Source organism: Megalobrama amblycephala, linkage group LG7 (genome assembly GCF_018812025.1).
Source record: "Megalobrama amblycephala isolate DHTTF-2021 linkage group LG7, ASM1881202v1, whole genome shotgun sequence".
Lineage (NCBI taxonomy): Eukaryota > Metazoa > Chordata > Actinopteri > Cypriniformes > Xenocyprididae > Megalobrama > Megalobrama amblycephala.
In genome coordinates, this window is record NC_063050.1 from 4,867,508 (window position 1) to 4,921,927 (window position 54,420).

At 37.5% G+C, this 54,420-nt stretch overlaps 3 protein-coding genes and 1 long non-coding RNA gene across 9 annotated transcripts; 1 reads left to right on the forward strand and 3 right to left on the reverse strand.

The window, feature by feature from the left end:
* Positions 1 to 528: 528 nt before the first annotated feature.
* Positions 529 to 7,425, reverse strand: LOC125271186 (NACHT, LRR and PYD domains-containing protein 12-like). The gene is made up of 6 exons (XM_048195194.1): positions 7,170 to 7,425; positions 2,253 to 4,065; positions 2,002 to 2,175; positions 1,760 to 1,933; positions 1,344 to 1,390; positions 529 to 1,265 (listed from the first exon to the last, which is right to left on the reverse strand). The coding sequence occupies exons 1-6, from the start codon at positions 7,423 to 7,425 to the stop codon at positions 688 to 690; spliced, it is 3,042 nt and encodes a 1,013-aa protein (XP_048051151.1). The 3' UTR covers positions 529 to 687.
* Positions 7,426 to 8,923: 1,498 nt separating this feature from the next.
* Positions 8,924 to 24,364, reverse strand: LOC125271091 (protein NLRC3-like). 5 transcript variants are annotated; one of them, XM_048195039.1, is made up of 7 exons: positions 24,241 to 24,364; positions 23,251 to 23,301; positions 22,198 to 22,276; positions 21,952 to 22,114; positions 18,442 to 20,236; positions 14,568 to 14,614; positions 8,924 to 11,413 (listed from the first exon to the last, which is right to left on the reverse strand). In XM_048195039.1, exons 3-7 carry the CDS (start codon positions 22,198 to 22,200, stop codon positions 10,863 to 10,865), a joined length of 2,559 nt encoding a protein of 852 aa, XP_048050996.1. In that variant the 5' UTR covers positions 22,201 to 22,276; positions 23,251 to 23,301; positions 24,241 to 24,364; the 3' UTR covers positions 8,924 to 10,862. The 5 variants fall into 5 exon arrangements, with proteins under 5 accessions (XP_048050996.1, XP_048050994.1, XP_048050995.1 ...); XM_048195037.1 differs by having other exon boundaries at positions 21,952 to 22,119; XM_048195038.1 differs by lacking the exon at positions 23,251 to 23,301 and having other exon boundaries at positions 24,241 to 24,358.
* On the forward strand, positions 22,965 to 25,854 carry LOC125271195. Its single transcript, XR_007185536.1, has 3 exons — positions 22,965 to 23,074; positions 24,265 to 24,323; positions 25,725 to 25,854. It is a non-coding gene; the product is annotated as an uncharacterized LOC125271195 (long non-coding RNA).
* On the reverse strand, positions 25,408 to 51,165 carry LOC125271105 (NACHT, LRR and PYD domains-containing protein 1 homolog). 2 transcript variants are annotated; one of them, XM_048195077.1, is made up of 8 exons: positions 51,038 to 51,165; positions 40,513 to 40,756; positions 39,905 to 39,984; positions 39,720 to 39,792; positions 38,384 to 38,458; positions 33,608 to 33,654; positions 32,938 to 33,511; positions 25,408 to 27,916 (listed from the first exon to the last, which is right to left on the reverse strand). In XM_048195077.1, the coding sequence occupies exons 5-8, from the start codon at positions 38,413 to 38,415 to the stop codon at positions 26,734 to 26,736; spliced, it is 1,836 nt and encodes a 611-aa protein (XP_048051034.1). In that variant the 5' UTR covers positions 38,416 to 38,458; positions 39,720 to 39,792; positions 39,905 to 39,984; positions 40,513 to 40,756; positions 51,038 to 51,165; the 3' UTR covers positions 25,408 to 26,733. The 2 variants fall into 2 exon arrangements, with proteins under 2 accessions (XP_048051034.1, XP_048051033.1); XM_048195076.1 differs by having other exon boundaries at positions 39,720 to 39,984.
* Between the last annotated feature and the right edge of the window lie 3,255 nt (positions 51,166 to 54,420).

The window sequence follows — 54,420 nt, forward strand, 5'->3', positions numbered from 1 at the left end:
AAAGGTACTAAAAACACATCTAAATAAGTTTATGTGAGTACAGTGGTTCAATATTAATATTATAAAGCGATGAGAATATTTTTGGTGCACCAAAAAAAGAAAATAACGACTTATTTAGTGATGGCTGATTTCAAAACACTGCTTCAGGAAGCATCAGAGCATAATGAATCAGCGTATCGAATCATGATTCAGAGCACGTGTCGGCTATCACTATATAAATCGTTATTTAGTTTTTTTTGGCACACCAAAAATATTCTCATTGCTTTAAGGCCGGAACACACCAAGTCGACGCCGACGAACTAGTGGCGTCGATGAACAAAACTACCAGACAGCCGACCGTCAACTTGGTGTGTTCCTGCCTTTATAATATCAATACTGAACCACTGTACTTACATGAACTGATTAAGATATGTTTTTAGTACCTTAATGGATCTTGACAGAGGAAATGTAATTGCTCCCTATGCAGGCCTCACTGAGCCATCGGATTTTAACTAAAATATCTTAATTTGTGTTCTGAAGATTAACAAAGGTCTTACGGGTGTGGAACGGCATGAGGGTGAGTAATAAATGAAAGAATTTTCATTTTTGGGTGAATTAACCATTTAAATGGAGCTTTAAGCAACTAGGCATTCAATTCAAAATGTATGAGGTTATTACTTTCAAACTGCTCAAACTGGAGAAGCGCATCTACTGCGTCACATTACAGAAGCTCTGATTCTGAAACATGTCCTGTTGTGTAATCTTACACAGAGATACTGAGGAATCGTAAACCCTAAATCCAGCATAGAGGGGTTCAGTGAATGTGGTGTTGATTGTGTGTAAGTGTGTGAGTGTGTGTGTGTCAGAGATGCTGTAAAAGGACAGAGTGCCGACAGACCAGTCCACATACACACCTACTCTGTTAGAGGGATTTGAAGGGGCAGATATGTCAGTTTTGTTATTATTGTGCCGGACAGTGAATCCATTAGCAGTGCAGAACAAACTCCAGGATTTGTTGCTGTATCCAAACCGACAGTCACTTCCTCCTTTCCTCCTGATTCCTTTATATGTCACTGATATTTCTAACCCAGGTCCGTCCCATTCAGCCTCCCAGTAACAGCGTCCAGTCAGACTCTCTCCACACAGAACCTGACACCATGTATCAAATCTCTCTGGATGATCAGGATACATCTGATGATTTAACACACGTGTCATCTTCCTGTTCTCATCAGACAGAATGAGTTGAGTGTGTGCTGTGTTTGGATCCAGTGTGAGATCACAGGCATCTAAACACAAAAAGAGAGAATCAATGAGAACACAACAACAACAATCCATGGCATGAATATGTATGTGTTTAAACTTACATCTTTGTGGTATTGCTGTCATTCTGATCTCTCCTCCATGAGCTACACTATAACAAACAAATACTCATATATGAACATAATCTTTCATGTTCATTTTCAGGACAACTATCACATTTAGTATTTTTACTAACCTCCCAACCAACATTTCATGATGGGGCTGTATGTATGCACGATATGGGCTTGAGATATGGGCCCTACATGGGTTTGTTTATAGTTTCCATGTCAGCTCTATATGAATTAGTCCCAGTAATGACACCTTTTCCATTAATATGTTTATGAACAACACACTTAGGCATAATTCCCACACTTAGGCATAATTACTTTATTTTGAATTAAAATAAAGGGCCCCAATTGGCCCCAAATTATGTTTGTCAGATTTTGTCCCCTACACATGGTATGTTATAATTCCCACATACTTAAGTATCTGCAGGGAGCAGTTTGGATCATCCATTTTTTCAGAGAGCAGCTTGACTCCTGAATCCCTTAGGTTATTGTAGCTCAGATCCAGCTCTATCAGGTGTGAGGGGTTTGAACTCAGAGCTGAAGACACATAACCACAGCCTTCCTCTGTCACCATACAGCCAGATAACCTACAAACACACAGTCAGATTATCTACAAAGACATGACCAGCTGACTGTATATCATGTTGTTACATACCTCAGTATCTCCAGCTGACAGTTTGGACTCTTCACTCCATCAGAGAGCAGCTTCACTCCCAAATCCTGCAGGTCATTGTTACTCAGGTCCAGCTCTCTCAGGAAACAGTTTGATGATTGTAGAGTTGATGACACAATTCCACAGGACTGACCAGTGAGATTACAAGACTGCAGTCTGTGTGGAGAACAAAAAGATACTGATCTGGAGAACAGATGTGAGAAAAAACTGAATGAATTGTAAAGATGACTTACAGTGCTCTTCTGGTGTTTTTGATTACTGGCATAAGTCTCATCAATGCTTCATTAGATCTTCTGTATTTATGCAGTTCAAACTTTTCTTGAGTCTCTTCTGACATCAGCAGCACAAACACCAAAGCAGACCATTGAGCAGAGGAGAGATTCTGTGCTGAAAGATTACCTGAGATCAGATACTTCTGGATGTCCTCCACAAATTCATCTCTCAGTTCATTCAGACAGTGGAAGAGGTTAATGGTCCTCTCTACTGATTTCTCCATCTCTATTGTCTTTTTGATATAGTCAGTAGTGTCTTTGACATTCACTCTTTTTAGCTTCAGTCTTGGCAGCAGTTCCTTCAGGTCACACTGATTGGACTCCATTGAGAGACCCAATAGGAACCGAAGGAAAAGGTCCAGGTGTCCGTTTTTGCTTTTTAAAGCCTTCTTAACTGCAGACTTATGGAGGTCAACTAGTGATGTTTTGGAGAGCTTCCATGTCAGTATTTCTCTCCAAGATTGAAGAAAGTGATTTCTTCCAGACCATTTGTATTTGAAAAACACATAGAGAGCAGCAAGGAACTCCTGGACACTGAGATGTATGAAGCTGTAAATCTCTCTCTCTGACACAGCTTTTTCTGTCTGAAAGATCTGAGTGCATAACCCAGAGTACACTGAACCTTCATTGATATCTAATCCACACTCCTCAAGATCTTCTTTGTAGAAAATCAGATTACCTTTCTCCAGCTGTGTAAAGGCCAGTTTTCCAAGCTTCAGAAGAATCTGATCGAAAGACTTGGCTTTGGGTTTAGGTTCAAGATGATCACAGTATTTTGTTTTCATCTGTTGCTTCTGAGAAAGTAAAAAGCTAATGTACATCTCTGTAAGAGTTGTTGGTGTTTTGTCATTGCTCTCTTGAGTCAGTAGAAGCTGAAGAACAGTGAGAGAGATCCAGCAGAAGACAGGGATGTGGCACATGATGTACAGGCTCCTGGATTTCCTCATGTGACGGATGATGTTTCCAGCAACCTCAGGACTGCTGTTTTTGTTGAAGTATTCCTCCTTTTGCTCATCGTTGAATCCTCGCACCTCTGTCAACTGATCAATGTAGTCCCGTGGTATCAGACCAGCTGCAGCAGGTCTGGATGTGATCCAGATGAGAGCAGAGGAAACCAAATGTCTCTTGATAAGGTTTATAACTATCTTACTCACTGATGTTTTGTCATGGACATCTGTACATATGTTGTCATCTTTATAGTTCAAAGGGAAACGACATTCATCCAGTCCATCAAAGATGAACATGACCTTACAGTCATCTTCAGGAAGAGAGGGTAGTTCTTCAGGTCCTCTAAAGAAGCATTTGTTAAGCAGTCCCATGAGACAGCAGTCGTTTGTAATCATATTCAGTCTACGGAATGGAAGTGGGAATATGAAGAGTATATCCTGATTTTCTTTTCCTTCAGCCCAGTCAAGGATAAATTTATTGACAGAGACTGTCTTTCCCACCCCTGCGATGCCCATCGTCAGCACTTTCCTGTTTTGTCGACCCATATTGTCTTTGAATATGTCATTGAACTTGATCGGTGTGTCCTTGACAGTAAAACGTTTGCAATTTGATTCGATCTGCCTCACCTCGTGTTCACTCACTATTCCTCCAGTCTCATTCTCTACCACATATAGATCAGTATAAATATCGTTCAGGTATTCTCGATGACCCGTCTGAGAATTACCAAGTAATATCCGATTGTAGTCCTCTTGTAATTTCTTCTTTAGTCTGAGGCTGATCTTTCGGTAACAATGGGGATCAGCCTTACTGTTCTTTGAAGTTGAGACTTTAAAGACAAAAGAAAAGATGGCAATGAGTAAGCAATGTTTTTGTAATAAAGTTTCTAAGTAAATTGCATCCTGGCACAAAAGCTTGCAAAGTCATAGAAATGTCATGGCTTGTGCCAAGTCAAATACTTGCTTTGGTTCACTGCAAAAAAAAAAAAAACGGCCAAATTTTAACAGTGTCAATAGTTATTAATTAAGTTAATTTATCTATATCAGCACTGGAGTAAACAGTGATGTCATCATCCAGCTCAGCTCAGTTCGCATACAATGGTGTCTGTCATGGCACACATTTATTTGTTATTTCTTAGCACCATCTTGTGGCAGTTTGGTGTAACAACAAAGAAGATTGATGACTGTGAGCTGTTTTCTTAGTGGTTGGTTTAGGGCATATGACTCTTGGGTTAGAGGTTAACCAGGAAATAACCGCAGTGTTCCAGATTCTTTCCATGCGGTTGGCTCTCTGTTTCCTTTACGTTTTGTGCCTTGGAAAGGCTTTGCCTGTAAGTTGTTACCTTTCTTTTAATGTATGTATTAGGGGTGACCCTGAATAGTCGACGATTCGAATCTTCGATAGGAGGAGCCTGATTCGACTACCAATCTCACAGTCGAATCATCGCAGAGGTGTTATGAGACGAGATATGGGGGCGCTCAATATCTGATTGATTATAGACATACCGGTTCTTTCCCAATAGGTTAATATACACCCTATTATGTTAATACTTTAAATAAAAATGTGAAAAGAAAGAAGCTTTTAGTAAATATTTTTTAATGTGCGTGAATAAATCCAACCTGTGACCGATTTAAGTTTCACTTGATTCGTGACCGGCAGATGAGCATCTTTACGGCACGGATTAAATCTTCAACAATGCCTGGGATAAAGTGTACAATTGGTTGCACTTTGAAATGGTAAAAGATGATCAAAAAAACGTATGATGCAAGTTGTGCCAACAGCTCATGTCCTAGAACTCAACAACGACAAACACTGCGGCGCGCTTCTGCCGACCAACGAGCTGACTATAGCGCGCTATTTGAAAAGACTCAAACGGACACAGGCAGATCGTGTGAAAGACTGGATTTTTGTCTCTCAATCAGGTAGGGTAGCTACAAGTGATTTCAAACTATTTCAGCCGGATGTAATATGATTTTTGGATGCTGTGAATGTTTAGCTAAAAAGACTGCCACTCCAGTTTAGCGTTTATTGCCTCTGCAGTTAAAAAGACAAGCTGACAATTCTAGCTTTACTTTCGTTATTTTAATAATTTCTTTAATTTTAATTTATTTATTGATCACTCTGGGTTATCTAATTTAACTATTTCTGGCTTGTGTTTTGAATATATGCTGCATTTCAGGCATTTTGCAGTTTGACTTGATCATATTTCATTTTTTTAAGTAGGCTATTTTCATTTATTAGAACGGTATATTCTGTTCTAATTCAATTCTGTAAATTAATGTTTGATAAAAAAAAAGATTTTTTTTTTAATTAATTTTTTTTTGTTTTTTGGTGCATCAGTGATGCGCTGTAGAGTTAAAGCTTGCTCGCACAGACAATTTAGCTGATGTAATCTGATTTGCCGACATATGAAATGTATATCTATCTGCAGTGTGGCCTTTCTGCAGTTATTAATATATTTGAAAGTTTATTGATCCAAAATGTTTTTATTCATTTTCTTCTATATCTTTGAGAGTGTTCTGTACATCGTGGCTGTGAATGTTTATCCACATTGCCTTTCATTTGTTTAAAAAATATAAAATCATTGTCAGTTTCGTCTATCACTTGACAGGCAGTTTGGTCGGTTTATAGAAAGATGTTTCTCTGTGCTGTGTGTGAAATAAAATAAAAGTTGTCTTAAGCCGCGGGTAGACTATAGCCAGGCCTTACTTCATTTTCCGTGTCCCGCTCCATCTCGTGCACAGTTCAGCGCGCGAACCTTTCAAAGTCCGTGCGCACTCTCTAGTGGACTGCTGTTTTTCAAGCACCCCCCCCCCCCCCCCATTATGATTCGACTATCAGTCGAATATAGGCAATTTAAATCCGTAGTCGAGGACACCCCTAGTATGTATATATTTGTAATTCATAAGTTTAAATCGAACTATTCTCCAACGCTGGTAATTCCTGAACAACAATAATACTAGCCAGAGTTGAATGCAGCCTTTTGTTGTGCATTCAAAGAACATTGTAAACAATGTAAATTCATTTGTGTTTATTTGTGAACATTCTGTAACAAGATATTTGTAAACTTTGTATGTTTCAGTTTAACAAAAAAAGAGAAAGAAGAGGAACGAATATAACAGTAAAAACCCTCAACTTTACTCCTGCGTCTGACCTTTTCTGACTCCTGTTAGCTATCTGTCAGTTTTGTGTAGATGAAACACGCATTTGGGACAGAATAGTAAAAAGGCATCCGCACAGCGGGCGCTACATTTCAAGGAAAGCAAGCTCTAATTCCATTATTCTTCGTTAATTATCACATCTTGCACTCCTAGACAGAATCAGCAATACATGATGGCGGAGAAAGTTACAGAGATTGAGGAAGCTACAGAGCAAAGCCAAGCATTAGAAACAAGATCTATAGCCTCTGCTTCGACTAATAGATCTAGAAGCTCATCAGCTAGCATTGCTGCTGCCAAGGCTCACGCTAAGTTGGAAGCTGAATGGACCAAGACTGAATTCCTTAAAAAAAGTATCTGAGATCTTGATTGAAAAGGCTCAATTTAAAATGACGGAGGCTTGCATGGAAGCAATACTGACTAGTGCTGGTTATTTGACAATTCATAATCATGCATAATTATTTTGAGCAATAGGATTATATAAAATATATAATATAAAATTAAATGAAATAAATGGCCTATATAAAATTACAAAATAAACATTCATCAATTAGTACTTTTTTACTTGCGTACATTCAAAATCAAGTAGGCTACTTTTGTACTTTCACTCAAGTAAAATTGAAAAGGAGCACTAAATACTTTCACTTGAGTAATATTTTATTATCCGTATCTGTACTTTTACTCAATTACTTGATTTGTGTACTTCGGTGTACTACTGATTATTTACTTTAAAACTGAATATGTCAATTGAATAATATGTCAATTTTAATGTTACCTTTTTTAAGTTCATTCTCTAGATTCTCAGCCAGATGGTTCTGGTTCATCTTCCTCAGGATATTCACAGTGATCTTCCCAGCTTCTTCTGGTCCAAAATGTGCCACCATCTTATCCACTGTATCTAAGACATGTGCGTTCTCCATATCAGAATTTGATATACACCCATGATTTTTTAAGTGCCACTGAAACTCCTTCAGATCATCTTTTACTAGTTCCCTCAGTGAGTTCACGAGCAGCTCCTTAACAGTCACCATCGTCCTTCACTGAATCACTGTTGCAGGACAATAAAAAAAACTAAGATTTTTGAATGAATGAATTAAGATCAAAGTGCTCAAATGTTATTTGGATAATGAAATGAAGCTGTGATTAAATTGCTTGGAATTTAAACCACAAACATTGTCTCAATATTGTCTGATACTAAAGTCTACAATCAATGTAATATAATACATGACACTTTAGAATCTATGTAGCAACATATTTCATGTAGTATTTATAAACTTACCGTTAATAATGAGGATGTAGATGTTTCTTGTTCCTTCTGTGAACTGTTGTCCCATTGAGCCGAAGCTCTGAAAGAGTTTCCACTTCTGTATTTTCATACAGTCAGGGTATTTTTCTTTTGTCAAAATTGAAAACAGTAAAAGCAGAAACATTTCCAAAAAACAATAAAGAAACTGTTTTTTTTCCCCAGACTCCAGATTGATGAAAGTGGAAGTATGTGCAATAGATAGAATCAGTATGTCTTAAAAACAGCCCAAAACATGTACAATTCAGTACATTGAGAGATTACAGGTAAAACGAGACAGATAAATATATAGAGACAGATCCAGGGGTGACACTTTGGTTTATAAGGTAGAGGGTCAGATGATGGCACTTCATGACAAAATGGTTGCCGACCCCTGCTCCACAGTATGTTATTAAAGGGTAACATCACAGATATAGACTCATCGCATTCTGGTCCTGACACACTCGTAATGGCCTGGGTCAATGCTGACCCTGAACTTCAATCTGACGGTTCAATCTGAACCCACTGATCAGAATCAGCTATATGGACACAAGACTGACAGTTCAGCAGTGGGTGAATATTGAGCCCAACTTGTGAAGGCAGAATGAAAGAGTGTGATGGGGCTGAGACTTTTGTTTGTCTACAAAAACAAAGCTGTAAATTTTACTTTATATTTAAGCACCACATATCTCATATTTCATTTCAAGGACAGGCTTTCTTAATACATAATTTTCAAACAATACTGAAATTATTTAAATTAAATACTCTGATATAAACACTGACACTAAAGGACAGTAGCAAAATTATATAATCATCACTTTTGCTTTCTAGCAGGACTAGTATACAGTCTTAGAAGAAAAGGTTGTATATAGAAGCTTAAAGGGTTCTGTCAGGCACTTCATATATAGAACCTTTAGGGGATGCATCATGGGACCATTAGTTCAAATGAATTCATTTTGTTAATTTATTAATAACATTTTATGATTTTACAACTTGCAGAAACACTTTATCACTAGAAAAAAAAAAAAAAAACTAAACCAGCTTAACTTGAAAGTATTATGTAATCATTTAAAACATTCTCCTTATTTAGAACCTTTTTTGCCATTAGTGTCCTTTAAAATTGAGTTCTCCACTTAACCTTTAACTATAATATACAATATTACCTTCATTTAACACATTTACATATATCTGCTGGAATAATAAACTTGTATGAAGAATTAAACATGATATTCTTAGATTTCTGCTTGTTTATCCTGAAACTGTAACTCATTTAAACTGTTCAGTACTAAATAGGGAAATACAGTGAGGATACAAGTAAAAACATCATACAGTCAAAAAACAGCAAGCATATAATTAAATATAAATCACATGAATTATGCAAAATACAGTAAACTGGGCATTTGAAACTTCCCTTCCTCATATGGCAGTTTGTGATTTCGCACAGCAAAATATGCTGCATTTCTGCTTCCTGCTGGACTGGAGCACCAGCTAGATAGTGACTGAAACCTTAATCATGTCAGTCTGTTTTTTTAAATTATTAAACATTGTATTCCAATTGATCTTAGTGCTTTTGAACATGAATCAGAATGTGTTCAACTATCATAAGCCAATATGCCTTGACAGAATGACAGAATGATTATGGCATTTATGTTCAATCAATTAAGATTTTCAAGGGTGGATTTTGAATGATTTCTGTGGACAATCCCCCTTTTTTTTTTTTTTTTTTTTTTTTTTTATGAACACAATCAAACACGGCTTAAAGGAAGCACAAGTAGTATATAAGACATAGTTCAAATAGAATATAATAATAATATGATAGATTGATGAGAATTAGTAAAGAAAATTATGATCCATAAAAATAAATACATACACATGAATCATCTTGGTGTTATGTGATCTTTTGAAATCTAATTTGATAAAAATGTAATACATTTTTTGCAGCTTAGTGTGCAGCTTAGTCCTCAAGACAAACTATTAACTGAATTTACAAAAATGAACCTGTTCAAAAGTTTACATACAGCAGCTCTAAAAAGACAACAATACACAGTTATTATTCAGTTTAAATCAGTTCAGTGCTGATTCAGTTCAGATCAATAACTGTGTAATGTACATTAATTATGAAATGAGGTCAATTCAGCTATAAATCAGTTCTGCAGAAAACAGCTCGTCCAGCTCAGTTCAGTTCTCATACAACAACGTCAGTCAAATCCATAATATTGTTGAATATTAAGTGTCCCCAACTAAGCAAGCCAGAGGCAACAGCGGCAAGGAACCCAAACTCCATCAAGTGACAGAATAGAGAAAAAAACCTTGGGAGAAACCAGGCTCAGCCGGGGGACCAGTTCTCCTCTGGCCAACAAACCAACATGATGTGATTTTGATATTTCATCCAAGTCTTTCTGCTTGAAGATTGGGATATGTCACAACGGTGAATGGTGGGAAGAATTAAAACTGCTCATGGGGGTCTGTGAAGAGGACTTGTCTAGTTCTTGTGTTCTGCTGAGGATCTGTGCCGATGGCTGTCATGTCGATGAGGTCTTCACAGGCGCTCTGTCTCTATGACTTGTTTAGTTGTCATGGTCTCCTCTGACATTTAAGGCTGCTGTCATGTCTAGGTGCAAGTCCTCCATCTGATCTGGATTCAGCCTGGATACGGATGACTACGGTAACCTCGGGATAAGAATGAAACAGACAGACTAATATTAGCGTAGATGCCATTCTTCTTACAAAGTACATCAGGTGTTATAGGAAGTGTTCCCCGTTCCAGCTGACCTAATTTATGCAAACAAATAATTATTTAATGTATTTGAATTATAGAAATGAGTTAGTGTGTTATGTGTATGACAGGTTAAAGATAAAGTCTAGATTTAATAGCTGTTCAAATAGCTGTTACATCAAGTAATTATATGGTGAATAATCCGCCGAGATTAAATGTTTTAATGATATATTATTATTATAATTAACAGGAAATTAATTAATCTTCATTTACATTCCAGCCTTTCTGCACATTGTTGCAAACCATCCCTTTGCACCAACTGGTGATGATTTAACAAACGTGTGTCACATGTGACTGGGTTGTATTTAACACCACAGCCTTGCGGCAGTAGCACACACAACAGTAATAGGTATTTTGGTTGACTATCTACTGTATATTTTAAATACATATAGTTTATCTCTCAGTTTTAGTTAAGTATGTGTTTCTGTTTTAATCTGAAACAGAGAAACTGAAGAAGCATAATCAACCCTAAATCCAGCATAGAGTGGTTCAGTGAATGTGGTGTTGAATGTGTGTAAGTGTGTGAGTGTGTGTGTGTCAGAGACGCTGTAGAAAGACAGAGTGCCGGCCGACACATCCACATACACTCCTACTCTGTCAGACCGGGGAGAAGGAGCCAGTAGGTTGGTGCTGTTATTACTGTGAAGGACAGTGAATCCATTTTCAGTGCAGAAGAGACTCCAGGATTTGTCATTGGATCCCAACTTACAGTCTTCACTCCCTCCTTTTCTGCTGATTTCTTTATATGACACTGATATATTAACCCAGCCACTCCATTCAACATCCCAGTAACAGCGTCCTGTTAGAGTCTCTCGACACAGAACCTGAGGAACATCAGCAAATCTCTCTGGATGATCAGGATACAGCTGATGCTTTTTCACATGTTTAACTTTCCTGTTGTCCTCATACAGAATGAGACGTTTGTGTGTTGTGTTTGGATCCAGTGTGAGATCACAGGCATCTGAACACATACAAGAAAAAAATGTAGCCATGGTTCCCTGAGAAACAATGAGATGCTGTGTCAAGTGCTGTGGGAACGCCTCTGCGTGATTGTGTCAGGAAACAATGGTTACATATGTAACCTGAGACGTTCCCTTACAAGGGAACTCATGCTGCGTCAAGCACTGTGGGAATGCAACCTCTTCAATAGGTTTAAATGGAACCATGGATAGGCCTTCTAGAACTACATCCAGATCCCAAGTCGGCACCCTTGAGCATGTCGTAGGCCTTAGCCTCAGCCTCAGCCTCAGAGTGCTACGAAGGAAGCGAGTTGGTACGTCCCCACAGACATGCCATCTAAAGGAGTGCAGTAAGCAGAAATAGCCACCACATACACCTTCAAGGTGGATGGAGGTAACCCTGCAGAGAATCGGTTTTGCAAAAACTCCAGAACTGTACCAACTGGGCAGTTAGCTGTGTCCAACACCATGCAGTAAAAACTCTCCATTTTAGGGCATACAGCCTCCTCCTAGATGGAGCTTTCGAATGGAGTATGGTCTACTACCTCAGTAGAGACCTGAATCTACAAGCTGGGCCCCCTCAGAGGCCAAGCCAACTCTGGGTAGGGGTTAAGGAGTGAGTCCTCAACCTGAGAAAGAAGGTTACTACTGACTAGAATCTCCCAAGGAGAGACGTTGAGGAGAGACACTAAGAACCATACTCGGCCCAGCCAGAATGGGGCTACTAACAACAGATGGACACACACTCTCCAGAACTCCCGGGAGCAGAGTAATTGGAAGAGAGGCGTACAGATGAAGCCTCAGCCACGGCAGCCACGGCCATGGCATCCAACCCTAGGGGGGCTGGATATGTGAGGGAGTAAAACAGTGGACAGTGAGTAATCTCTCGGGACACAAACAGATCCACTTGTGCTCGCCCAAAGCACTCCCAAAGGAGCTCCATTCTCTGAGCCTCAACCCCTGCCTCGACAGGATGTCTGCTTCCTGGTTCAGGTGCCCTGGGATGTAAACTGCTCTGGCTGACAGCAGAGAAGCTTCCCTTGAAGCTTACAAGAGGATCTGGTGTGCCATTCTACATAATGGGTGTGAGGGCAGACCCCCTTTATGATTTATATATGAGACCACTGCTGTGTTGTCCATGTGTACCAACACATGGTGACCTCTCAGGTCTGGAAGGAAGTGTTTATGTACCAGGAACACAGTACCTGCCACAGACCCTGAGGCGAGCGACCACTTATGATTGCCCATCAGCCGGTGAGGGACGCATCCATCATAATCATTATGCAATGACAAGAAGCTCCCAACACTGGCCCATGGAAAAGAAACCAAGGTTTTTCCCACATGATACAAGCACGAAGGCATCACTGCATGATCTTGATCATGCAAAACTAGTTTCCCCTCGGGGAGAACCCCTTGATTTTTTGAGCGACCACTGCAAAGGTCCCATGTACAACAGGCCAAAAGGCATCACGCTGGACATAGCTGCCATCAGACATAACAGTGTCTGAAACTGTTTCACAGTGAGTGACTGACCTAGCTTTAACTTGTTTATGGCTTTGAGAATTGCTTCTACCCAAGCAGGCGAGAGACATGCTTGCATAGTAGTTGAATCCCAAACTACGCCTAGAAAGAAGGTTCTCTGTTGTGGAGATAGAACACTCTTCTTGACGTTTAGGTCAAGAAGAGTGTGGTACGCTTCGCCCCTGAAAGCGAACCTGTGGAACTTCCTGTGTTGAGGAAGGATGGAGATATGGATGGAGTATGCATCCTTTAGATCTATTGTGAGAAACCAGTCCTCGGACCTGATTTGAGACATGTTTTGTTTTAGAGTGAGCATTCTGAACTTGAGCTTCTTGACAGAATGATTTAGCTGATGTAGATCTAAAATAGGACGCAACACAGGGCTGGCATAGAACGGCCGATGGATTTGGCCATCTCCTTAGTAGCACGGAGAGATAAATCAGTAGCTCTTCTGAGAGCAGTGATAGCTTCATGGCTCACTTCCTTGCCCTCATCCAGGTTTTTAGCAGGTCAGCTTGATAAGCCTGCAACACCGCCACGGTGTGCAAACAAGCAGCTGCTACCAAGTATGCGTCTCTACTCGAAAGCGTCTCTTCCACCTGAGGCATCGCCTCATAACCATATTGCTTCAGTCCCATAATGTTAGAATAATTGGTGGTCTGGGGACTGCAAACATAATATGATGCCGGTTTCCTCCATGATCTTGATACCTGGGTGTGGAGATCAGGAAAAAACAGCAGTTGGAAAAAAATGAGGAGGTTGTGATCTAGATGGAAGGAAGCGTCCGTCTAATTTGCTTGCGTGATGAATCTCCTGTTTTTGGCTGGCCAGCTTATGCTCAGTTTGGCTACAGCTCCTCATAAGCCTGTGTGTAAGGTGGAAAATCCTCAACATCACCAGGTTCGACACTAACAATGTCCTATTCATTAGAACTGGAGCATTGCAGTACTGGCTCTTCACCACGAGCGGAAGAAACCGCAAAGCTCATGAAGTAAAGTGCTGGACAGAGGTTGTGAGGGCAAATAAAGGGCAGCACCTATCTCTAACCCCTCTGTAAGGGGTTAGAGACGGGTGCTCCATTTGCGAACCCCATTACGAGAACCTTCACTGTGCCTCAGCAACAGAGGGACTTGAGCCGAGACACCCTCAAGCCGAGACACCCTCCTCAAAGAGTGCCCAACTGGAGCTCGAGCCTGAGCATGTTCCGCTTCCAAACAAACAACACAAATCTGATGTGTATCCCCACCTCTGAGGGAGGGGGAAGGCAGGGAGGAAGACATTGTTTGAATTGGTGGTTATTTGCCATTGTGAGCTTAAGATATAATGATAGACAAACAGCACCAAATAAGACACACAATTTCAACAGAGAACGCTTGCTGAATACACAGAAGCTAACACTGTTTGATTTAAGTGTGCTTTATAGTTTCCTGGTCATGACGTCACCCGCCTATGATGTTCTGCCATACCATTGGACAGATTTCACATGTGCTTCATGACGCAATCACGCAGAGGCTTTCCCTTGAAAGGGAAATGTATATAATTAGCTAAGCTATATAAAACACAATTACTTTCTCTAGATAAGTGGGTGTGTGTGTGTGTGTGTGTGTGTGTGTGTGTGTGTGTGTGTTGACCTACACTTTCTTGGCCCTGCTGTCATTCTGATCTCTCCTCCATAATCCACACTATAAACACACAAACACATATTTGATCTTAGAGTTAGGGTTGTTGATTTTCAGGACAGTCATCACAGGTGGTATGATTTACTAACCTGTACTGCACAGTTTACAATTTCTTAAAAGTAAAAATGAAGTAAAAAGTATAAAAACTGAACTGCTATTTTAATAACACTAAAGATTATGATGTCATAGAGAGAAAATAATGCACATCTGCATAAATGAATTAGCTAGCCTAAAATTAAAACTTGACTTGAACATAAGAGATGATCTAGTGTGTGTTTTTATCCTAAATACAGTTTATCCTAAAACTCCTACACGTCACACTTGTGGCACTCCATCAGGCAGCTGGCAAGAGATGCTCAGCTAAAATCAGGATACCAGAAATAGAAAGACAAACAGGAGGGATCTAGGTGAGGAAGACAAATAGTCTCCCAGTAAAATAATAATTGCAATCATTTGAACCCCCAGTTGAAAAAAAAAGTACATTTCTATAATGTACTTAAAGTGTTCTATTTTCATGCACTAATCTTGTACTTGTACTCCATTGGTTTGGCTCATTTCTTGAAACAGAAATTACATTCTCAAAACAACATGGACAAATCTCCAAACCCCTTGGCAATTGTTCACAACAGAATTGAATTTCTCATCATTTCATCAAATTGCAAATGTCTAAGTACATGTCTCAATGTCTCAGTACATCTTTGCAAATGATTAAGTACAGGTAGCCTACATTTAGCACAATTTCCAAGTGAATAGATCTTGTTGATCTAAACTGATTGTTGATTCTCAGTCTAATGGTCGTTCACTCCAAAACGTGTCAGCGTCATTTCATTGTATAAGTCATCACGTGCACAATAGTCTGTTCAATTGTCAAAATTAGTCAAGAACATAATACCATGAATACCATATATGAATCCTTGGAACATTTGATAAATTTATTACAGCAACTGACAGTCAGGTGAAACTAGAACTTGACTAACGAAGGATGCGAGGGGGCAATATAACTATGTGTGCTGCCATATCTGAGAATGGTGTGGTCACTCACATCCCCAGACTTGGCCCATACAATACACAGAAGCTTCTCATCTTCTTGGACCGCCTTCATTTTGATTTGAACCCTGAAAATGAGAGAGGTCTCGTAGGGCCTCACGTACCACAATATGTCATTGTATGGGACAGTGTGAATTTCCACCGTGGCCCGCTCACCTGGTTCACTACTCATCCAAGGATGGTTATGGTGTTCCTACCACCTTACTCTCAATCCTATTGAGGAGTTTTTCTCTGCTTGGATGTGGAGAGTGTATGAGCATCGGGCTCAAGATCAGAGGTCCCTGCTTCAAGCAATGGATGCTGCGTGCGAGGATATTACAGGAGATCATTGTAGGGGATGGTTGCGACATGCACACCATTTCTTCCCTCGTTGCATTGCAAAGGAGAATATACGCTGTGATGTGGATGAGAATCTGTGGCCAGACAGACAGCAGCGTGTGGATGGCCAGGAGGGTGAGGACGATGTCCAGGAGAGGGAGGGTGAGGACAGCGACCAGTGAAGAACTGTTAGTTGTGAAACTCCAGCTTTGTTTACAGCACTGTAGGCTGCATATAATTTTCATTTTTTTTTTCATTTTTTGTTTGTGTTTTTATATTACAGTATATTATGCTGTATACATTTTCTTTTTACTATGATGTATGGAAGTTACTTTATGTGTGTGAATGATAATGATTACAATTTCCTTGGCAGTATGAGTGCAATGTGTGATGTCAAACCTTGGAGGCTACTCTTACCCTAAAATCCTATTTCATTTTTTCAGTTTTATACACAGTGCATGTCACAACCATCCCCTACAATGATCTCTTGTAATATCCTCACACACAGCGTGCATTGCATGGAGCAGGGACCTCTGATCTTGAGCCCGATGCTCATACACTCTCCACCTGCAAGCAGAGAAAAACTCCTCAATAGGATTGAGGAAAGGAGAGTAAGGTGGTAGGAACACCATGACCATCCTTGGATGAGTAGTGAACCAGGCCCTGATGAGCAAGCCACGGTGGAAATTCACATTGTCCCATACAATGACCCATTACAGTTTTAATGTATTATGCTGGCTAGACAAAAACAGTAACCATTGTCAATGAAGGACTGGGCTAAGACTGAAGGGTGGGCATGAGGGATATTTCAATGGTCCTCTGCCATAGTGACAAAACATCTAAACATTTTGACTTGCAGTGCTTACACAATGCCAAAGGGACAAAGCATTTTGGGGGCACTGACTGTTTAAATGAGAAGGAAATTTAGTTTTGACACATGAGTGAACTGTTTTGGGAGAGGTATGAGCTTTTGCAGGTGAACCATGGTGTTGTGCCGAACCATCCAGTTAACTTTGGCAAAAGCACCAAGTGTGTTGAGAATGTCCGGTCTGTTTTGAGAAATGAGCCAAAGCAATTGAGAGGGATCTTTGCCATTTCTGTGGCACTGACTATTTATTTGGTAAAGGAATTTAGTTTTTAAACATGAGTGAACAGTTTTGGGAGAGATATGAGCTTTTGCAAGTGAGCTATAGTGTTGTACTGAACTGTAAGACTGTTTTGCCAAATGATCTTAGAGTTTTGAGAATGTAATTTCTGTTTCAAAAAATGAGCCAAACCAATGGAGAAAAACTGTAATATACTAAAAATTCTTCTTTAGTACTTCTTCATATAATCTTAAGAACATCTAAGTGTACTCAACTGTGCTATTTTGAGATACCATGAAATATGAACTAAAATGTGCTTTTAATATATTATCTCTGTATTTAAAAAATATATTTAGTTACCACTTGTAGTACACTCTGGTCTCTGGGTTCAAAAGTGATATCTAATTACATTTTTACAATTGTATTGAAGACTATAGTACTAATCTTACATACTCTTTAGGATGGATAGTAAATGCACATTGCGATGCAGGTTATTTGTCTAGTTTGGCACATTTCTTTGACTTCTGAGTGACAGGCATCAGGGGATAATCACAAACAATACATTTTTGCTTTTTAAAACGAGACGCCGCACAATAGTATCCCGCTGCTTTGCAGGGTCTCGAGCGTGAGATGTAATGCAACGATCAAAGACGTTCAGCTCATGTTTACATAGGAAAACTAATAAAAAGCAGCTGCACTAACTGTAAACAGCGCATAGTAATCACATCATCTTCATCAGAGCTTTATGATTGGTCCAAAGCAGACTTCTTATCTTCTTATCAGGCATCAACCAATAAAACGGCTTCACCCCCCCACCCCCGTTCTGCTCTCACATGTCTGTTTTCAAGTGCTCAAGTCAGTTTTGCAACAGGAATATCGCAAAAAGAGTAGCAAAAGTCAAAGCGCCAGGAATTGAACTTGTACTCCCAGATCTGAGAGGTTGTAAGTGCCGACTTGAAGCTGTACAGCGAAACTGAAGTAAAGTGTAAAAGTAAATATGTCTCACACATTTGTGTCTGTCATTTTGTTTATGTGAATGCCATTTTACACATTTGTAACTATTAATCTGCAACTGTAACTTCACAACACGGGTGTTTTGATTGTTGTCTGCGTGTGCAAATCGAAACATTCAGCTTTTCACATCAGGGCTGTGAGTGTAAATTTCAATTTACAAATACAAATATTAATATGACAAGTTCTCACATTCAAATCAGCAACCTCTCGGGTTTTGCTACTGATTTACCTTCATATTATCTCAACACATCCAGACCTTGTATGTGCTAATACCAGTAATGTTCATTCTTTGCTCACACACTGCATCCTGCATAATCCCCCACTGCACACTGCATAATTTTTATATTTAAAATAAATGAATCTTACAGTGCTCTTCTCGTGTTTTGGTTCGCTGGCAACCTAAGTGCTTCATCAGAGCTGTATTTCTGCATTTCAAACTTTTCTTGAGTCTCTTCTGAAATCTGCCGCACAAACTCCAGAGCTGACCATTGAGCAGAGGAGAGATTCTGTGCTGAAAGATTTCCTGAGATCAGATACTTCTGGATGTCCTCCATAAAGTCATCTTTCAGTTCATTCAGACAGTAGAAGAGTTTGATGGTTCTCTCTACTGATTTCTCCTTCTCTACTGTCTTCTTGATATAGTCAACAGTGTTTCTGACATTCTCTGGTTTCTGTTCCAGCATTGGCAGCAGTTCCTTCAGGTCACTCTGATTGGACTCCAGTGAGAGACCCAATAGGAACCGGAGGAAAAGATCCAGGTGTCCGTTCTCGCTTCTTAAAGACTTCTTAACTGCAGACTTATGAAGGTCAAATAATGATGTTTTGGAGAGTTTCCATTTCAGTTTTCTTCTCTCAGATTGAAGAAAGGCATTTCTTCCATAGTATTTGTATTTGAAAAACACATAGAGAGCAGCGAGGAACTCCTGGACACTAAGATGTATGAAGCTGTAAATCTCTCTTTCTGACACAGCTTTTTCCATCTGAAAGATCTGAGTGCATAACCCAGAGTACACTGAACCTTCATTGACATCTAATCCACACTCCTCAAGATCTTCTTTGTAGAAAATCAGATTACCTTTCTCCAGCTGTGTAAAGGCCAGTTTTCCAAGCTTCAGAAGAATCTGATCGAAAGACTTGGCTTTGGGTTTAGGTTCAGGATGATCACAGTATTTTGTTTTCATCTGTTGCTTCTGAGAAAGTAAAAAGCTAATGTACATCTCTGTAAGAGTTGTTGGTGTTTTGTCATTGCTCTCTTGAGTCAGTAGAAGCTGAAGAACAGTGAGAGAGATCCAGCAGAAGACAGGGATGTGGCACATGATGTACAGACTCCTGGATTTCCTGATGTGACGGATGATGTTTCCAGCAACCTCAGGACTGCTGTTTTTGTGGAAGTATTCCTCCTTTTGCTCATCGTTGAATCCTCGCACCTCTGTCACCTGATCAATGTAGTCCCGTGGTATCAGACCAGCTGCAGCAGGTCTGGATGTGATCCAGATGAGAGCAGAGGAAACCAGATGTCCCTTGATGAGGTTTGTAACTATCTTACTCACTGATGTTTTCTTATGCACATCTGTTAATATGTCCTTTTTATAGTTCAAAGGAAAGCGACATTCATTTAGTCCATCAAAGATGAACATGACCTTGCAGTCATTTCCAGGAAGAGAGGACAGTCCTTCAGTACATCTAAAGAAGCATTCATGAAGCAGATCCATGAGACTGTATTTTTTTGTTATCAAATTCAGTCTACGGAATGGGAGTGGAAATATGAAGAGTATATCCTGATTTTCTTTTCCTTCAGCCCAGTCAAGAATGAATTTATTGACAGAGACTGTCTTTCCCACCCCTGCGATGCCCATCGTCAGCACTTTTCTCCTTTGTTGACCCATATGGTCTTTGAATATGTCATTGCACTGGATCGGTGTGTCCTTGACAGTAAAACGGTTGGTAGATTCGATCTGAATCACATCATAGTCACTCACTGTTCTTCCAGTCTTATTCTCCACCACATATAGATTAGAAATATAATTCAGGTTTTCCCGATGACCTGTTTGTGAATTACCAACCAATATTCGCTTGTAGTCCTCTTGTAAATTGTTCTTCAGTCTGAGGCTGATATTTCCGTAATGATGAATATTAACTTTACTGTCCTCTGGAGTTAAACCTTTGAGAAAGAGGAAAAGTATTAATATGTCAAAGAGTAAGAGATCTCAAAATACTGGATTTAGAACTATGAACTGTGTTTGGACTGGAATAATGCCAGGTGTGCATTATTTTCTAATAATTCAATGGACTGGAGTCAATTATTTCACTTATACTACAGTTCCCACACCTCAAGACATTGTTTAGATGTTGTATTTCAAGACATTTGTCAGGTTTTCGGCCTTGCCTTGCCTTGCCTTTTCCATACAGGGAAGTTTAATACCACTAAAGTTCAATACCTTAAATCAGTCCATATATAACAATGCTCTGGTATGGTCTTTAAAACTCAGAAAGTAGTGCAGAATGTGGACTGTTTTATGGTGCCTTTCTAGTATTTGTCCTTTCAGGGGCTTGACAACTGTCATTTTATGGAATAGAGGTCCACTTGTGGAAGAGAGTGTAAAAATTCTTATGTTTATGAAAAAATACAGCATATTAGAATGATTTCTAAAGGATCACATGACTGAGGACTGGAGTACTGATGCTGAAAAATCAGCTTTTCAACATTTTCAATAAATTCACATAGATTTATAATATTTTTTACTGTATTTTTGATCAAATAAATTTAGCCTTCCTCTTTCAAAAACATTAAGTCTTAATTCAAACTTTTCATCGCCAGTGTGTAAAATAATTAATGTGAACTAATTAGCAAATTATATTTTTATTTTGGATACTTTCCTAACATGGGACGTAGGCTACTTGAATATGAAAGTTGCTGGTTTTACCATGTTTTATTGTAAGTTTTAGAATAATATTTTGGAGTTTTATGAATAATTTTCAAATGATTGTGAAATTACAGAAATAAACCTGACCACAGATAGGCTACACAAAAATTCACTCTTATCTGATATACTGAAAACTGCTATGTTAATATTTCTTTGTGCATTGTGTGACAAATAACATAAATGGCATTAAAATATGAAAAATTCTAAAAGGCCAGGAATAGTTTGCATCCCTGGAAATTAATGTCCTTCGTTTAACAGGTTTTTTTTAATGTATTTTTTTTTTTTTTTTGAGTCTGTTTTGTCCAATGCCTATTTGTACGAGACTTGACACCTGACATAATTTTTCCTGAGACCTGAATACTTTTAGTCTGAGGCATTATGTCCAGTTGGAGTGTCCTGGTTAGCCACCAGAGGGCACTCCACCCCAGCACTGTCTCACCATTTCGGACTCCATTTCCAATAACCCCTTGTTCCAGACTCATCTCTTCATTGCACCCAGCTGTCATCACTTATAATGTTAGTGTCCATCTATTTATACCCAGTTTGTTTCTGTCTGTGTTATTGAGTTTTAGCTTTTGCCACATGCACTTCTGAGCACTCTAGATTGTCTTGTTTCTCTGTTTGGTTTTTGTTTTCTTGATCTTACTCAAAGTATATTATGCCATATTATGCCTTTTCGTTGTATGACTGAGGTCTGAGGATGACCTAAAATGTATACCATACTTAAGATATTCATTACAGCAGGGATTCTCAAACCTGTCCTGGAGCACCCACATTCTGCATGTCTCCTTTATCTGACAGTTCAGGCCTTGCAGTTGAATTAGAGATGAAATGTGCAGCACTGGGGAACTTTTTGATAACCTCTACTTTAAATACTCACATTTGTAAACAAACGTTCTGCTAAAAGTCAGTTATTTAAAGATCCTTTTTAAACCTCAACATATTCCAGTACCTTCATTGATCCTTGTTGGTATATTGTGTACTGCAGAGTTTGAGATGTAGTTGATGAATACTGGGCCTGTGAAAGTGTTTCCACTGAGTACAGGAGTATTTACACTTGCACCTGTGTCAGCTGTTACATCAACACTGACTCCAGTGTGCCTGTCAATGCTCATCTGCACTGAAATAGAGATATATTTAATCTTACAGAGATTTCATGACATTAGAGCTTTAATATAATGATAATTCTCTTTATTACCATCCTTGTGTTTGTTCTCTAACTGTTCAGGAATATTGTTGTCATTCATCTTCCTCAGGATGTTCAGTGTCTCACCACACTGTTTTAAATAGATATGCTCAGATCTATATATATATATATATATATATATATATATATATATATATATATATATATATATATATATATCATTACATATATAAGTAATCATTACATCGGACAAAAAAAAAAAAAAAAACTAATGCAAGAATAGTGATGGTGGGTGAGTGGTGGTAATGGTGATGACAATGGTAATAAATGGGCATATACACACACACACACACACACACACACACACAGACACGCACACACTTATACATTTACACATTATTTCACTTCTGGAATTATGGAACTACTAGATTGTTGGTCACTGCACTATTATAGTCTGTACATCTGTCTGTCTGTCAATAAAAAAAATAAAAAAAAACATCTCATATTCTTCCCTGGGTGCTCAGTGCCATAGTTTGTGAATATTTTGAATAAAAAAGGAAAATGAAATAAAAGTGATACAAGTAATTAAAATGCAGTCATAATTTACTCATCCTCATGGTCCGAAAGTTGTAATAAATTCTATGTTGAATCAAATAGAATATTTCTTTCTGAATGTACTTTTTCTAATGTCTATTTGTTGCTTTAGACCAGTGGTTCCCAACCACATTCCTGGAGGCCCTCAATCAAACACACCTGATTAAGGTTATCAGCTCATTAGTAATGAGATCTAAAATGGGTGTGTCAGACAAAGGAGACATGCAAAATGTGCAGTGTTGGTAGGCCTCCAGGAATGTGGTTGGGAACCACTGCTTTAGACAATAATGACTTCAAATTATCTTTTGGGGATAATTCATCAGCCAAATGTGATGTACGGTAAATTTGCGATTAATTACATAAATTAATTGCCACATTATGTAATTAATTATATAAAAAAAATTTAATCGCTTCCCAGCGATTAAATATATATATATTTTTATCAAGCTCAGATAAGCATGACAAAATTACTGTAGGTTGGTTAATTGATAAGTAAATGAAAAATAGTACCTAAACACATATGATGTAATGATATCACTCTCAACACCGCAGAAAAAAGGCCTAAAAAAAAAAAAAACTAAATTAGACTCCATGTTTATGGATAAACCCTTGAAAGTTTTATGACATTCAAGGAAATTCCTATCATTTCAGCTGAATAGAGTATTGTAGCAGTGACGTCAAAACCCAGGAGACTAATTTGTCCATGAGATTTTCATGGGTTTTATAATGTGTTTTTTCAACTGTATAATAAAGTTTGTGGTAAAGGTAAACATAACTTTAAGATACTCAGACATGTTGCTATACAATATAAATGGCACACATCCATACCAAAAATGCTCTTATCAAGTTTCCTATTAGAAAAGTTTTTTTAAAATAAAAAACAACAGCTTCAAAATCTGCATTTTCGATATGGGTGTGTATTTACATTTTAGAGCAAAATGTTCAAGTATATTCAACTTATGTTTACCCACAGACCTTATTTCACTTATAAATTAAATAAAACCCTGTTATGACCCATAGAAAAATCTCTAGGGAACCAGGGATGAATTAGTCTTCCATTATTCCTGCAGCACTCTATAATAAGCAGATAGAAACGTTTGACTTATGAAACATTAAGACAATAAACAAACGATTGTGGCAATACATGGTTTATCTGTGTTCTTCGAGTAATCTTGGTAATAATAAGGTACAATCATAATGTAATACTAATACATAGCTTTTATCACAGAATAGATTACTATAAAATAATTCACATATCTTTTGAGGTGGTTATTTGCCACCTAAGGTATCAGTACCAAGGTACCAGATTCTGGTATCGATATCAAGCCAAAAATTATGGTGTCGAGCCAACCCTAGTACCTGCCTTTTCTTTTTTTTCCACAAACAATACATCATTTTGCACTTATTTATATATAAAACTAATGTAAAAAGTCTATGACAAATGTGACATTTCAATTCAGATAATGTTAATGTTTCATGTAGTATTATATACCAACTTACCATATATAATGATGACTTTTGTAGGTTTCTTGTTCCACCTCTGAAATGGCGTCTCAACAAAAACCTCTGAAACTCATCACTGCGTAAGTTTTTCTTTAAACTTCAACTAAATCAAAACCATTACAGGAAAACAAAACTGGTTTTTCAAGAGCATCATAATCTGACGTCAAAACACATACATACATCTTATCTTATGTATGCAGTACACTAACTGAGACTGAGCAATTACAGGAAAAAACTTTAAAATTTGATTATTGGATGGTTATCTTTAAAGGCTACAAAAATATGTATTGTATTATAAAGAAACCAACCAATGTTGCATGTAGATGAGCATGAGATACCGCCAAAAAAAATAAGTCCAGGAAAAACCCTTCCTGTTTGAAATAATTTGCATGACATGTGCATGACATCATTTGATGCCATCGGCAAATTTTTGTGATGCTCTTTATTTTTTGTTTAATTTTATATTTTTTTATGTAGTGATTGTGTAACAACTCCAGCAAATTATAGGGATAATACACAGGTTCTCTACTGGATCTAAATTATATATGGGTTCAATAACCAAGAAAACACAAGGACCACAATATTAATCAAATACAAATATAACAATTTTATTTTTGTACAATCATAATATTAAAACACAGTGTGACGGCAGGTCAAGGCAATCATGACAGGGACCATTCAACTGACTATGTATTTGCATGAATGATATTCAGTAAACTTAACTCATGAAAGAATACAGCATCAACAATCAAGGCAACTTATACAGCACAGGGTTTCAATGGTTGTTGTGAAATACATTAAATTCATGTGAACACCTAACATGCATAATTTCATTACACAGCAAACCTCAAAGCCATATAAATATCAAGTACTAAATCACATAAATACCACACATAAATAGATAACCCAAATATCAATCAAGACGACATACCATCAATACCCAGCCGTCATCAGTATACAGTACGGGAGATATGGGAATTGATAACCTGCCCTCATACCACTTCGGTAAAGTTGGTTTTATATTTGCACATTCGGACATCCGTATTCAATAGCCTTGTTAATCACACTACATTGGACATTCAGTGGACATTCACAAGTAAATATGCCATTAAAACAATACTTGCCTATTTTGATCGACTGTGAAAAATGTTGTAAGTTGACAATCGTTGGTTGTCAATATCATGTCGCTGCTTAAAATTCGCAAACATTAATTTATTGCACATTTATTGGAAAGTCTGAATTTATCAGAAGTCCGAATGTGCGAATATAAAACCAACTTTACCGAAGTCCGCTGACGTCACCACGCCACTTATTTGGAATGAGCGGCTTACAATTGTATCCTTATGTGTATTTACTCTGTCAAATGTCTTACGAAAATTCTTTTTTTTTAAAAATTCAATTACGACAAAAAAAAACAAAAAAAAGTTCTGCACTGTTTGGAGAAAGCTTTTTGTAACCAATCATTTCTACCCAAACTTCAGCACGACAACATTGAAGATTCAAGACAGCATTAGGAAAGCTGATCAGAGTCTTCAACAATGTATGGATTCTTTTGAATGGGCTTTTTTAAACACAGTCTGATTTACATTTTCATGATTGTGACTCACTCTCAGTAACTATGATTAGCGCTGCAGTTGTTTATATTATGTACTTGTCTAATTTGCATTTTTGTTATATTGTGTAAACATTTTAGCTATATTGTGTAGACATTTTTATAGCTATGTTGTGTAAACAAACTCTGCAAGAAATAGTGAAAATAAAGTTAAACTGAAATGAATAATCCACTCAGGGGAATGTACATGTATGTCATTTTTGTCATACTTTTAAATGAGTTTACCAACACTTGTCAATGCACCTAAACAAATATAAATAAATCATTTGGATAATGTTTTACACATACAGTGGTACATTTAATAAAACAAAGTAACATAGGCCGCATTACATTAGATGTTTCAAGTGACCAAAGTAAAATTTTGCAAATCTTACACTATCAAATGTCATGTTTTGATCGGATTCAAAATGAGCAACTGATTCTGAAAAACATCACTTCTGCGGTACTTGGCAGCCGTCCAATATCTAACCACAAACATCAACACAAGGAGTCAGCAGGAGGGACTTTCACTCCAATCCTCCACAATCCCTAACTGTCTCTGTTCTGCTTTTAACTCCAAGCAACTCCTCCAATGTACAGTAAAGAGAGAAGAGTAAACTTAATTAAATTCATATACATCCTGGGATGTAACACCCCCACCACTACATTACAAACAGAAGGTTTGTGTACAATGGCAATTCACCAACAATTAAGAAAATTATTGTTAAGACCTAGATACAAAATCATTTTACCTGCAGAAAGTTTACTTTGCATTGCAAAAAAACGAATTAAATATATCAAATACTTATTAGATTTATTTGCAATGTTATTAGCAATTAATATCTCAAAAGACTTGCCATTGCTGTTTTAGAGTAGTTTTATATATTTTCACATTATTCTCATGGTGTAGAATCGTACAGATGTTCTAAAAGGTAAAGCTCATCTTTCTGAAGAACCGAGATGAATTTAGCTTTCACAGCATCACTGTGTTTGCGTATAATATCACAGATCTTTCTCATGCTCTCCTGACTGGTTAAACTCTGTGTGATTTCTGAATATTGTTCCTCGTGAATTATTTTCTGCTGACACAGTCTATCTGCAATGATCCCAACATTTTTAACCCCCTGAATGAGATCTGGCCAATGGTTATCAAAAAAAAGTGCTTTATCTGCCTCACTATTCAGACGTGGCTCGTCTCTCTTAGGATTAATCCGATAAAGTTCATCTTTCAAAATTGTTGCAGTCCAGACCTCCTCCTTATTCTCCTTTCTGATAAGAGTCATTTGAAGATCATTCTCCAGACGTGTCGTGACCTTGAAGTAGTTTGGGGGAGTTTCTCTTCTGAGTGTGATCCCTTCTTTGGGATGGATAGTCAAGGCATCTGAAACGTCAAGAATGTGTGGCGTTTTCATCCGAAATGGCCTGTCAGGTCTGGGATGCTTGATTGGGTAACTTGACTTTTCACTTTTCTCAACTTTTTCTTTTGCACAATCATCAAAAGGGAAAAAGTAGACGTGTAGAATGAGAGGAACTTTAGAATGCATGTAGAGAAGAAGATCACAGTGTTCATCCACTCGCATTATCCAACTTATTATTAATGTTGTAAGAGAGAAGGATGGTTGGACAATCTTGGCATGGAATCGGGTCAACTGCACAGGTTCTGTGGTTATTCCCTCGTCTTTTACGGTGAGGACTTTCACAGCATCTTTGAGAGAGGGGTCAGACTCTCCTAAACAGGCGTAATGGGGCAGATGAACTTCCTCCAGTTTCCCTGAGATCACCGTCACGTCAATCACTGGAGCGATCCGGTTGCACTGCAGCCTCTCCAGCTCTGTGTTGAGGAAGTGTCCGTCTACGGTACAGTACTGAAGGGTGACGTCACAGTCACAGACCCATCGCATTCTGGTCCTGACACACTCGTAACGGCCTGGGTCAGTGCTGACCCTGAACTTTGACCCTCCTTCATCTGTACAGGCCGACGGCTCAATCTGAACCCACTGATCAGAATCAGCTATATGGACACAAGACTGACAGTTCAGCAGTGGGTGAATATTGAGCCCAGAAGGTTTGGAGTCAGAGAACCTGTGAAGAACCAGAAGAAGGAGGAATGAAAGAGTAAGATGTTTATTTAAAGCACAAACAAGGTACAAAATTAAATAATTGATCAACTAAAAATGAAAACTCTTGGCAGTTGGCTGGTGACTTTAACTACATTAGTTAGCATGAACTAACAATGAAAATACTAATGTGTTTATTAATCTCAGTTAATGTTCATTTCAAAGTTTATAAATACATCTTTAAAATCAAAAGTTGTATCTGTCAATATTATGTTATGGACCTGAGCTAACATGAACTGAAAACAGTTGAATTTTTATTAACGTTAACAAAGATTAGTACTGCAACAAATGTATTATTCATTGTAAGTTAATGCATTAATGAATGTTAACTAATGGGACCATATTGTAAAGTGTTACCAAAAATTCATAATCAACAACATACAAACATTCTACTATAAAAAACATCTCAGGTTATGCATGTAACCGTTATTCCCTGAAAACAGGGAATGAGACTCTGCATCCCCTAGGGGTCGCTATGAGGGAATGCCTCCGGCATGTCAGGTGTCTGAAGCGTGAGTCTAAACACGACATTGAACTTGACATTGGCAGACGGCAGCCTATGATGTCACCACAGGTGCGACTGTGAGTATAAAAAGGCCTGTGAATAATGTCATCCACTTCCACTTTCCCCTTCTTGTCTGAAGGAGACCGGGCAGCAATGCCTGAAGCATGGCAAAGGGACACAGCATCTTATGTCAATGTCAATGTCAATTTTATTTCTATAGCACAACTACACACAACACCAGTTGACCAGTGTGCTTAACATCAATGCAAAAAAAAACAATAAAAAAAAGGAAATTATACACACATATACACATCACCATATATAAATATATGTATATATATATAAAAACACACAATACAATACATTTCATCCTTATCCATATGCTAGTTCAAAAAGGTAAGTTTTTAACCTAGATTTAAAAACAGATATGGAAGGAGCAAATCTAATACTAAACGGTAACGCATTCCACAATCTGGGAGCAGCTACTGAAAAGGCGCGGTCACCTCTACTTTTCAACTTTGTTTTCGGAATACGTAACATTCTCTGATTAGACGACTGGAGAGACACAACTGGACGATGTTCTGTCAGTAAATCCGAAAGGTAAGGAGGGGCCAAACCATTTAAAGATTTAAATACTAAAAGAAGAATTTTAAAATCAACACGATATCGTACAGGCAACCAGTGCCAAGAGCGTAGCACTGGAGTAATATGGTCCCGTTTTTTAGTACTTGTCAAAAGTCTTGCTGCCGCATTTTGTAACTGGGATAAAGCTGTTTGGCCCGTAATACAGTGAATTGCAATAGTCTAGCCTTGATGTTAAAAATACATTAATTATTCTTTCAAAATTTTTAAAAGATAAGACAGGTTTTACTTTAGCTAAAAGACGAAGCTGAAGAAAACAGGATTTGACTACTAAATTTATCTGCTTGTCAAATTTTAGATAATCATCAAAAACAAATCACAAGTTCTTACTGAAGGCTTTGCAGAAAGTGTTAAATTACCTGGTGTTATTTGACTAAGAGAGTTAGATGAACCGAACACTATGATTTCAGTTTTATTTTCATTAAAATTTAGAAAATTTAAAGATAGCCAAGCTTTCACATCAGATAGGCAGGCCCCAAGTGTTTCCAGGCCATCATTATTGGGTTTTAGGGGTAAATATACTTGAGTGTCGTCCGCATAGCAATGGAACGACAACCCATGTTTCCTAAAGTTCGACCCTAATGGGAGCATATACAATGTAAAAAGAATGGGAGCTAAAATGGATCCCTGAGGAACACCACAAGATAGAACAGCAGCCTCTGATGAATATTCCCCAATATTAACACTGAACTTCCTATTTGTAAGATAAGACTTAAACCATTCAAGGGCAGCTCCTTTGATACCAGCACAAAGCTCCAAGCGAACAAGAAGAATGGAATGATCTACCGTATCAAAAACCGCACTCAGATCTGGCAGTACAAGTACGGTACAATCCCCAGAATCAGCAGCTATTAACACATCATTTAAAACCTTCAGTAGTGCAGTCTCTGTTGAATGATGTTTTTAAATCCTGATTGAAAAACCTCACACCAGACCGCGGAGCCAGGTAGGACTTCAGCCTAACAGCACAGCCACCCCGTTTTCCGCGTTTCTTCCTCTGTCTCTTCACTGGTAGCGAACAGGGCCATCGCCGTAAGAAACCAGGTATCGACGATAGGAAAGGAGGAGGTGGATAATATGAGCCATTTGAGGCATAGCCCAACAAATTGTTTGAACTGGTCCGCAGACTTAGGATAGTTGATCTGTCATAGACCAAAATCGCACACAAAACAAAATAGAACAAACAATACAAATACTAGCCTCCAAGACCGACGGCACACCATGTACACCGGCGCCATCTTTAACCACCAAAAAAAATAAATAAATAAATATTGTGTCCCCTAGGGGCCACTATGGGGAATTGAATACTCCCACTGCCATGCTCAAAGAGTCTTCATCTCTAGGTGCACCAGTGACAACAATAGCTGTTACAATAGCTCATAACTGTTATCCTAGTGGAGCTCAGGAGAGCGGAGGCCTCAATAAGATAACTCCCACTGATGAGAGGAGACCTGACAATGCTCAAGTTAGCCAAGAAGGCTCACAGCGAGCCTGACGACTTAGCTAATAGTAGCCGAGCTCTTGGAGCGGAGGCCTCAGCATAACGACTCTCCTATCGAAAGGAGGCCTAACAACGATCCACACTCAGAAAAACCTCACAGAGACCTTGTAACCTGCAACAGATATCCAGGCGGAGCTCTGGAGAGTGGAGGCCTCAAAAAAGGTAACTCTCTAAACAAGAGGAAGCCTGACGATGCACGACTTCGCTAATAATAGCCGAGCTCTAGGAGCGGAAGCCTCACCATGTCGACTTTCATATCGAGAGGAGGCCTAACAACATTCCACACTTACGATATCTTGCAAAGAGGCTCAGAGAGAACCTGCAACGGTTATCCTGGTGGAGCGTTAGAGAACAGAGGCTTTAAGACAACTCTCTCAAATGAGAGGAGGCCTGACAATGCTCATATTAGCCAAGGAGGCTCGCAGAGAGCCTAACAACTTAGCAAATCATAGCCAAGCTCTAGGAGCAGAGGCCTCAGCATAATGGCTCTCTAATCATCCCCTAGGGGACACAGCACGAGTTCCCTTTTGAAAGGGAACCTAAATAGTAAATCTGTCACAATTCGCACACCTTCTAACAACTGTTGTCTTTGGGGAAAATGTACCATCGAAAGATTTTGGACATTAAACAAATTGGTGTAGGATTTCACTCAGAAATTGCTGGTAAATTTTAAGCAACACATTTAATTAAATGTGAGATTTTGAAGTGGAACGACTGAAATTGAGTTTTCTTGTAAAACATACACTAATAATCTTGGATAATAATTTTTAGTGTAGAATATCTGTTGTTGTTGTTGTTGTTGTTTTGCACCAGATCTCCATATTTTCACATATATATTCCACATGACAAAAATCACATTAAAAAACATACTATCTTTTTTGGTAACACTTTATTTTAAGTGCTTATGTACTTGTACTTACTATAGCAATAACAGTAAATTACGCATAATTACAAGTAACCTTAAAATAAACCCTAATCCTAACTGTAACTTAAGTACATGTAGTTAATTAATAGAACTCAGTACTTATTCGAGTAATTACAATGTAACTACGGCACTCTAAAATAAAGTGTAACCCTTTGTTTTTTCTTTTCTTTTTTTGGTGACAGGCAGTTTTACAGACAGAAAGTATAATACTAGTATATAATACTTAGTATATAATACTGCAACTGACACCTGTGATGTCCGTCACTAATAACAAACATATATTATACACAATCATGCATCTTTAAAATATAGTCTATATAGTTTAAAAATATAGTACAATTGTTTATAAACAAATATAGATTGACAGTTTAATTCTGAGGGGTTTTTTATGTACGCTTTGTTTAACTAGCCAACATGAACTCTATATTCTCCATCAATGAGCTCAAGTTGAATAATGTCTCAAGTATTCTATAAATCAGTGTTTTTAACTGTGGTGAAGTGGTATATTTTCACAGAGATGGACAGATAAAGGCCAGCAAGCAGTCTGGGGTGGACAGAAATGTTCATTATCCAAACATAATAAATGAGTTTGACTATGAAGAGCTGGACTGTTTTAGTGCTTACAAGACATCTGTCTACAGTTAATTGTGCTTGATTGTGATTGAGGGAGTGCTGGAATAGATCAAGTAATACTGAGTGAATTTGATTATTTCTGTCTTATTCCTCACCTGCAGGCATATTAATAGAAAATAAGATCATAAGAAATACCAGTCTCAAAAATCAGAAAAATATCAGCATATCATGCAGGCAGTGGCTACAGTGACCCATAGATGCTATTGACACGAAGTTTAAATAACAATTAGATGCTATTTACACTATGTTAAAATAGCAATATATTATATTTACACTAAGTGACAATAGTGATAGATTCTATTTACATCATGTAAAAGTTTCAGTTCTTTGCAATAAGAGTAAATAGTAATTAGATGCTATACATTATGTTGGCAGATACTATTTGCACCTCAGTATTTTTGCACATTAACAGGATGCAATAATATCAGTATGTAAATGATTATATTTATTACAATTATTAAGATCCACTTAATTAAGATCTGCCTTATTGGGAGAATAAAACACACCTTCCACTAACCCTACCCAATAAACACTTTTAATATTATGATTAATATTATGACTTTTAATATTATATTACTCGCTACTGTCATTGAATTTTGAATATTCTGCGTGTTTTTAAAACTTGAGCGGCCCAACCCGACATTGGTGGGCGGAGCTAGTGTAAATAGCCACTCCGTATCATGCACCCCTAGTGTTTAGTGATGAATGAAGAACAGAGGATTGAACTATTAATCACAGTCTGGAAAAATCCTTCACTAAGACACAGTATATTTCACTCACCTGGTTGTGTGTGTATCACTGTTGTTTCTCACAGGAGGTTGTTTAATGTCACACAGAGATACTATAGAGTTCAAATAAAGCCTAAATCCAGCATAGAGGGGTTCAGTGAATGTGGTGTTAAAGGTGTGTAAGTGTGCGAGTGTGTGTGTGTCAGAGACGCTGTAGAAGGACAGAGTGCCGGCCGACACGTCCACATACACTCCTACTCTCTTAGAGGATGAACAGATGACAGGTATATCAGTGAAGTTCTTATTGTGCCAGACAGTGAATCTGTAATCAGAGCAGTACAGACTCCAGGATTTGTCATTGAATCCAAACCAACAGTCTCTAGATTCTTTCCTGCTGATTCCTTTATATGTCACTGATATAATAGCATCACGTCCACTCCATTCAAACTCCCAGTAACAGCGTCCAGTCAGACTCTCTCCACACAGAACCTGAGGACACTCATCAAATCTCTCTGGATGATCAGGATATGATTGATGCTGAAACATGCATGTGATCTTCCTGTTCTCATCAGACAGAATAAGATAAGTGTTTGCTGTGTTTGGATCCAGTGTGAGATCACAGGCATCTGAACACAAGAAGAGAGTAACATTTCACTAAAAACAAACAAACAAACAAAAAAAACCACACATAAAACACGAAATGATTGTGTTTTTAGACCTACATTTTCGTAGTCCTGCTGTAATTCTGAACTCTCCACAAAGATCCACACTATAAAACACTAACATGACATCATTATCATTTTCTAAAGGTAAGGCATAAAAGAAAAAGAAAAAGAACACATACACACACACACACACACACACACACACACAAACTGTTCTGAGACAAACTTAGAATGGTGTTTTTCCAAACCTGTATGACACGTTTCTGTGGAACATAGAAGACATAAAAGACAAAAAAAAATAAAATAAATAAATAAATATGATATTTTATATGATATTTTTAAATACGAGTCTGAACACAACACTCATGCGTCGTGATGCTCTTGTGAACGTGCATTGCAGATCAATATTTTTGTAAGTAAAGTGGTAAATTATGTTTTCTTTTTTGCTTTTTTTTTTTCAAACAAAGCAATCACTTCAAAGTAAATTCACTTTAAGCCACTGGAGTCGCATGGAGTACTGTTATGATATCTTCCTTCCTTTCTGGACCTTGGAGTGGTAGTTGCATTGGATCAGTTTATTTAAGACACAACAGACTGTGTTTACTGGGATATTTGCCAAGACTGACATTTTGACATAATTTTGCATGTATTTGTCCGTTCAAGCACAAAAGAAACAAAAGAGAACTGGACATGTGTGCACAGAAAACTTCTCACACAGCTTTTGACTACAGAAAGTCTCTTTTGTGTCTTTTTGAGATTGAATGCTTAAACAGGCAAGCCTTAAAACACATGCAACTGATAAAGTTTTGTGATGATTCAGCACTGCCTCGATCAGGAATATGTTTACAAATAATCCGTTAGTAATCATATTGGTGATTACTTTAAGCAACTTAATCGATCCAATTGAGCTTGATCCGAATGAAATGTCGATCAGATTGGAAGGGGTGGTTTATTCCTTTTCTAACCCAATCAATAGGACATGTAAACACTTAATCGGATTGCAAAACGAAACTGGAAAGTATTGCACATGTGCAATGATGTAAAAATGGCATAATGATGTATGACACATGGAACAAGCTGTTGTAGCTGTTAAATTAAGTGTCATTAAAGGTGCCATCGAACGTTCTTTAACAAGATGTAATATAAGTCTAAGATGTCCCCTGAATGTGTCTGTGAAGTTTCAGCTCAAAATACCCCATAGATTTTTTTTAAATTAATTGTTTTAACTGCCTATTTTGGGGCATCATTAAACATGAGCCGATTTATGCTGTGCGGCCCCTTTAAATGCTGACGCTCCCCGCCCACGGAGCTTGCGCTTGCCTTAAACAGTGCATAAAAAAAAGTTCACACAGCTAATATAACCCTCAAATGGATCTTTACTAGATGTTTGTCATGCATGCTGCATGCATGCGTCGGATTATGTGAGTATTGTATACTGTTATATTGTTTACATTAATTCTGAATGAATTTGAGGCTGTGCTCCGTGGCTAACGGCTAATGCTACACTGTTGGAGAGATTTATAAAGAATGAAGTTGTGTTTATGAATTATACAGACTGCAAGTGTTTAAAAAATGAAAATAGCGATGGCTCTTGTCTCTGTGAATACAGTAAGAAATGATGGTAACTTTAACCACATTTAACAGTACATTAGCAACATGCTAACAAAACATTTAGAAAGACAATTCACAAATATCACTAAAAATATCATGTTATCATGGATCATGTCAGTTATTATTGCTCCATCTGCCATTTTTCGCTATTGTCCTTGCTTGCTTACCTAGTCTGATGATTCAGCTGTGATGCTCCAGACGTTAATACTGGCTGCCCTTGTCTAATGCCTTTCATAATGTTGGGAACATGGGCTGGCATATGCAAATATTGGGGGCGTACATATTAATGATCCCGACTGTTATGTAACAGTCAGTGTTATGTTGAGATTCGCCTGTTCTTCAGAGGTCTTTTAAACAAATGAGATTTATATAAGAAGGAGGAAACAATGGAGTTTGAGACTCACTGTATGTCATTTCCATGTACTGAACTCTTGTTATTTAATTATGCCAAGATAAATTAAATTTTTCATTCGAGGGCACCTTTAAAAACTGTCATGTCAATAAAAAATTTTTTTTAAAAAAGACTGTCATGTCATTCTAAAATTCTACTTCCTCTCATCATCTGCAAAGTGGAGCATAATGCATAACGCATAAAATGAACAGAAAAGTAAAAGCTACAAGAAACAGACATGCCGTCCCAAATGGAATCCTTTCCACTAATTCATTGACAAATCTGCCTAAGTTAATGAACATGCATTTCCTCTGTAGATTGTGTGTATTATTAGTGTTTGTATATTGTTCTTTTGTGTATTGTTTAGTGTTATACACACCTGCGATATAACTACTAGATAATGTAGCCCATCTAGGTAGTGTCTCATATCAAAATACATTTAATGACTCACACTTTGGTGGATATCACTTTTTCATAGAATGCAGTATGTTTTTATTATATTTATCTGAGTATACAAACCCAATTCCAAAAAAGTTGGGACATTGTACAAATTGTGAATAAAAAAGGAATGTAATCATTTACAAATCCCATAAACTTAAATTTTATTCACAATAGAATATAGATAACATGGGCCAAGGCTCATTTAAAATGGACTGTGGCAAAGTGGAAAACTGTTCTGTGGTCAGATGAATCAAAATTTGAAGTTCTTTTTGGAAAACTGGGACGCCATGTCATCCGGACTAAAGAGGACAAGGACAACCCAAGTTGTTATCAGCGCTCAGTTCAGAAGCCTGCATCTCTGATGGAATGGGGTTGCATGAGTGCGTGTGGCATGGGCAGCTTACACATCTGGAAAGGCACCATCAATGCTGAAAGGTATATCCAAGTTCTAGAACAACATATGCTCCCATCCAGACGTCGTCTCTTTCAGGGAAGACCTGCATTTTCCAACATGACAATGCCAGACCACATACTGCATCAATTACAACATCATGGCTGTGTAGAAGAAGGATCGGGGTACTGAAATGACCAGCCTGCAGTCCAGATCTTTCACCCGAAAACATTTGGCGCATCATAAAGAGGAAGATGCGACAAAGAAGACCTAAGACAGTTGAGCAACTAGAAGCCTGTATTAGACAAGAATGGGACAACATTCCTATTCCTAAACTTGAGCAACTTGTCTCCTCAGTCTCCAGACGTTTGCAGACTGTTATAAAAAGAAGAGGGGATGCCACACAGTGGTAAACATGGCCTTGTTCCAACTTTTTTGAGATGTGTTGATGCCATGAAATTTAAAATCAACTTATTTTTCCCTTAAAATGATACATTTTTCTCAGTTTAAACATTTGATATGTCATCTATGTTGTCTTCTGAATAAAATATTGAAATTTGAAACTCCCACATCATTGCATTCTGTTTTTATTCACAATTTGTACAGTGTCCCAACTTTTTTTGGAATCGGGTTTGTAAATGGGCACAAACTGCCAGCTTACCCCTCTCATGCAAATGAGTTCACTTTCAAACAAAAAAGAAACTTCTCGCTTGCGAATTGCACCTTTCTTTTTGGTCAAAAGACCAAAACTCAAAGGTGTGACCTATATGGAACTTAAAAGCCAACAAATAGTTTCCTCCTGAGTTCTTGCTGCTTACTGTTCACGCGAGACCTCACCTGGCCCCAGGCCTCATGAGCAAGCCATGCGCAACTTCCTCGATCACAGTCAAATTAACAACGCATCATTTCATCATCATTTCTTCATTCAACACAGAAAATATTCAGACCGAATCATCAAGTGTGCAAATAATGAGTTGTCTTTGAAGTCTTGCACTTGAAAGGTCAAATTCACACAGAATTATGTCAACATGCCTGTCTTGGCGAGTATCCTAGCCAACATACTTGGTTATGTCTCAACTGAACTTAAACACTTGAGAAAGACAATGCATGTGTAACAGTATATTGAATCTGTGCATTAACAATAAAAGTGAAGGAAATCACTCACTGCTCTTGACTGAATAGCTTCAATAACTTTAATAATGATTCATGAGTTCACATTTACAAATAAGTCAGATAAGTAAATGGTATGTGTATTTGGCGCGCTGTCCCAGGAGAGGGCTCCGAGCTCGGTGTTTGGCCTGAACCCAGAGTACTTCCCCCGAATTCTGGTTAGGAAGATAACCAGGTGAGTGTGAGGAGACGGGGTGGTGGAGGGATGCTGAACAACTGTCAAAGTCCTCCACTTATGCTGATTGGGTAGACATGTTTACTGATGGCTGTCTGCTGGTTTAAATGACGCGATGATTGGATGGATCATTTGAAAGTGCTCCTCCCAAACATTGTTAATAAAACATCATTTAATCCTTAATTTATACAGTGCAGATTATATGCAATGTTAGTTTCCATTTGATTACATTATTCAAATTCTGTACCTGAAAACTACTGATAGATACCTAAATAACCTGAAAAGCACTTTGTTTTATTTGCATCTTTGCTTTATTGTATTTATTTGTGCTGTTGCTTGTAGTTTGATTTGAATTTTTATTTGACAGTAGTCCTTTTTTCACTGAACCGCGACCCTAAAACTGTGATAAAAACCGAACCGAGAGTAATTCTTTTACACCCCTAGTTTACATCTAACAATATCTTTACAGAGAGTGCTTACCTTATTAGAATAATATTTATTATAGATGCCCCATCTGAGCCCCTGCCCCTGAGAAACTCTCTGCATGGCCCTGTATACATCACTGAATTTATTAACTTGAATGTACTTGAAGTGTGCACCAAGCACTAGGACAATACAAGTATCTGATCAGGACACAGTATCAAAGCATCTTACCTGAGGTCAGATGAATCTGATTCCAGAGACATAATGCCACTGCTGGGTTTTGAAGATGCTGCAGCCTGTTTCTCTCTAGGCATGGAAATAATGCGTTATCTTTCATATCATCATATTCATAATAATTCATAATAATTCATATTAGTATTAGTTCATATTCATATTAGTATTTCATCTAGACTTTCTAGACTTTTGGGAGATATAAGCAACAGTTTCACAATGTTCTTGAACATTTTGATAAGTAATGTTATATACGGGCAATACTGTAAAAGCATGATATTGGCTCTATATCAACACTTGGCCAGTCATATTACACAACAGCGAATGTGAAATTGCTTTATTACAACAGTTCGATGGAGCTAGTATATAAGGAAAAATCAAGTCAAACTAAATCTGTTAAACAGACATGCCCAAACTCTGTTACTAACTCCAAAACATCACTTTAGACCAGGGGTGTCAAACATATGGTCCACAATAATATAATTTGATAATTTGAACAATAATAGAAAATAGGCCATAAATCTGAACCGTTTTAACTTTTATTTTTGCCGATTTGTCATTTATTGCCACCAGGTAGGCTCCACCCACAAACGCTTCATCACTGTCAAACACAAAATAGGTCTATGAAGGGAACTGTCTTCAGAACAGTTTCGATAGCATTTTCTTGTCATCTTACCTCCGTATAAAGTAAAGTGCAACGCTGCTTTGTGTACAGCGGTGAACAAGAAAACTCTATATTGCTGCTGTTCCATAAGCGCCACCTACTGACAGAGAGTGGATTCGCATTTTCATTTAGCCGGTCTGTTTTTGTTTTGTGCAGGTGTCTTATAGCATAATTTTGCAAAACAAAAGTCAGACCATTCTGTTTTTGCTTTAAATCTTCAAATCTTATTTTAAATAAAAACAACTTGTTTGTTTGCATCATGATTAAAATGTAGTGCTTGTCTCTAATTTTCAAATGGCTACAAATATTTTTTTTGTTTTATTTAAATAAACAAGAAAAAAAATTTTTTTTTTTTTTTTTTTTTTTTTTTAAACAAATCGGAATCAGCCATAAAAAATAAATAAATAAATAAATAAATAAATAAATAAATAAATAATAATAATAATAATAATAATAATAATAACTAAATCGGGGCACCCCTGATAATACATAAATAAATAAATAAAAACATTAAATAAAACCAAATGTTTTCCCATTCAGCCCTCAACCTAAAATGAGTTTGACACCCCTGCTTTAGAACTAGCAACAATGGCTTCCCTGCTTCAGGGAAGTTATCAGTGTAATGGAGTATTATTGCACAGAGAAATGGAGAGAGGGAGTGTGTGCGATTACCTGCGTCTGTTAGTGCTTTGCTTCTTCAGGTCAAGTCATAAATTTGTGAAAACACAGTTTGCCAGGTCTGTGTCTGCTGATGAAAGTTATATCTTTGTCGTAGTATCCATTTAACGGTTAAGGGGATTTGAGATGACTGGCATCAAATGCATTGATCTCTAGTGAAGCATCAGCTTGAACATTACCACAGAGTCACACTGCACGTTGGTTGAGAGTTGTAGGGTGGCACTCACAGTTCAAATAATTTCAGCACCTTGTTTCATTCCTGAATGAATCAGTGTTTTTTGAACATATTAGTTGAAGGAATGGTTTAATTGCTCACTTGCCACAACATACTGGTGTAACAATGTAGCCTGCACTGTCATTACTTAAGTCCAGTCACCTTTTTTTATATAGCGCTTTATACAATAGATTTTTTCAATGCAGCTCCACAGTAATAAACAGCAGAAAAATAACAGAATCAATATAGCAAACTTCATCAAATATGAGACAAATTCAGCTGTAAAGCAGCTCTACAGGAAGCAATAGTCATCATTCAACTCAATTTACTTTTTGTTCTCATCCAATAGTGTCAGTACAGTCAAAGCAATAATGTGGTATTACTGAATATTAAGTGTCTTTTAAATACACAGACCATAACACAAAGACCGACAGCCTGTCTAGAACAAGCAGTGATTCAAACACTGAAACATCTCTGCACTTATATTAGGTCCTGTAACTCCAACAGAAAAATTCACAAATATGGTCCAAAAATGGCCCTGAGCTTAATTACATAGAGTAAAAATAATCTTACCTGAGGTCAGAGGTCAATGATCCATCGCTGAAGAGAGGGGGATGGGGTAGGATGAATCGGCCACTCTTCATGGGCACACACAGCTGGGTTCAGGAGATTCTGCTGTCATCTCCTCTTTATCCTCATGGAGACTCATTTTAGAAGCAGTGCTCTCTTATGTAATAATGATTTCAGCCCAGGCATTTGGAACCACATTGTACATAAATGATACATCATTTTCAGAGTTAAAGCCATCTAGCTCAGCCTGAATAAAAGTCAAAATAAGATTACAGGTCAAATTTCTACATCTTCACATTTCTACACATATGATTCAATGACGTGACGCCTATATTTTCTGTCCGACTGAATTTTTCTCAATTAACAATTGGTTTAAATGCATAAAAAGATACCATATATGTGCATTACCTCTCCTTTGCATGTACTTACTTTAAAGGTGCTAAAGAGGATGTTTTGTTTTATACATTTTTGCAATATTACTTGAAACTGTCTTTACTAACTGATAAAAGACTATTTATTAGGTGCACTGAAAGTAATAATATTAATATACATCATCTGTGCACGAGGTAGGGCCGTAAAAACATCAGCCATGCGATGATCGCGTAAACGACTGGCCCTCTGGCTTGTCAATCACTGCCGTGACGTTCCTTGTGAGAGACGAGCACGCTCCAGTAACTTTCCACACTCCACAGGCGCCGCATGCAATGTTTTTGTCAGGAGACAGGAGTAACAACTGTAGATTATGAGTTACCTGCGGTGAGTCCGACATAACGAATCCAAAAAACACGACACAGCGAATGCCGGTGGTAAACACTCGTGTTCCAATACGAGTGTTTACGCGTTTTGGGAGGCGTTCCTTTGAAATGTGCTGTGAAGGAGGGGGGCTGTTCTTACGCATGCGCTCATTTCAAAAACTCACTAACAGTCTTTAGTTTCTCAGTCGACGAAAAAATCCTCTCTATCACCTTTAACTTTAACAAAAAACATTAGTTATCTGTAATATTCTGTTATTTAAAGTGTCAAAATATCATGTGGTGTGACCGTCCGGCCATAACTTCTGTTTTGAAAATGTCTTTAAAGTTACTCTACATTTATTCAAATTCATTTTATGCACTATTTGGCATGATTTCCAATGTGTTTTGTAATCCTGTACAAAATTGGAAAGCATTCGAATTTATATTTCTATCATAATATAACAAACTTTGTCCGATGATGTCCATTTTATGAAATATCATGTGGTGCTGTCACGCACACAGAAGAGGTATTAAACAAACTGTTCTTTATTGCTGGTATTTTGTGAACAGGGCAGGATGCAAACAGGTGAGGGAAACAGTCACTGAAATATGAAGCTGGTGGACTTAGCTGAAGTTAAAGGTGCTCTAAGTGATCCTGGGTGGAGTAACTACCTGTTGACGTTCGAAGTGTTGTCAAACAAAACAGAGGCTAGCTAGACCCTCCCTCCTCCTCCTCCTCCCCCTCCCCTCCATGCTTCCTGAAACAGTCATGAACGTGCATTTAAAATCATTCTTGTCAATTGTTGGCTGGAGCGTGTTTATTATGTTTCGTGGTCCAGGCTGAACCAGTTTGTTTTTATTGCCGTTTTCGGAGCTTGTGGCGACTACAGAGACCGTGTTTTTTTACAGTGTGTTCAGGGGACAGGCAGCTAGCGGATAGTGAGGAGATGTTTGCTGTATGTGACAAAAAATGTTTTGGCCTAAAAACACGTGACATCGCTTAGAGGACCTTTAATGAAAAAATAAATAAATACTATGCAGTCAATGGGGGCCAAGATCTGCTTGGTTACAAACATTCTTCCAAATATTTTTATTTGTGTACAGCAGAACAAAGAAATGCATACAAATTTAGAACAACTTGGGGGGGAGTAAATGATGACAGAATTTAAAATTTTGGGTAAACTATCCCTTTAAGGTCTTCGTGTCATTTGGAGCGACCACACAATTATACTAATAATAATAACTGTACTATATTAAAAATAAAATATCTAATTTATGTGGCTGAAATATGAATCACTGATACAGCATGCTTAAGTGAATGGTGTTTTAAAAACATTTTTATCAGTTTTATGCAGTTTACAGGAAAAATAAGTGTTACACTACATTTAAGAAGACAACTCTGAAATTATAGAACAAAAATATAAGGTCATTCTTTACTGAATCTCAAAAGAACTGCAAATACTTTCTAAACACTTTAATTACTGAGAACTTGTAAAAAAAAATGTTAAACATGTTAAGGAAATTAATTAATTTTAAGATAAATCACGGTCGCCCTACATGACGTTTTTTAAGGATATGGCCAATTCATCTAGATAAAAAAACATTAATTTAAAGTTTTAATATGCATTTATGTGTACACAACATTTTTAATGCTTGAACAATTGAAAAATATATTTTTTGTATTTTAAAATTGGCCTGGCGAAAATCCTTAAATGTCATTGACCCATATACAAGCAAATAGTATAACTTACAATATAAATATACAAACCCCAATTCCAATGAAGTTGGGACATTCTGTAAAACTTAAATAAAAACAGAATATACTGACTTGCAAATCCTTTTTGACCCATATTTAATTGAATACACCACAGAGACAAGATATTTAATGTTTGAATGGATATACTCTGCATTATACTGATTGTTTGTTTTTTTGGGGTTTTTTTTTTGCAAATATTCACTCAAGACTGGGAAAGTTGAGGAATGCTAAAAAACAAAAACAAAAAAAAAAAAAACCTGTTTGGAAGATTCTACAGGTGAACAAGTTTATTGGAAACAGGTGAGCATCATGATTGGGTATAAAAGGAGCATCCCAAAAGGCTCAGTCATTCACAAGAAAGGATGGGGTGCGGTTCACAACTTTGTGAACAACTGCGTGAGCGAACAGTCCAACAGTTTAAGAACAATGTTGCAAAAGATTCAGAGAATCTGGAGAAATCTCTGCACATAAGCAGCAAGGCCGTAAACCAACGCTGAATGCCCGTGACCTTCGATCCCATTAAAAACAGACATCATTCTGCAAAGGATATTACCACATGCGCTCAGGACATTTTGATGTCAGTTAACACAGTTCGTTGCAACATCTACAAGTGCAAGTTAAAACTCTACCAGGTGCAGTGAAAGCCATACATCAACAACAACAACAAGAAATGCCGCCGGCTTCTCTGGGCCTGAGCTCATCTGAGATGGACTTGTGAACTCATCTGAGTGGCAAAGTGTGCTGTGGTTTGACTAGTCATATTGTTTTTTGGAAACCATGGACGTAGTGTCCTCCAGGCTAAAGAGGAAAAGGACCATCCAGATTGTTATCAGCGCAAAACCCAGCATCTTTGATGGTATGGGGGTGTGTTAGTGCCCATGGCATGGGTAACTTGCACATGAAGGCACAATTAATGCAGAAAAGTACATACAGGTTTTGGAGCAAAATATGCTGCCATCCATGCAATGTCTTTTTCAGGGACACGCCAACAACGCCAATCCACATTCTGCATGTGTTACAACAGCGTGGATTCATAGTAAAAACTCCTATAGTGTGTGGTGTGGTGTGCTGTGATGTGACAAAGACAGCACACCACACACCAACAGATTTTCAACCAGAGTCCTGACTGTGACAATGGGAAATCTCACAAAATATCTCGAGGCTTCCGAATAAACATGACAGACGATAGGCAGGAAGAAATTGTGATGATAGTGTTTGGAATGATTTTGCTATGTTTTAGAGGACACATTGTATAAGCACTCGTGCTTTCGCTACAAATCGACAAGCTGATCCTCCGTCTCTGCTGTCCAAATCCATTTAACTTTGTGCTGTGCCATGACTGCTTTGTCAGCTCGTTTTCTGATTGGATATCATTTTGTTTGATGACACCGGTATCAATTTTTACATGATAAAAAAAGTGTCATCTTGCGATACCAGTGATAAATGCGGCATACATCATTGCATCGCTATATGTTCCCTAGCGTGCACAACACCACCTGTCTGAGAATAAGAGCAGCATGTCAGCCTTCGATGAAGATTTACTACCTAAAAAGTGAGCTACTTCAATAGTATGGATGTGGTTTGGTTACACGAGGCCAGACCTCCAACATAAACACTCCAAAAACACACTGTAGAGTACAACCAGGCTATGAGGGTACGCGAGGAGGAGAGACTAGCAGCTGGTGATGTGCGGCCCGAAAGCAAACATGACTCAACCGATCATCGCCTGGAGCACTCGCTAGTTGCAGTTGGGTTCTTTTGCGTGATGGTTTCGCGTGAACACGCTGCGGCTTATCTCTCTCCCGAAAGAACAGTGCTTTTGTGATTTTTATCTTGTAAGTCACAATGTTATTGTAAGTCTTCGTCACGTCTATCTGTCTATAAGCACGCATACAGTCGTGAGTTTCTGCTTGACCAGCTAACATGCTAATGAGCGGACAGAGTTCTCATCGAGGGAGGCAAGTCTCGTAGCGGAGGGCTTTGTGTTTACATAAATGATGATGCTTGGTGTTGTGATGTGATGTGTGATGTGCTGTGGTCTTCAGACACCGCTCACCCCTGGTGGAGTTTATGATTATTAAGTGCCGGCAGTTCTATCTACCAAGGGAATATACAGCCATACTGCTCGTTGCTGTATACATCCCTCCCAACTCCAACAACAACAGGAGTGAGGCACTGAATGAACTGTACCAGTACATCAGCGAACAGCAGACAGCCCACCCTGATGCATTTCTCATCCTGGCTGGGGATTTCAGCCACGCAGACCTAAAGAGTGTGTTTCCCAAAATATACCAACACATAGACTTTCCAACATGAGGAAGCAACATACTGGAATTTGTTTACACCACCCAGAGAGTAATTTACAAGGCTTTTCCCCTCCCCCACCTTGGTGCCTCAGACCGCATCAGTCATGCTAATGCCTGAATACAGGCCGCTTGTTAAAGTTGCAGAACCAGTTCGCAAGCAAATACTGCTGTGGCCTGAGGGATCTTCAGAGGCTCTACAGGACTGTTTCAGCACCACAGACTGGAATATGTTTAAGCAAGCTGCCAGACCTCCAGGAGTACACAGAGACTGCCACTGCCAACATCACCAAGTGTATTGATGATGTAACAGTCACAAAGACCATCACTGTTCAGGCCAATCAGAAGCCTTAGCTGACAGGAGAGGTCTACAGACTCCTGAAGGCTCATAACGTTGCCTTCAGAACTGGAGATGACGTAGGCTTGAGGACAGCTAGGGCCAACCTGTCCCACAGCATCAGGCTAGGAGACAGTACTCCAGGAGGATAGTTCATTGTTTCAGAGCCTCTAGCGGGGGATACAGACCATTACAGACTACAAGTCTCCACCGCAGACCTGTGATGGCAATATCTCCCTGCTGAACGAGCTGAACGCCTTCCTCGCTCGCTTTGATGCAAAAACAGCACCACTGCACAGAAGACTCCACCTCCTTCTGGCGACCAGGTGATGACGCTGTCCCAGCACAGCGTTAGGAGATCCCTCAGTAGGATCAACGCATACAAAGCTCCAGGCCCTGACAACATTCCCGGTAGTGTATTGAGAGACTGTGCAGTGGAACTTCACAGACATTTTTACCTTCTCTCTTAAGTCAGGCTGTCCCAACATGCTTCAATGCTACCACCATTATTCCAGCCCCGAAAAAGACACCCCCCTCCTGCTTTAATGACTACCATCCAGTTGCACTTAGTCCTATCCTTATGAAGTGCTTTGAACAACGGTCTGAAGGTCTGGATACGCAAGACTACAACAGCGATGATGAAAAGAACAGACAAAACAGTCACTCTTTGTAAACAAATGTTCAATGACGTGCCGAATACTCTATGATGCCGTCATCACCCAGGTGTTGATAGCACACAAGCCCAGTTGAGACCTGAACATCTCACGTTGTTATCTGTGTTTACACTCATTTAAACCTTGCCAATTTAAACATTCATCCATAAGACGTGAAAGAGAACTCGCGTGCACTGTGAGGATTTGTGTGTACTCATCCGAAGTGCATATGTGGAGAGCCACATCACAGCGTGCAAATACTCTTGCGCAAATTCACTTTCAAGTCTTGCACCTAAATGGACAAATTCACCCAAAAATTGTCAACATGCCCATCTTAGCGAGTATCCTAACAAACATAATAGGTTATGTTTTAAGAGAAAAACGAGACAGACAGCGCATACAATCAGCTATACATTCATTCAGTGTTTCCCATTAATGACCCTGTGCCGCCGCCACCGTTTCACAATGAACTGAAAATTTAAAACATACTACGTTGTATTTTGCCAACGAACTAAAATCGAAACCGTGATATGACTTTGTGCCTTTATAAAACAGCAAAATATAGTGATTAAGTATATATACAGTCTTTCTGTACTGCGTGTTTTAAAGAGAAGTGAGCACATTTGTACACGCGACTGGTGATGAAAATAAAAGCTCAAGGATTTATCTTAGAAATTAGTACAAAAGTATTGTAATTTCCCTGTTGTGTAAAGTAACTAATAAAATTTTTAATTTATTTTAGAGTGCATTTGTTACAATACTGTCATATGAATAATTATATAGGCCTAAAACATTATTATATAGTTGTAATAATTGTTTGGCATCCTAAAACATAATGTAGACTGAGACTCTATATCACAACTAAAAAGATGTTTGAACCCTCTTTCATGTCCAGGTACAATGCTGTTTCTTTGGTCAATGTGCACACTGTACATGGGTTGGAGCTCTTAATTTTGAGCTTCCAAAGTGCACCAGATTGATGCATTTAACTTTAAAATATACAAAATTTTCCTCTGGGGGGGGCATTCCCCCGGAACCCCTAGATGAGGTACACCCAACATAGTTTATTAGAACTTCTACTTTATAAAATTACAGTGGGAAATAATGTACATTTTATGAACTTTACTCAAGAATACAACAAAAAAACTCCTTTCATGTCAGTGAATTAAAATGTCATTGGACAAAATAGATTTGGGCTAAGCCCCGAATGTTTACGATGTCTGGCTCCGCCCCCCACTTTTTCCACAAAACCTTTGCTCTCTAGAAACCCAGTCCGTTTGGGTTAAAATTCTTTAAAAGGCCTATAAACACTGAATTATTACCAACATATGAAACTAAATTAAGGACATGCATCACAAAAATTGTGAATGTTGGACAATAAATATATGAATATAACAGCTTGATTTTGCAGTGTTGTCTAATGTCCGTTAAAGCAAAAGTGTGAATTATGGGATAACGGACACAGCAATGCATCATGTATTATAAGATCGTTATGTTTGTAGCGTGATCCATTAAAACGTACAATATATATATTTAAATTCAGACCTAGATATTATTACTATTACTCCACTAGGTGTGAAATATATTGTTCGCTGCAAACATGATTATCTTAAATTAATGATTAATTTACTATTAATAAATGTGTAAAGTTGCATAAAATGTAAATACTCAAAGTAGGCTAACTACGCTACCTCAGATGGATGAATGGTTGGATTCCACAACTGGTAAAATAAAACATATAAGACAATACAACACTTACTGTAGGATCATACAATTTACTGGTGACTTCATTTAAAAACTGTTCTATTGCGCTTCTGATTTGGCAGTGAAATTCGCCGATTTTGGGTGCATAAGTTATGAAGGATTCAATGGTCCAGTTAGTATTTTCAGCCCATAATGGCGGCTGCACTACCAGAACGCCATCTAGTGGCTGTTACCCAAAAAGTATAAAAGCGTTTTAATTGGTTTATTATTTAATGTTTTGATGGTTATTCTGATGTTTTTGTTTTCAGTAAAATGTTTTGTGGAAGTTAAAATTAATTTGCTGGATTGTAATTTCAATTTCATATTTTGCATGTATAGTTTAATTTGTTAAGTTTGTTACTTCTCATGTTTGAATCCAATTGCAAATTAGTTACTTATTGGATGCTCTGATCTCATTGCACTCAGCTGTGAATAATTACCATTCCTATTTAGGCTATGCTATTCTCCATTCTTGTTAAACTATACCTTGACAAAGGCTACGAGTTGAAACGTTGGTATATTAAACCAGTCTTTATGCTTCAGTGAGTGTGCAGTTGATTCCTTTTTACTATGTTTGAAGAAGATAACATTATCACACACACCCCACTTATCTGTGTGCATTCAGGCTGAAGTTGCCAATGTTTCTCATTTAACAGTAAGTATACCATAAGTAGTAGTATTATCAGCAATAACAATACAAATAAAAATTATAGTAGTAGTTGTAGTATCAGTAATCTGGTGGATTTTGTAGGCAGGTTAAGACTGGATTCTAATTTTTAAAATGTACTGTAAATAAATACCAATGTTTTATGTTTAATAAACATAATAATAATAATAATAATAATAGCATGAATATTTAAATTAAATTAAATTAAACTAAATTAAATTAAATTAAAAACAATAATGTAAGGGAATACTTTTTTATGTTTTAAAAGCTATTACAATAATGAAAACATGACATGTTTTTGGTGAGTTTATAATGTAATAATTTTTCATAATGTAAAAATTGTTATTACATTATGAGCTCAAGAGTATTTCATTTTGAGAATTATTACATTATGAACAATTTATTACAATACTGTAATACATTACATTACATACATTACATTACTTACAGTTTTTACATTAAGAGCTGCTACAAGATTTGTTAGGATTGCTGCTGTTTGTTTACATTTGTACTTAAAATTTTAGGTCAATTTTATTAGGTGACAATATTGTGCAGGCTCCTGAAGAGTTACAAGGTTAAATTACTTTAGTTATGTTAAAACTAAAATGTTAAGGAGTTATGTTATACTTTGGCTTAAGATTTCCAGGGAAAATACTACCAATTTGTACCAAGGCTACTTTTTTACCTTGCTTACATTTGACCCATGCTGTGCAATTGTGTCACTACTATTTTACTGCTGCTGCTGTCACCTTATGACAATAGATTTACACTTCAAATTATGTATTCTGTCATCAATGACAGTAGCTCATTAGAAAAGGATGGAAAATGACGTTCGTTTGCACTAATAAATGCTGCTGCCTGCCATATATTTGTTATATTTTTTCTATATTGTCATAAATAACTTTATCGCAAATATCCTTGAAATAATCTAATATAATTTTGAGGCTATTGCCCACCCCTAATATTCAACATGTTGAATATTTCCGATTCACGATTGGGGAGGCTCCGACGTTCCTCCTGATCAGATTCAGTCACTCTCAACACCTCACACCACAGGAAAATCTGAAAATAATCTGTAGTACCATCAAGATAATCGGGACATTACCTTGTGGTGTGTGTACCCAGCATTGTGAAGCGCAAATTACGACAACGCAGACCCTGGACTGTTGAGCAACTGAAGTCGTAAATCAAGCAAGAATGACAAAAAAATGTTGCAGTGTGTTGCAGGCATCAAATTAAAAATGAGTTAAAAATTACTATTTGCAAAAAAAAAAAAAAAAGTTTATCAGTTTGAACATATATCTTGTCTTTGTGGTGTATACAATTAAATATGGTCTTTGCAAGTCAATGTATTTATTTACGTTACACAATGTCCCAACTTCATTGGAATTTAGTATTTGGACCAATTCTAGTGAATAATATTTCATAATGCCTAAACTTGTAAACTCACATCATGGATGCAGCACCTATAGTTCACAATACATTTGTTGAAGCCTAAATAAAAATATATATATATTTCAAACAATAAATCTATTGCATGTATACTAATAGATAGTATTGTAAAATTACAAAAGAACATGTCGATTTAGTTTATAATAGCTCATAGATTAAATAAAATACAAAATAAACACACACTGACGCCTATTCTTTATTCCTAATTTTGCATAAGTAGATATGACTTCCCAACACTTGGGTAAAGTTGGTTTTATATTCGCACATTCGGACATCCGTATTCAATAGCCTTGTTAATCACACTACATTGGACATTCAGTGGACATTCACAAGTAAATATGCCAATAAAACAATACTTGCCTATTTTGATCGACTGTGAAAAATGTTGTAAGTTGACAATCGTTGGTTGTCAATATCATGTCGCTGCTTAAAATTCGCAAACATTAATTTATTGCACATTTATTGGAAAGTCTGAATTTATCAGAAGTCTGAATGTGCGAATATAAAACCAACTTTACCGAAGTCTTCCAAACTCACTTTATTTTGCAGCGCGAAAGTAATTTTCTTTGAATGTGCAAGACTTCTGATTCATTAATAATAGGTAGAAGAATAACAAGTACCGCAAACGGCAAATAAATGAATAACCTCTACAAACCAGTGTGTTCATGATAATAAAATAGGCTAATAATAAAATGATTTCAATTTTGCAATATAAAGAAGCATAACGGACTGTTTTTGTACAGGTAAAGTGGAATAACACAAGTTGTAAATGGACGTGGCAGCTCTTGTTAAATCATTGTAAATAATCGAGACACTTAAATATAAGAAATTATAAACAGATTATAAGAAAACCAATAATGAACAGATAAATATGAACACAGACCTTAACACGTGTATCGGTCAAATGGCGACTTGTCATGAAAGGTATCGTGTAAGCTTCGATTTCATTTTCCGCTTGGTTAAAAAACCGAAAGGAGTATTGAAATCCTGAGGGGAAAAAAAACAGTGATTGGTCCATTCCGTCACCAAGCGACTCTAAATTGTCCAACCTGGCACCAAACGACTGTGATTGGCCCTTTTCGTGACCAAACGACTGTGATTGGTTCACCGTTCTCCTCGAATCAGGTTCAGTAGTTGTTTGTATGGACATTTTTAACCCAATAGATGTCAGTGTGTCACAAACCTGATCAACGCCACCAGGGGCGCAACTGCACATTTGCTGAGGGGTATGCAAGATCAGTTGGCGCCCCCAACCCCAAATATAATCATCTATATTAATTATATTACATATTAATATTAATTAATATTACAAGGCACTAGCATACACACACACAGGCATAATATTCTGTAGTACAGTGGCAAGACAACATATGTGAACCTTTTTGACTTGGTTGGTTTTCTGCATTAATTTGTCATAAAATTGTCATCTGATCTTCATCAAAGTCACAAGTATAGACGGAACACAATGTGATACACTACAACACAAACAATAATTTTCTTTAATGCTTTTATTGAACAGAACCCATTAAGCATTCACAATGCTGTGGGAAAAGTAGGCTATGTGAACATTGTTTTTATTTTTGTTTTTTTACCAGGATGACCCACATCTGTTTTTTTAGTGTTGTTGTTCATGAGTCCTTGTTTGTCTTGAGCAGTTAAACTGCCCACTCTAAACTTTTCACTTACTTTTTTTCAAGACACTGTGACATGATTATATTTTTTGTATGTTATTATGTTAACTACAATGTGTTTGTCTACTTGTGATTTTAACGAATAAAATATGACATTGAGCAGTTGATTATATGATCGATTATTGCAAAAATTTCTCACATTTTTCAATTTTCTTGCTACTCTATACTCTATCCCCTAACCCTCACAGAAAACTTCCTTAGATTAATTACGGTAAAAAAAAAATAATTTAAAAATAATAATAATAATAAAAAAAATAAATAAATAAATAAAATTAAATTAAAAAAACACGTTATATAAGGAATATTATGCAGGGCAACTCACTACGCGAATGCAGTTAGAATGTCCTTAAAACTCAAGATAGTGAGTGCTGTTTTTGTCCCAAATATAACGAGTCGAGTGCAAAATGCAAATTAAAATGCTGTTCGTCTCCACGCAATACACAGCAGTTTCATTTCTGAATCTGCATTTTGAATGATTCAGCGGACCATTCATAAAAGACTTGAAGCGGCGCTACTCACGTGTATGACATCAAGGCAGTGATAATGATAGGTTACACTTACAAATTTCTTGTTATTCTCTTGGACATCAATGTCCTCATTTTAAGACACTGTTTTTTTTTCTCTTTTTTTTTCTTTTTTTTTTACGTTTTCTTCCCTCCTCTGTCCATTTTGGACATGTGACTGTCCGTAACAGAGCAACGGCTCTTGTCGAAATGGTGAGCGGTTGATATCACTTATTGTAATAAAATATAAATATTTTTATTAATTTAAAATGCTGAACAAACATAATTTTTCAACAAACATAATTTTTAAATTTATTTCAAACGTTTTATTCAAAAAGATTTTCAAAGAAGTTTTGGCACAATGGCGCCCCCCTCCGTGCGGCGCCCCTATGCACTGCATACACTATTTTTTCGCCACTGAACGCCACTCTTATCACCTCGGATTATAAAGTTTTTCAGTTTTGTTTTATTTATTTTTAGAAACAGTGTTATATGTTAAACGTCCATCGACTGAAACGAGCAGTGATTCAGAAGCACAATCATACTGTGTCATGAGGTGAAACTCAATCCCTCAGATCAGTGAGAGAAACACACTGTCTTCACTGAGGAGCGCTTTACCTGGGCAAAACGAGAGTTTACCGTGTTTGATGGGGAAATAAATCTAATGACCGAAAATACTGGTACGGGAATACCTCATATTTCTGAAAGGATTTCGAGTTTCTTCCTTCAGGAGTTTCATGTCTGTTCTTTGACAGGGTTTTCCTTCTGATCATGGATTGGGGTTCAGGGGTCTCATTTATAAAGCGTGCGTACGCACAAAACGGGGCTGGAAACGTGCGCACGCCAGTTCCCACGCAAAGATTGTGATCTATAAAAATAAACTTGACGGGAGAATGTGCGCACCTTTAAGTAAATTATCAGTGATATGAATTCAGATAGTAGATGTGCTACTTTCACTTTTCCTGTGACACGCTGTTTTAATGACAGCGAGGAGCGCTGGGAGCACAATAATTCCTCTTTAAACTAAACTGCAGATGTTATGACAAAATATTTTAGCGAGAATGATGATCAATGCACACTTAACTTGGACATTATGGAAGACACTGCTGGTCGAACGGTCCGTTGTCCAGTTTGAATAGGTCCAATAATAAGGTGTTGATGTCGTGTGAAGGATCTTCAAACAATTACCATTTGAAGGATATAATATGAGGAAAACGGTAAGATTTGCATGTTTTCTTTTTAAAATACTTTGTCAGTGACGCGCCGAGATCAGACGACTGCAATAAATAAGTAGGCCGATCTGTTTCCACTAAAAATAGCCTATAAACTTCCTAAAAGATGTGTTCACCTTATCAGCAAAACTGTATAAATTTGATTTGAATTGTTTAAAACTATTAAAATACTATTTGGCCAGTGGAAATGAATGAATCAGCTCTATTCTAAAACCTTTATCTTTTAAGTATTTTATATAATTTTGTTTTTATCGATATTTTGATATATTTATTCTAAAACATAAAGAGGATATTGGATGATCTTTATCAATATAATGTGTGGCACAAATGGCATTTATAATCCATATCTAATATTTTACATTGTCTTGTACCTTTGATGGCGTGGTGTCACGTGGATGGGAATATGTATGGAAATGATATGCAGATGAGGTTATGCATAGTAAAACTAGGCGTCGTAAGCTCCATATATGGTGATTTAGGGGAGGAGACACGGTGGAGATGCACGTACGCACAATCTTCCGCTGACTGGGATTTATAAAGGGATTTGTGCGCAGGTTCTGGCGTACGCATGGTTTTATAAATCTGATTTTTTTTTGTGCGTACGCAAAATCTAGCTTTTGCGCATACGTACACTTTTAGGATGAAATATACGCAAAGTTTTATAAATGAGACCCCTGGTCTTTGGTTAAGTTCATTACCTTTAATCAGAAATGTTCAGTTGATTCACCTGCAGCTTTCCAGACATTGTCTTTGGATTTATATTAATATTTTAAAGTGAACGGCAGTAATTATAAACTTCGCTCATTTCTATTTTGATAATTTATACAGCTAAATTCAACC

Coding starts and splice junctions, on each gene's coding strand:
- LOC125271186 (XM_048195194.1), bottom strand. CDS start 7,425: ATGGTGACTGTTAAGGAGCTGCTCGTGAACTCACTGAGGGAACTAGTA. Junction 4,066..7,169: donor AGAGAATGAACTTAAAAAAG/GTAACATTAAAA, acceptor TTGTCTTTAAAG/TCTCAACTTCAAAGAACAGT. Junction 2,176..2,252: donor AAAAACACCAGAAGAGCACT/GTAAGTCATCTT, acceptor TTCTCCACACAG/ACTGCAGTCTTGTAATCTCA.
- LOC125271091 (XM_048195036.1), bottom strand. Junction 20,237..21,951: donor ACCAACAAGGATCAATGAAG/GTACTGGAATAT, acceptor TCTTTCTCAAAG/GTTTAACTCCAGAGGACAGT. Junction 11,414..14,567: donor GACAGCAGGGCCAAGAAAGT/GTAGGTCAACAC, acceptor GTATGTGTTCAG/ATGCCTGTGATCTCACACTG.
- LOC125271105 (XM_048195077.1), bottom strand. CDS start 38,415: ATGTCTCTGGAATCAGATTCATCTGACCTCAG. Junction 33,655..38,383: donor TCAGATTCATCTGACCTCAG/GTAAGATGCTTT, acceptor AGTGTTTTATAG/TGTGGATCTTTGTGGAGAGT. Junction 27,917..32,937: donor AGTGATACACACACAACCAG/GTGAGTGAAATA, acceptor GGTTCTTCACAG/GTTCTCTGACTCCAAACCTT.